This window comes from Pectinophora gossypiella, chromosome 11, assembly GCF_024362695.1.
Source record: "Pectinophora gossypiella chromosome 11, ilPecGoss1.1, whole genome shotgun sequence".
Taxonomy (NCBI): domain Eukaryota; kingdom Metazoa; phylum Arthropoda; class Insecta; order Lepidoptera; family Gelechiidae; genus Pectinophora; species Pectinophora gossypiella.
The window spans coordinates 15394017-15466105 of NC_065414.1; the positions used below are offsets into that span (position 1 = coordinate 15394017).

Below are 72089 nucleotides of genomic sequence, written 5' to 3' on the forward strand. Positions count from 1 at the left end.
GAACCCGAATAAAATACAATAATGCTAATGTTACCTTGCCATTCCGCAAAGTTGTAAAAGTTTCTTGAATCGGAAGTTACAATATACTCCTTGTTACAATTTATTGTTAGGTTGGTTATCAGTCCAACTGTATGAAAATGACAGCAAATTACTTTTTAAGATATCTGTTATATACGTATATTATAGCTAGATTTATTTATGAACGGAATCATTAAAGTTGTTATAACAAAAACCATTGGCAACAGTTTTTTTGTAAACAAAGGAAATCGTTCGATTTGAAGCTTGCTCAAACAAAATTATAGGTCCATTAGTAAACCGTAAGGAGTAAATAGGTAGGATCAGGCGGGTCGCTCGTGGCGCGTGTCGCGCTGCGGCCGCGAGGTCAGCGCCGCAATCAGCGCGCTATCGATCACCGCCGCCGGCCCGGGCCGGGCGCGCATGGCGGGCGCCGAGGCGCTGGAGGGCTGCGCGCCCGCGCTCGTGGCGGCGCTGCGGGCGCACGGCGCCGGCGAGGTGACGTGCTGCGACGTGAGCGCGGACGGCGCGCGCCTGCTGAGCGGCGGCGGCGACCGCGCGCTGCGGGCGTGGCGCTGGGCGGGCGGCGCGGGCTGGCAGGCGGCGGCGGCGGCGCCGCGGGCTCACCGCTACGGCGTGACGGCGGCGCGCTGGGCGCCGGGCGGCGCGCTGGCGGCGTCGGGCGGCGTGGACGGCGCGGCGCGCGTGTGGGCGGCGCGCTCGCTGGCGCCGCGCCGGCTGCTGGCGGCGCCCGGCGCGCCGGCGCTGCGGGCGCTGTGCTGGGCGGCGCCCGCGCGGCTGCTGTGCGGCTACGACGACGGCGCCGCCGTGCTGTGGGACGTGCGCGGCGCGGCGCAGCTGGCGCGCCTGCGGCAGCACGAGGGCGCGCTGCACGCGCTGGCCGCGCCCGCGGGCGGGGCGCTGCTGCTGGCCGCCTGCACCGCCGGCGTGCTCAAGGTCTTCGACTTGCACGGTGAGCGTCCGTTCCGCGTCCGCGTCGGCGAGTGGGCGACGAAGCGACAGATTAGCGTTCGGTGTCGACAGAGGCGTGCCGGCGCACGGCGGCGGGGCTGCCGGAGCCGACGCCGCTGCTGTGGGAGGACGGCGCGCACGACCTGGGCGCGCTGTGCTGCGCGGCCGAGGGCGACGCGGCGGCCACGGGCGGGCACGACGCGCGCGTGCGGCTGTGGGCCGTGCGGCGCGAGGCGGGCGGCTGGCGCGTGGCGCCGGGCGCGGCGCTGGACGGCCACGCGGCGGCCGTGACGGCGCTGCGCTGGGCGCGCGGCGTGCTGGCGTCGGCGGCGCTGGACCGCACGGCGCGCCTGTGGAGCGCGGCCGGCGTCTGCCTGTGCGTGCTGCACGCGCACGACCGCTACCTCACCTGCGTGGCGCTCGCGCCCGACCTGCGGTACATGGTCACCGGTGAGCGCCGCTCTTGGCCCTGCTCGCCCTTTCCGACCGCGGCTGGCCGGAGACCGATAATCGAGATGTCGTTCCCGCCGCAGGTTCCAACGACAAGACCGTCCGCACGTGGGCGCTCGGCGACTTCACGATCGACGACGAGCTCGAGCCGCCGTGTAACCCGATGTCGCACTTCGGGGTGGGCGACCTCGAGGTACGAGTGGAGAGGTTGTGCGATGCCCTACGTAGATTTCGTGTCGACCGGTCTCTCCCGTGTGCAGGGCATCGGGCCGGTGGACGACGAGGACCTGCTGCTGGGAGAGGCGGAGGCGGGCGCGGGCCCGGGCGCGGAGGAGGGCGCGGGCGCGGCGCGGCTGCAGACGCGGCTGCTGCAGGCGCACGGCGGCGCCGTCAACTGCATCGCCGTGAGCGGCCCGCTGCTGGCCACCGCCTGCAGGTGGGTGCCGCGGCCGGCGCCGCCGGGCGGGCGCGGCGGAGCTGAGCCTTGCTGTGCTTGCAGTGACGGCGTGGCGCGCGTGTTCCGCCGCGAGGGCCCGTCGCTGCGCCTGCTGCGGGCGCTGGGCGCACGCGGCTACCCCGCGCTGGCCGCGGACTTCGGCGCCGGCGGCGCGCTGCTGCTCACGGCCGGGCTCGACGGGCCCGTGCGCCTCTGGGACGTCGAGGTGAGCACGATAAATAATAGTAAATAACCTAGTTCTAAATGCTAAGTGTATTAAATTTGTTCTACCAAACGTAAAGAAAGTAAATAATAACATTAAAATTAACGACGAGAAACTAGATTTTGTTGAACACACCGTTTTCTTAGGAATTACTGTAGATTCAAAACTTCAATGGGGCCCACATATTGTATCACTAGCGGGCAAGCTAAGTTCAGCAGCATATGCCGTCAGAAGAATCCGACAACTCACAGATGTACCCACTGCTAGACTTGTCTACTTCAGCTACTTCCACAGCTGTCACGTTCTATCACGCGAATCAAATAGGTTGTACTTACTAGGGTAAATAAAACGGTATATAGAAATAAAACCAAGTTTATTGACATTAAATCCCTAGCAAGTACATAGATCGGATCTCTGGGTCGCAGGTAATTTGATACTGGCTGAGCACCCTTGGTGCAGTAGGAAAACTACCACTTCCCTGTAACTCTTCCCACGACGACACGGGGTACACCGGCGCGCGCAGCAGGGCAGCAGAAACGGTGGGGTAAGTACAGGACCGAAAGTGGATCCAGCGGGTTGTAGAACCCGAAAGGTGAAGCGGTAGAGGTAAGTACAGGACCGGTAGTGGGTCCTGCGGTTGTAGAACTCGAAGGGTGAAACGGTGCAGGTAAGTACAGGACCGGTAGTGGGTCCTGCGGTTGCTGAACTCGAAGGGTGAAACGGTGCAGGTAAGTACAGGACCGGTAGTGGGTCCTGCGGTTGCTGAACTCGAAGGGTGAACCCTGGAACCCGGAATTAGTCATTTCAAGAATTGTCCGAATTCCCCGTCTGACTGCCACATGCCGATTCCTTAGCTTGATTGAAGATGGGAAGTGGATAGCAAGCAAGCTTAGCAATCTAAGATGTGGCTGTCAGCAAATTACACACAATAAAGGTGAATTTAGCAAAATAAATTTAGAAAAAGAACAAAGAACAAGATAAATTTATGGTAGGTAGTTGTTTTAAAAAACTATCTAAAAAAATAGTAAAATTGAATATTTTAAGCTGAATAATTTTAATAGCAACGATATTAAACGTATTTTGTACATTAATATTGTTCCATTTAAGAATTATTTAAACAAGGAAAGTACTTAGGTACAAAGATAACTTTAAGTTGGTTAAGTAGAATTAATTTAGAAAAATTGACAATTTAAATGTTGTTGTGAACATAAAAGATTGCTAATTATGATATAAAATAAGCACTAAAGCGTGAAAATACATTTACACGATGATTATGAAAAATGACAGTCATGCAATGAACAAAGAAAGCATGTACTAGTCTACGTTAATATTTAAACTAATAAAAATAGTAATTGCTACACTTACCCAATTAATGGGGATAACACAACACTATAAATTATTATATCGTAGACAAAATTAGTAAAAAAACGTATTTAAAAAATATACGAGTAATCGAGGTGTTCTCGCTACAAAGGCAGAAGGATTGTGTCGAACATCCGACCGGAAGAGTAACGGCTCGGCTGTGGAATGTAGGTACGGCTACCTACGCAATGTGATAATTATTAAAGTCGTACAATATTAACGGAATTATTTTGTAAATAGATATGTTTTGTTAAATTAATTAGTATATGTTTATTTATGTAATAATATTTTAGTTTTAAGCAGTAGTTTTTAAGTGTTTTCAATGATAACTTTTTGATAGTTCCTAACAGAAAAACAAGAGCAATTACACTCAGTAGTAAAACGCGGCAGGCGTTACATACCCCCCTTTTTTGGGTAGGATTTTCGCTAAGAAAATCCGCTGACTAAAATGTAACCTAGTCTGTCCTTCTTACTATTGACCATTCTAAAAATTACGTGGTACACATTCATTTCAACCCTTCCATTCACCCCCTACTTTCTTTCATCCCTTTCACACACAAACAGTTATCTTATTTAGTTTTAAGTGACTGCGTCCTTTTCAAAAAGAGTACTAGACTTTTAACCGCAGCTTAGTACTCACACGTAATCAATAGGAGATTTAAGGTAACCGTTTTTTTCTTTTTATAGTATAATTTTCTTATCTTCGGGGTAGGGCCGAAGATAAAATAATTAGAATGTCCTAGGGGTAGGGCCTGGAGATTCAATATTTTTTTTTGTAAAAAAGAAAAATTAGAAATACTATATATAAGTAAATATATTTAAGACGGTAGGTAGTTTTAGTAAGTAAGACATTGTTTTAGGCTAGTTTTGGATTTTTTAGTATGAGTTTTGGTAGTTTTAGTAAGTGTAGTTTTTGTTTTTTGTTTTTTTTTTTTTTTATAAAGTAGTATTTAAGGTATTTTTAGAGAATATTAGAAGATATTAGAAGACGCATGCCATGCTCAAGATTTAAGTTTTTGGCAGGCCTAAGGCGTTAGATGGTATTACACATCAATCTCTTGACTGACTCTTACAGTCTGCTCGAGAATTAGTAAGCAGCTGGGGGATTCTATGTTTTTCTCTCACTTCCATCCCAGCAAGGAAGTTTTGTAAATATGGAAAGTTTTATTTTAGTTAGGTATTTTTTTGTTTATTAAGTTTAGATATAATCATTTAGAATAGTTTGTAAGTTTAATATCCTTGACATGCCATGTACCCAAACTTACTCCTCGTTCGTCCTCTAAATCATAGACCAACGGAGATCTTTTAGCAACAACTTTGCATTTTATGAATTTAGGTGCTAGTTTTTTGGAAAATCTATTGTCCTTGTCGCTCTGGTAATAGGTGCGTTTCCATACGGTGTCTCCCACATTGAATTCTACGTTTTTACGACGTAAATTATAGTAGCCACTATTTCTTGAGTGTGCTTTTATTAGAGAGGCTTGCACTTTTTCAAATATTTTACGAAGCGCACCTATGTTTTCGGCATACTCGTCTCTGGGGCTGAAAATCAAATCTTCCGCAACGACTGTGTCCAAGTAATGAGACCCGCAAGTGACGAGTTCTCGCCCGTATACCAGAAATGCAGGTGTGAATCTGGTAACTTCATTCACAGAACTATTTAGGGCAAATTGTATTTTTGCAATATTTAGGTCCCAATATCGATGGTCGTTTTCAATAAAGCTTGATACGGCAACCATAATCGTTTTATTGTACCGCTCGACAGAATTAACTTGAGCAGTATACTTAGGGCAGTACTGAACGTTTGGTATCTTGTAATTAGTAAACAGTTGTTTCAAAGTATTGCTAACAAACTGTTTACCATTATCCATAAGGACGGTACTTGGAACTCCGTGAACCAGAAAGACCTGCTCCTCGAGAATCCGTGTTATAATATCAGCAGTAGCACGACGTATGGGGAAAATGAGTGTATATTTAGAGAAGCAGCACGTTACCACAAACAAGTAAGAGTTTTGACGTCTTGTTGGGGGTAGGGGTCCAACGAGATCCATGCTGATCATCTGAAAAGGTCTGGAACAATCTTTGGGTCGACCCATGACACCAAGGGTTGCGTGATTTGCATGTTTGTGAGAATTGCATGTATCGCACATGTTAACGAAGTTGGTGACGTCGCGGTGCATATTTGGCCAGAAATAGTTTAACGAGAGACGTTTGTTAGTCTTGAAGATACCGAAATGTCCAGATGTGGGTTCGCTATGATTTTTTTTAATGATGTCCTTACGCTGTTCCAGAGGAATAACCTCCTTCCACTCGAATTCTCTAGTCAAAGGGTTTAAACTCTTGACAAATCGAAACAGCTTGTTATCAGTTACTCTGTAATTTAGATAAGAAGATGGTGTATTTATGCAACCGTTGAAGATATTTAAGTACCAACTGTCCGATGTGGCAGGAACAAGATCGTTGGAGCTGGAAGGATCCGTTGTTACCGCCGAAATGGGTACAGCACGGGAAAGAAAATCTGGAACGACATTGTCCTTGCCACGTCGATGCTTTATTTCAAAATTATAGGCCGATAAACGTACGCCCCAGCGAGCTAGTCTACCGGTAGGGTTATTTAGATTTAAAAACCATTTTAGGGCGGAATGGTCTGTGAAAACAGTAAACTTCATTCCGTTTTCCAGATAGCATCGCCAATGTTCTATGGCTATCAAGACAGCGAGCGCTTCTCTTTCAGTCGCGCTATAGTTGCGCTCCTGGTTAGATAAGGATTTGCTCATATAAGCTATGACTTTCTCCTCACCATCTTGTCTCTGAGTCAAGACAGCACCAATGCCGAAGTCGCTTGCGTCAGTATGGACCTCGAATGGCTTGGAGTAGTCAGGGCAGGTAAGTATAGGGGCAGATACTAAACTACCCTTTAGTTTTGTGAAAGCTGTATTGGCCTCCGAAGACCAAACAAAGGGGGGGACATTCTTTCCCTGCGAAGTCAATTTATTAAGAGGGGCTGCGAGAGTGCTGAAATCAGGGATGAACCTCCTGTACCAAGAAGAAGCACCTATAAATCGCCGAACTTCCTTGCGATTAGTAGGTGTTGGATGGTTCACAATGGCTTCGACCTTTTCTGGGTCAGGATGAAGGCCGTTAGAGTCCACTACGTAGCCCAAGTACTTAAGTTGGCTCCTGAAAAATTGGCTTTTCTTAAAATTTATCGTCAGATTAGCTGACTTAAGTTTCTCGAGAACTCTTAGCAGAAGAGAGATATGCTTCTCAAAGGTTGGTGAGACAATAATGATGTCATCTACAAAAACGAAGACCATATTTTCAAATTCAGGGCCATAGAAGAGTACGTCCACCAAACGTTGTTGGGTAGCTGGTGCATTTGTTAGGCCGAATGGCATAGATTTAAATTGAAAGGTTCCCCTGGATGGTATGTAGAATGCCGTCTTACACCTATCTTCCTCCTTTATTAAAATTTGCCAAAAGCTCTTGGATAAATCTAAACTAGTAAGATACTTCGCATCACGCAGGTTGTCCAAAATTTCGGAGATGTAGGGAAGTCTGTAAGCGTCTTTCTTGGTGACAGCGTTTAATTTCCTACTGTCGAGACAGAAACGCAGCTCTCCATTCTTTTTAGGAGTCAGTAAAACGGGAGACGACCAAGGGCTCTCACAAGGCTCGACAACATCCTCCCTCAGCATTTCATCAAGTTGCTCTGTTAAGAGCTTTTGCTTCTCAGGTGACATACGGTAATATCTTTGACGAATGGGGGCAGCATCCCCAGTATCAATAGTATGACAAATTAAAGAAGTACGACCTAGTCCTCGTTCCTCGTAAGATATGTTCTGAAACTGAGAGATGATGTTATCTGCAGTAACCCTCTGGGCGCCTGTGAGACTATCATAGGGGCAGATGTGTGCCTGGTTAGCGGCCACATTTGCAGAAGTCAAGTCCAATTCTTTAGATAGAATGACAGAATGTAGATGTTTGGGGAAGATTCCGAACACAGTCCAGAAGTCCATTCCAAGAATAAGCGTGTTTTGAATGCTTGGAACGACGTAGATTTGCAGTGTATGAAGTTGGTTTTGAAAAGTAATAGGAAGATACATGGTGCCAATAGCATTCAGTTTATGTCCACCTGCTGAGATAAAATGTAAGGGATTATTGTGTAAAGTTAATTTGAAGCCTAATTTCTGAAAATGTAAGTGGGAGTCGTGTCCTAATATAGAAACACACGATCCACTATCCAGTAAGCCAGTTATAGTAATATCAGATATAGTTACGGTCGCATAAGGCCGTGAGTTGATATTCATATTTCGGATCGAAGTGACAGTGCAGAAGGAAAAATATTTGGAAATGTAGTCCAACCATTTATCCCAATCTTCTTTAGATTGTTTCGAAGTTGCTCCGCGGTCACTACGATCCCAAGTATTTAGTTTTTTGAATTTCCGGTATATTTGTGGCAAACAGGGCATTCGGGATATCTAACATCTTTCTTGCCGCATTTAAAACATACTGGAAAATGCGGTTCCTTACATTGACGTAGACTATGAGTTGATTTACGGCACCTGGGACAGAACACGTTGCGGGGAGACACCGCGTCAACATCGATAGAAACTGCGTTAACCGATACTGCATTGTGCTTGTTTATTTCGTGTTTATTATTATTTGTAGCATAACAGTTGCGATAGTAGTTGTTGTTTGTTGGTGGATTTTGATTATTGTACCTATTTTGATTATTATAATTATTCCTTATGTAGCTCCCAGGTGAAGTATTAGGCTGATTATAAGCAAACTCAGGTGCTAAAGTATTTGAATTTGGTTTTGGTGGTTCACGAAATTGTTTCAAACAAGATTGAACGTCTTCGTAGTTGCGACAACATTGTTTTAACGTCTCCAAATCAGTTATATTGGAAACTGCAGCAAGCGTGCTAGCGTAACAGGGACGAATGTTATGGCGAATTATTTCTAATTGGTCCTGTTGAGATAACGCTTTATCCAATCTAGCGAATAATCCATGCATTATTGATAAGTAAATTGTGATATTTTCATGTTCGCCTTGCGTACGAGCACGTATTTCAGCAAGAAGACGGTAATCGTAATCTTTTTGACCAAAGTCATTTTTCAATAGAACTCCCACCCACGTTGGGCGCCATTGTCACGTTCTATCACGCGAATCAAATAGGTTGTACTTACTAGGGTAAATAAAACGGTATATAGAAATAAAACCAAGTTTATTGACATTAAATCCCTAGCAAGTACATAGATCGGATCTCTGGGTCGCAGGTAATTTGATACTGGCTGAGCACCCTTGGTGCAGTAGGAAAACTACCACTTCCCTGTAACTCTTCCCACGACGACACGGGGTACACCGGCGCGCGCAGCAGGGCAGCAGAAACGGTGGGGTAAGTACAGGACCGAAAGTGGATCCAGCGGGTTGTAGAACCCGAAAGGTGAAGCGGTAGAGGTAAGTACAGGACCGGTAGTGGGTCCTGCGGTTGTAGAACTCGAAGGGTGAAACGGTGCAGGTAAGTACAGGACCGGTAGTGGGTCCTGCGGTTGCTGAACTCGAAGGGTGAAACGGTGCAGGTAAGTACAGGACCGGTAGTGGGTCCTGCGGTTGCTGAACTCGAAGGGTGAACCCTGGAACCCGGAATTAGTCATTTCAAGAATTGTCCGAATTCCCCGTCTGACTGCCACATGCCGATTCCTTAGCTTGATTGAAGATGGGAAGTGGATAGCAAGCAAGCTTAGCAATCTAAGATGTGGCTGTCAGCAAATTACACACAATAAAGGTGAATTTAGCAAAATAAATTTAGAAAAAGAACAAAGAACAAGATAAATTTATGGTAGGTAGTTGTTTTAAAAAACTATCTAAAAAAATAGTAAAATTGAATATTTTAAGCTGAATAATTTTAATAGCAACGATATTAAACGTATTTTGTACATTAATATTGTTCCATTTAAGAATTATTTAAACAAGGAAAGTACTTAGGTACAAAGATAACTTTAAGTTGGTTAAGTAGAATTAATTTAGAAAAATTGACAATTTAAATGTTGTTGTGAACATAAAAGATTGCTAATTATGATATAAAATAAGCACTAAAGCGTGAAAATACATTTACACGATGATTATGAAAAATGACAGTCATGCAATGAACAAAGAAAGCATGTACTAGTCTACGTTAATATTTAAACTAATAAAAATAGTAATTGCTACACTTACCCAATTAATGGGGATAACACAACACTATAAATTATTATATCGTAGACAAAATTAGTAAAAAAACGTATTTAAAAAATATACGAGTAATCGAGGTGTTCTCGCTACAAAGGCAGAAGGATTGTGTCGAACATCCGACCGGAAGAGTAACGGCTCGGCTGTGGAATGTAGGTACGGCTACCTACGCAATGTGATAATTATTAAAGTCGTACAATATTAACGGAATTATTTTGTAAATAGATATGTTTTGTTAAATTAATTAGTATATGTTTATTTATGTAATAATATTTTAGTTTTAAGCAGTAGTTTTTAAGTGTTTTCAATGATAACTTTTTGATAGTTCCTAACAGAAAAACAAGAGCAATTACACTCAGTAGTAAAACGCGGCAGGCGTTACACAGCATAATGTCTTACGGTATTTTATTGTGGGGTCGAGCCGCTGATGTAGAAACTATTTTCATTATTCAAAAAAGGGCAGTTCGCGCTATTTATAATCTGCGTTGTCGGGACTCTTTAAGGGAGCTGTTTAAAGAAATAAATATACTGACGGTCGCAAGTCAATATATTTATGAAAACATTATGTATGTGCGTAAAAATGTATCTCTCCTTCCGAGAAACTGTGAAAGGCATACTTACAATACAAGGAATAAAAATAAAATTGTTGTTCAAAATTCTAGATTAAAGTAAATTAAATTCATCTTTTTTGGGGTTATGTATACGTTTTTACAATAAAATACCAGATAATATTTTAAATTTGTCAGAGAACAAATTTAAAGCTCACGTGAAGCTTACTTTATGTAAAAAAGCCTATTATAAGATTAATGATTACCTAAATGATAAAAATGTCTGGTATTGAATGTGTTCCTCTAGTTATTAAATAACTTGTAATGTACCCTCATTGATTTAAAAGATGTGTTGCTGTTGCAGTTTCTTGTCATTTCTTCTCCTCAGCCATAACACCTTGCGAAATGATGTAAATTCAAAAATGTTACATTGACCTTCAACAAGTTTATCCATGATAATTACGTTGAATAAATGATTCTGATTCTGATTCGATTGAGAGTGGCTCATCTGTAGTTTGAAAGTTACTTGAAGTGTTTCTGTGCAATGAATGTTTTTTTTTGTTTTTCTCTTTTATCTGCAATGAGTCGCAAGACTTTAATCAGATTCGATACATTATTACTCATTTGTCGGAAGCAAAGCAACATTATTATGAACGACAACGCAACGAGAGATATCGTGCTGCCGGTGTGATTGCAGTCGGGCGTCCTGCTGCGGTCGCTGCAGGCGCCGGCGGAGGAGGGCGGCGGCTGCGGCGGGCGCGGCTGCCGCGTGTCCCCGCACCGGCCGCCGCTGCTGCTGCTGGCCGCCGACGCCGCCTGCGCCGCGCTGTGGCCGCTGGACGAGCCGGACCCCGAGCCTGCGCAGTACGCATGCGAGCCCCTCGCTCCACCGCGGGGTGGGGCGCGGGGTTTAGCCGCTCGTTTGCCCGCAGCGTGTACGGCGGGCACGTGGAGGCGGCCACGTGCTGCGCGTGGAGCGCGTGCGGACGAGCGGCCGCGGTGGGCGGCGCCGAGGGCGAGCTGCGCGTGCTGGCGCCGCCGCCGCGGGCGCGGCTGCTGCGGCACCAGGCCGGCGCGCACGACCTCGGTGGGTAGCGGGCGGCGGCCGCCGGCGCGGGGCGCACGCGTGTAACGCTCGGCCGCTCCGCTTGCAGGCGTGCAGAGCTGCGACTTCGCGGCGCGGGGCGCAGCCGGGCTGCCGGACGACGCGGCGCTGCTCGCCACCGCCGGCAGCGACGGGCTCCTCAAGCTGTGGCGGCTGGACTTCGACGAGGTGGGGGTGGGGCCGGTCGCGCGCCTACTATGACGAACAGGAGATTCGCGAGGTTTCGTTCTCTCGAAGGAAATTCGTGTGTCCGGTTGCAGGAGGGCGAGGAGGCGAGCCTGACGGCGCTGGCGGCGGCGATGGCCCACGGCGGCGGCGCGCTGTGCGTGCGGTGGGGCGTCGGCGCCGCCCTGGCGTCGGCCGGCGCCGACGGCTGGCTGCGCGTGTGGCGCGCCGCCCTGGGCGCGGCCGCCGCGGCGCGGCTGGCGCAGCTGGCCGCCGTGCCGGCGCTCGGGGCCGCCTCGGCGCCCGCCGCCGCCATCCTCGGTCAGTGCTGACTAATTATTAAACTAATAACCCAGAGCCAATTACAGATCCCTGCATATAGCGACAACATACAAGTAATAGGTGAGACAAACAGGTGCATACGTCGCCAACAAACTGCATTGCAGTTTGGCGACATATTTAGCTTTAAGTAACTTTTTGTACATTTTTTTTTACTTTGAATAAAAAAAAAAGCAGGGAAAATATAAAGATAAAGAAACACACGCATCGCTTAGACTGTTACTTGTTATATTTAACTACTGTAGATGCGAGACACGTCGCCCTGGGCTCGCTGTCGGGCGAGTTGGCGGTGTGGCGGCTGCCGGTGTCGATAGCGGAAGAGGGGTCGCCGGGGGACGACGGGGCGGAGGAGGGCGCCGGGGGGGAGGGCGCGACGGACGACGAGGAGGACGCGGGGCTGGAGCCGCGCTGGTGGGGCGCCGCCGGTGTCGCCAGGTGGATCAAGGAGTACGTCACCCGCGCACCCGGTGAGATTCTGTTACCTGAGTGCTTGTAAGAAAATTAAATTTTCGAAATAACGATCGATTTTTTTATTAGTGACTCTATTCTGTTCCGGGTACGAATATCCCGTTTCGGCAATGAGATGTGAAAGTAACGCGTGCGTGTTTGCGTCGCGCAGAGGCGGGCGCGGCATGCGCGGCGGCCGAGGCGGCGCTGCTGCGGCGGGCGGCCGGCGCCGGGCTGCGCGGGCAGCGCCTGCTGGACGCGCCGCTGCCGCAGCTGCTGGCGCTGCTGGCGCCCGGCGGTGCTGGCGCCCTCATGCTCTGCGCACAGCTAGCTTGCACCCGCCGAGCTCGGCCGACAGATTTATAAAAACCACTCGCACGCACTCCTATCTGCACCAAGTCCTATGATAAGTATGATGCACCGTGTGATGACGGCGGGTGACCCGATCGTTTCCCATCGGGGACGTCGTCCCTCTGTTTGTTTCTATGTGTTCTATTTGCTCCCGCCTCCCGACGAAAGCCACACTTACTGCAGTAGAGTAAACGTAAAAATCTTGAGTAAGTTGAGTATTATTATGCCGATGGTTCTGCAGGCGAGGAGGGCGAGCAAGGTGAAGAGGGCGCTGAGGGCGCGGAAGACGCTGAGAACGCGGCGGACTCGGAGGGCGCGGAGGCCGCGGAGGTCCCGGAGGGCGCGGAGGTCCCGGAGAGCGCGGAGGCCGCGGAGGCCCCGGAGGGCGCGGAGGCCCTGGAGGGCGAGGTGCGCGCGCGGCTGCAGGCCGAGCTGCGCTGGCTGCGCCGCGCGCCGCCGCCGCCCGACCTGGTACGGACGGCACCGCGTCACTCTTACTTTACAATATGTTTCGAAACTTTCTATGGTATACGACCTATCCTGTATTGGCATACATTTCCCTTCACGAGTTGGAAGAACAGAGCAGTAATCGTATCTGTAAAAGATCGGACAAATCAAATTTTCTCGTCTCCGAGAAAACGCTAGGGGGATGATGCATGAAAATAAAAGTTTAAAAACTAAAACCCGACTACAGGAAAATTGCTCTTTAAAAAGTATGAAACAAGAAAATGGGTAAGTACCTATTATTTCTCTGAATTTTTTCCGGCATAGTGACGTTTAGAAGATAGCCGTGGTCGTATACCTGTGTATTTTCTTGTTTCATACTTTTTAGAGCGCTATTTTTCCGTAGTCGGGTTTAGTTTTTAAAGTTTTATATTTATTTATATTATTTTGGGGTCTTATTGATTAAGATAACGTGCTTCCTATATATGTAATATGTTTTATGCAAGATTTGTAGATAATCATTTATTTGCAATAAAAATCGTATTACAGTTTGCAGTTTTGATAAAATCTATACCGAACATGTCTGAGCAGTCATGTTTATAATTCAACATATTTATCGAGTAAATACAAGGAAACCTGCAAATAAAAGCTAGTAGTATGTACATATTTGAAATGTGCCAATGAAGCCCTTTAATATGATAACCAACACTCTCACATTCGAAAAAAAAATTGTCCTCACTTTATATCCCCTAGGAGGCGCCACATTGAATTTAGCGTGACGCTTATAGCCTATAACCACCGGACAATCAAGCGGCTTGTTGTGACCTCATTTATTAAATTCTGACAGGTGGTTTAGAAGTTAGGTTGGAATAGACGTGCATAATCCTCCTTTTGCCTTTGCCGAAGCCGGGTACTAAATAAACTATGTAGTTAGCCATGCATAGACGCAGGCGGCGAGTCCGCGTGCGCTGATCCGTGTGTTGCCGCAGGCGGCGCTGGCGCCGCACGCGCTGCTGTGCCCGCTGTCGCACGCGCTGCAGCGCGAGCCGGCGCGGGCGGCCGACGGTGTGACGTACGACCGCGCGGCGCTGCACTCCTGGTTCCTGGCCGCCGGTACCGCGCTCTCTAGCCTCCCCGCCCCCGCCCCGCCCGCGGGGCCGGCGCCAGTAACGCACGTGTGTCCGCAGACGGCGCCGTGTCGGCCGTGTCGGGCCGGCGCCTGCGCAACGCTCGCGTGCTGCCCAACTACCGCGCCCGCGACATGCTGCGGGACTTCCTGCGCCAGCACGCCGCCGACGTCTAGCCGCGATCTAACGGCGCGCACGACGCTAAGGAATTGGGTACATGCAGGGACAAAAACAATCTCGTCCCGTGATTGAGGTTTATTTACGATTTTTATCAAGAATCACGTAACAAATAGTACGACGTTTGACCACGTTTATTGATGGCGTCGTGCTTTTGTACTTTCATACAAATTCCATTTCATAAAAAAGTATCTCATTTGACTATCATTCGGTTGCCACAACGACTGAGTACTGGTCGTACCGTGTTTGTCAACACTGACAAGTCTACACGTTCACAAGCTAACCAGTTACTCACAAGTATGTGTAAATTATGTTTATCTAAAAAATAAAAGAACATGTACTTTACATGTGTTACTTTTGATAAACACTTTCTTGTAATAAATACAATTTTTACTACAACATTTCTTGTAATTCAGGGCTTGTAAGTTTTGATAAACAGGTCCCTAGTTGTCATCTCCCCAATCAGGGTGCGACACATCATCACAGTGGGCTGGGTTTCATATAAGTTAGCAATATAATTATGCCTTTTATAATACGGGACCATCAACTGTGTGATATTTTCTGAAATTAACAAGCCTCAATTAATTATAGGCATATCTACTAAAGTAAAGCAGTTGGCATGAGTCTGACTCTGTTTATTATCCAAATAAATTATTTAACTGAATACAATGGAGTATTAATTTATGATTTAGCATGCCCTGAGCCTAAGAAGAACCTTTGTTTCAGAATTCCACACAGTTCAGACAATTAATTAATTAATTAATTATATATATTTTTTATTTATTTATTTATGTTTTTCTCTTATTCTATTTTACTTTTTTTGCGCGCTACACTGCAGCTGTACAAGTGTACTATATCCTCTGCCGAAGGTTGTCTGGAAGAGATCGCTCTTAGCGATAAGGCCGCCTTTGCCTACCTTAGAATAAGTTTACCCTGTAAATGTTTTGTGAATTTGTGTGCAATAAAGTGTTTTTATTATTATTAATTGTAATCATCCATTATTTACCTACTAACTGAAGATCGAACCAGCACTCGTGCATGGACAACATAAGGACCCGAAAGTGTAGTCAGTGACATTAGGGACCATACTCGTCCAAGCATCATGGGCTCGAACCCCTTCGAGTCGGAACTTATTCCCAGGAGCTAGAAAAATCATCGATAAATGCGATCGATGGAAACATATAGCATAATAGCAGACGAGAGCCCCAGGGCGTTCAGTAAATATATCGAGCAAGGGACAATAAATAAAAACTACTAGGTGTTTCAACGATCTCATTTTATTTGTATTACTTACATTTATATATGTACAAGTGAGGCAGTAACAGTGTCAACGAACCGAACCTGCGGCAAAGCAGCCGCGAGCGGCGAGCGGCCGCCACAAGCGCCGTGCACACTCTCGGAGCACGCGCTCGCCGCTCGCTCAACAGTTTGCTAAAATCTGCATTTCATTATATAACAAACAATAAGGTTGACATTCTGCACTTTGCTCCCACGAACAGCGAGGACCCGTTGTGTGGCCGAGCTGGCGGGTGTGGCCTGCCTGCCTGCGGTGGGAGCAGGGCGCAGAGCGCGGCGCGGCGCGCGTCGACGCTCGCAGAGAACTAAACTATGATAAGACAGCTATGTACACCCCCACCTCCTCTCAACTCAAACATATAAGCGAACGGGATCACAGATTGACCCGGAGCGTCGACTCGCCCGCTACAATCGTCGTAATATTTTTTAAAACAATAGCGAATAAATTAACTCATAACACTCTGTACACAATTCCTTTCAACTTTTGTACTGTATAACAAATTTCGAGAATACTAATCGGCCCCAGATAAAGGGCGGTTTAAATGATTTCGATGTGAATGATGTCGCAGCGCCGCTGTGTGCCTCGTGCGATGCCGCGCGTCACGTGTCTCGGCGCGGCACTCGCGGCACACGCGACACACGCGGCACTCGCGGCACTCGCGGCACACGCGGCACTCGCGGCACACGCGGCCGCAGGGACAGCAACAGTAGTAGTGAGTACTATGTACAATTTACAGGGTGTGAGGAGGCGCGCCTGTCCCGCGCCGGCTCCTCGCGTATTTACATAGTTCGTTTCCCATAATATAAAATTTAGTACCGATACAATTAATTTCGTATGTAATATTTTTATCGACTTCACTCCGGTCGTATCACATCGCGCGGCCGGGCCCGTCCGCGTCGGCCGCGATCGTCGATCACGCTCACTATCTAATCGATATAATATTCGAAATTTTTACAATAAATAGTTTTAAACTTATTTCACTAGGCATCGAATGCGTAGCGTTGGACGTCACACAAGTCACGAAAAGTCCATCACCGACCGCGACAGTCGCGGCGGCGGCACGCGCCTGCGCTCTACGCGTCTCGCTATTTGGGCTCGTCCTCGTCGTGGCACATCACCCTGCGGAGAGAGGCGGCAATGTAGCGATCACATCACGATGCGACAAGGAAGGCACAGGCACCCGACGCGAGGCGGGGATACTCACGAGAAGAGCAGCGCGAGTGCGAGCAGGGCGGCGAGGCGCGCGGCTCGCGGCGCGGCGTGAGCGGCGTGGGCGGCGTGGGCGGCCAACGCAGCGGGCGCGGCGTGGGCGGCGTGGGCGGCGTGGGCGGCCAGCGCGGCGTGGGCGGCGTGCGCAGCCAGCGCAGCGGCCAGCGCCGGGCGCGGCGGCGCGCGCGCGCTGCCGCTGTTGCCGTGCTGCATGGCCGCCGGCTGCTCGCCTGCCACACACGAGGATTCACATTACTACCCTTGTTTGCTTCGTATTGGCCGAACTCTAGGACACGTCAAATCGCAGACATCGTTTCCTGTTCGAAATCACTGGATTGTCCTGATTTGCTATCTAAGTTGCTACTGAGGCTACCAAGTAGAAATTTGTGTCGTTGTTCCATCTACTATCCCTACCATCGGCAAGCAGCAACTAATTATCGGCAGAGTTAATTTATTTGGCGAGAGAGCAATTTTTCATCTATTAACAACATTTTCAACACTGGTTGTGGGTCGGTAAGATGCGAACACACTCGTTCTTTTTTTAATGATATGTCGTAAGCAACTTACTTATATTACTTTTATTCAATTTATTTGGCAGCATAAGCGAAATTATATTTATAGTGTTTACTATTAGTTAGTAGCGTTGTTTTTAATCAATTGTTTAAGTCAACGTTTGTCTATGAACTGTCTTAGGCTTTTGTGCATGTCCTAATACCTTTGTCACTGCGCTTCAGTTATAAGTTTTATTATTTTTATTCAGTTTTATATGAGTATGATTTTTTGGTATAGTTTTTAAGAGCTGTTGGTCTCCCAAATATAAACTTTAGATTGGTCTACGAGCTGACGCGACGGAAGGCAGCAACATTAGCGGCACTCACCGCTGAGCACGTGCAGCACGACGGAGGCGGAGTCGAGGTTGGAGGGCGCACACGAGTAGTTGCCGGAGTCCTCACGCCGTGGGTTGTATATTATCAAGTTTCCGACCTGCAACAGACCGACCGGACTGATAATACTTTGTGTAGAACGGAAGCGCCCTCTCCACCCTGTAACTGTACGAACTGGATTATCCTTTCTTATTTGCGGTCCGTAACACGTAAGGAGTTAAGAGAGCGCGGCCTGACGGTCTCGGCCGCGCGCATGGGGTGAGGCGGCCCTCCCTGCACCCGTGTGTGGTTGGGGCGTGGAGTGTGGGGTACGTACCGTGGTGTCGGGCGAGATGCGCTCCATGCGGATCTCGACGAGGCTGCGGTCGTAGTTGAGCACGCGCTCGTCGTTGTGGTACCAGAAGATGTACGCGGGCTCCTCCAGCGCCTGCGTGATCACGCACTTGAGGCTCACCGTGCTGCCAGCCTTCACGTACAGGTCCGACTCGCCCACGATCTCGATCTTTGGCACTGCAATATACACGTCATAACGGTTGACCATCATTGAGAGGTCGCTGGTCTAAACCAATGATTTTCGAGTCACCCAATACATTGGTCAAACAGAAAGGTCTGTGGAGCGTGGGTACTCAATTCATGTTGCAAATATGTGGTTAACTCAATTGGGATTATAGTTGTGAGCTTATGTTACGTTTTTGTATTCATGTTTGCATCTTAAATGATAATTGTGTGCTCAGCGGTGTTTTCCGGCCCCGCGAGAAATGTGTTTTCGGAGGTACGTGCCTTAACCTGTTGGATAGGCTTTCTCTTGGCAGTCGCTGACCTGTTAAGTCATCAAGTTACATAAACGGTTCCCATAATAACGGTATAACGCTAGAGAGATGACGCTACTCGCCACACGGCGCAGGGGGTGGGCAGGCGTGACTCACCGACGACGTTGAGCTGCACGAAGTGGCTCATCTTGGGCTCGGTGCCGACCTGGCATTCGTACACGCCGGCGTCCCGCGCCTGCACATATTTCACCTGCAACACACGTACATCTCCTGTTTATTTATGTATTTGATGTATTTCATTGTATAGCTTATTTACGCCCAAGAAAATTATTGAAATGATTATAGTTGTAAATCTAGTTTCTTCACCCAATTAGCTGTGTCGTTTTGCAGGGGAAAGTGTGTTATACCAATTGAATGATCTACTATTATTATTGTCTCATAATAAGTATTTCACTGTTTTATTAAAATATATAATTTTCATCCAAATCGACTCAGTGGATTACACATTAAGAAGGTAAAAGACACCACGAGAAAGTAACTTTTCCATTTATAATATTGGTATGGAAGTATCGATATTAATATTTAGCGTAATAATGTAGTGATTAGTGAGGGTAATGGTACCTGTAGCGTCCAGGTGTCGGTGGCCTCGACGAGGAAGGCCTGGAAGCGCTCGTCGGCGATGAACGTGAACCGGTCCACGGTGAGGATGTGCGCGTCGCGCCGCCGGATCCACGACACTGACTTGTTGCTCAGCTGCCGCACCTGCCGCCAACAACAGCCATCTTATTAGGCCCACACTACCCAGCGTTGTTCATTACACCACTATTTCTTTTAAAGAACTAATTTTGCACACACTATTTCGTTGTCTGCTCAGACAATTCCTTCTCGTACAATTTAAAATCAGAATTTCCAATAGCTTCGTTGTTATTGTGGCGTCTCTTATTAGATTATCTGCTTTAGACCAATTGGCCAGATAAACTTTGTGTGCTTTGGGAGATAGGTAAGCTCGTTCGGAATTATACATAAATTAGCTAACAGGTGAAGCCAGTAGGGGCCGGTCGCTGTACAGCCTCACTTAGTGCGTATATACCTTGCAGGGTAGGTAGGCGTGCGTGCCGAGCTGTGTGGTGATATTGTTGGGCGCGGCGGGGTCAAAGTAGGGCCCGGTGTAGAGCCCCACGTAGCGCTTGCGCACGCGCGCACCGCCCGCCTCGCCGCACGACAGCACTGGAACATATACATACACAGATGTCAATATATTGCGGAACTGACGGACAGAAGATGAAGCCATCATGAAGGAAACATTATCAGTGAATGTAGCGTTACATTTGTAAGGCACGTGCATGTATATATGATAACATCGTCAGCGAACATGATAATAAAGCACATTCGAAGCTGAATGTGGGTACAACAGTGGTTGTGTGTGCCAGTAGTGCGGACGGAGCCACGCGGCGGCGTATGCTAATCGGCTTCGGCCGCCGCCGAGCCTGTAGTATTGGATCAATTATGTAAATTAATTACTTTGATGATCGGTAATTGGACGAATTCGATTCGATTTATCTCGGCTACCAATATTTGGACTTACATTTACATAGCGTTGTGATTCAATATTAAATAATAATCTACTGGCGACGAATTTTGCGGGGAGTTGTTTAAATATTCAGTTGTCGTGGTAATAAGTGTTCTATTTATGGTTGGCTTCTATTAACATAAATGGTCTATTTACGTCCCAATGTTGGGCACAGGCCTCCTCTCACTCAAACGGAGGTGGTGTGCAAGTGCAATCCTATAGAGAATACATTTTGGATTTTATTTGTCTGCTTATGAGTAATTATTATTAACCATACTTTACATACCATTGGCAAATAAACTGCAAGACTAATAAGGCAATTGGATGTTTGTTCTTTATTTGTATTTCTGGGTAGTAATACCCATAGCCAACTATACAAATATTTGCTTGCAGTTGACGGTCGCTTTTTTAAGAACGATTCTGGCATTAGTTTTTATTTCAATTTCAGGCAGCATTTATAGTGTTACGTGGTCTAAAAACTTTTCGTTTTAGGTCTCCTACACCTAACAATATTTGTATTCAAAAAATATTACTGAAGATTCATTCTAAAAATATCGATGACCAAGAACATCAGAAACAGTTCGGTGGCGCATGGCAGTCTGCAGCGCAGGAGGCGGCGCCGGCGCGCGGAGGCAACACTGCACTCGACCTAGTTCCCGCGCGCGTCATATCGTTGAGTAGCTCAAAGAAAATAGATTTATGATTCCATAAGGTTAAAATTCAACTCTATATTATAACCACGTACATTATCAAGCGGTACATTCAAAGTAAAATCACACATTTAACCACGATATTTTATTTTTTATACATTACCTATCTAAAGCGTGTGATACTATCGATTCCCACGCATTACTTACAAAAAGGCGTGTTTTGGATTAAAAGATGAAATTCTAGTGTTATATATTGTTTGTCTCTTCATGATTTGTACATAGAAAGTGTAATTAAATAATTAATCTTTTTTGAAAGAAAGAAAATATTTATTTCCATATTGGACGCCACATTTACAAACTTACATTACAGAAATAAAAAAAAAATACAAAGACAAAAAGACAAATAATACAGACATTAAATACACAATGGAGGCGCCCAAAATAAAAAAAGGATCTCCCTCAGCATAATGCCGTGACACGTGCTTAGCACGGGCCTTTTGCGGTTCTTGCGAGACAGCATGTGTCCCTAAAGACACCATATTGGGTACTGTTCTATTTTAAATGTACGCAGTACGTTGTAAACTGTTAATTTAGTCGACATTATCCGAATTACATTAATGTTTTGTATCTCTTCTTCCTATTCAACAATTTCAGCATTTGTTATTTGTTTAGTCTAGGTATACTTAGCACACTATATTTTATGCTATCCGCAGTTCCGCTGCATAGTAGAGCCGTAGCAAGCTGGTGAGACAGTGATGACGTGCAACACCTATACAAATGTTTATTTAATTCGGCAGCACCACGGAATATTGTCCCGAGCGTCCGTGCAGCGGGGGCCGGGCGCGGGGCGGGGCGGGGGGTGTGTGTTGTGAAGCCGGTCACGTCGCGCGCGGATTCATTTCACGAGCGGCCTTTTTATAATTTAATCTTACGCCTTGTTACAATCACGATGATAAAAGGGCGCCCGGTGCCAGCGAATATTCATGAGCGCGCGAGTGCGCGCGGTGCGGCACTCCCGGCAAATTGCTCTGTAAATAACAAACTGGACATGTGTAGCTTCTGTCACTTCGATAGGCCAGTTCGACTACACGAATGCACTGTGTTGTTTCCCTGTTATTTCGATTTTATTTCTTTTCGGATCACATACTCAGATCTCATTCTGGCTCAGGTCATTCAATTTGATAGAGATAGATAATATGCAAGTAGGGCGTGGTCTACGTGCAGTAGTGAGGTGCGCGACTGAAGACGCGATTGAAAGTATTTAAATACTTAAGTAGGTATATCGATCGATTCTAAGTCATAAGTGTGTTCGATAGTACAATACAATGTAGAATAGGATAATACTTTATTTAGTTGGCCGCTACACATAACAGATCCTACATCAAGTTACAATTTTTTTTAAGCATTGATAATAATTTGCAACATTCAAATTTTTGATTGCATAGAGAACAAGCATATTGAAGTACGTAATCACGGCTTCATTTGTCGTACGGCGAGTTGTCTGGAGCAAGAACACGGTGACTCAATTATAGAGTGACCAAAAGGCGATAATTACATTACGGCGCCGGTGAAACTCTTTTTAAGGTTCAATTATGCCGAAACGTTCGGTCAGAGAGAGTGGCTCTAACGAGGGGCTTTTAACGAGATGACAGATTTTATCATGTAATTGGCGATAGCGGGAGCAGCGGGGGGTTCGGTGGCTACCGGGGTTCACGAAAAGTATGCACAACGACCTTGCCAGCCTGTGTACGTGTCGTGACACGTATTGTGAGGGCGGCGCGGGCGGTTCCGGCTGCCAGCGTCCTGTACACCCGCCTCGACCCGGCCGTGCTCAGCGGACGACACATGGCGCAGGATTTCCTTCCTGTCTCTTTGTTTATTCTCTTGAAACATAGCTACAAGTTAAACAAAACGACGATATTGCAACACGCCAGTCAATTGACCACAGGCACGGTCACACTGCGTGAAGTTAGCGCATCTTATTGAACAAAAATATAGTACTGCGGTTACACTCACTGTTTGTATCTAAGCCACGTCACGGTGGAATTCCTTAATACCTCATAAAGTTTTTTTGAGTAATGTCTATAGAATGACAGGAGAGACAGATAGATGTGCTGGCTATATGATAGAGCAGTAACTGTGACGCCGGTAAACAACACTTGATCACGGAATGAAACGCAACAATTCTTGTTGGTGCTAAACAGCTTGCCCAAGGTCGTTGAATAAAAGAAAATATCGTCTCTTTAATTTTGTCAGTATTGTCTACGTCATTGGGTATAATTATCAATGGCTGTTCTAGTCAATAAAATTATTACAGAAGTATAATTTTCCCCGTATCAGTAGTTACAAATGCATTACAATCTGCATACATAATGTGGTGCAAGCTATGAGACAGACGCACGCGCCGCGCCGGGGCCACGGGTGAGATACATTTAGATATTTAGGTGCCTCTTACTGTTAATATTCTGTGTGTATTTACGGTACCGATCAAAAGTTAATCACACGCATTTGGAAACAGAGATGTGCTCGGGATATACGCAGTTAGGTATGTATCTTTTTACGACGTCGAAATTCAGTGCGATTTGAGCCCAATTTATTACACGGATTTTTAATTTGATTTTTTGCACGGAACGTCCAAAGCCTTGTTTTAGTGAGGTCCACAGTGTACCTATAGAGGAAGAATCTGGTGCTGCCCGCGCGAGCAGGGCTCGTGCAGGTATAACAGGTGCGCCCCCTAGCGCTCGGCGGCGGCCGGCCGACCTGCCCGTCTGTTCGCCCTTGTTAGTTCCGATCGCATTGTAATTACTGCTCTCATATATTATTCAGAGACAGATCTCGTGAGACAGGTCATCTGACATGTTACGTCCGTCCAATTTGCATTCATAACCTATTCACTGTGTATCGGTACAACCTGACAACCTGCGATGAAGAGTGTCCGCAGCGTGAGCGGTCCCGTCCGCGGCTCTGGTCACGCCGGTCACGGGCGCAGCCGCGGTACAAATATTAATGTCACGCTCACAGACCGACTAACGAAATATTTGTATGACGCTTGGTGTTGGCATATTCGAGAGACATTTCGGAAGCTCGTGCGGCGCGGAATTAATGTGCGAGATGATTATCAGCGCGCGGCAGGGGGGGGGGGGAGTGGTAGGGAGTTCGTGCCGGCTGAAATTAAACCTTGGCTCGCCACAACAAAGGTGCGTCGTGAGGCAGGAATCGTTGTTTTATTTGGGGCGGAAATATCAGAGGGAAGCGAACGGGGCTAAATTACCCCGATACAAACAACAGCGCCGCGGGGTGGGGCGCGCGGGGCGCGGGGCGCTACCGACTCACTCAAGACAGTAGGCTACAGGTATTGAGGTCGCGAGATAATATTACAACTACTTAAAAGTTTAGTGGAGAAACTACTCGACATTAATTATTAATATTAATAAAACACTATTGCACATAAATTTACAAGACATTTAAGTACATTAGACACAAGACATTCTAAGTAACAAACTTATTCTAAGGTGTTCAAGTAGTTATTGAACTATCAACTATACAAACAAAGAGAAAAGTATCACTTCCTATAAAAGTTTTTAAAACATTGTTTTAATTGAACACTCTCGCAGCCAACATGTGAGGCAAACTTGTTAACCGAACGTCGATATAATTTACAAAATAACGGCCGGTGGCCTGCGCCCGGCCGGAGTATACGCCAGTTATTGGCGACATGTATCGCGGATGCCGCGATTAATTACCGGTAATCGCCCGTACAGCCGCTTGTCACTGTTACATTGTGTTTTGGGGTCCACGCGACCCCACGCGTTGCGACGTGGCGTCACGTCGCCTGCAGCCTTCGTTTCGAATCCTCTCGAAAATAAAATAAATTTAAGCAATCTGCATATGCATCCAATTTTCATTTCAATCAAAACGTGACTTGTTAGTTATCTTTACAAAAACTATTTATTTCGAGCGAGAGTAGAGTTTTCGTTGCAGATTTAAATCTGTCGAACAATGTCCTAGTGTAATGTTTGACGTTACTGAAGAGTTAACGTATCAGGTGCGCCTGTATATCACAAAACTTGTACGGAGTGAAACAGGCGGAGTGAGCAAGTATCAGTGGTTTATTGGAGCGCGCCGGCCGCAGTGGGCGCGGTGCGACGGGCGCTTTACAGCCGCTGTAAAGCGGGTTTACGACGCGTTAACTGCCGCCGCACTCCCACGCAACCCGGTGACGTACTACACCTACATGGTGTACCTACTTCACTACGTAACGACAACGCCCAATATTTTGAGATCAAACTCAAACTATCATTCGAACGTACAACTCAAATAATTATCGGGTAGCAACGCCGTAGTGGTTGCTACCCGAGACGTCCCTGGAGTCTGCCGCGGCGAATGTATACTGGATGCGAAGCGCTGCAGCGTGCGTGACGCCCCACTGACGTTGTTCACATAATATAACATTCATTAATTAAAGCTCGCAATTCATTCATTTTTAATGATTTTACAGTATTAGAGTACTAGTATTATAGCACCGGGTTTGTTACGAAACGAATGTAGGTCGTAAATCATATGGAAATGTGCCTCGCGGGAAAGTTGTGAGTTAACGTGGAGTTTCAGGGCACCTGTACGGAATAAATGGAGGATAGTTGTGTGCGCACATTGTACGCGCCGCGGCTTATAACCGTCGTAGTTACCGACACGTTGCCGTCCACACGATGTACGCACTAAAGTACAACCGACACGACAAGGTCACTATTCAGTTTTTAATGTAGATATCAAATATAAAATGATAACCTTCAGTTCTATCAGCTGCATGTAGGGGTGGCCTGGAGGGAGCTCGTAGATCAACAGCAAATGGACTATTATTCCAAACAGTGTTTCTCGTTACCTTAAGTATTTTTATCGATAACAACACTTATTCTGCGTTTATTTTCTTATATCAAAGTAAAAAGTTGATTGGAAACCTCGGTGGATGACAAAAATGAAAGATATTTAACTGCAAGTATAATTTCGCCGCCATTTTGGAGTACTGAAAATTTGCTCCGTGTCCTTACAATTATTTTGGGAAGAATTTCTGGTTAGAGTGACGTGACTATTTACAATGTCTAGTTCTTGTAACTTACGAAGTCTGTCTGGCGGACTGCACCCACACACACATTAACACATATAGGTGCCTATACTGCAACATAACCAAAGATCGCGACGTTTGCAGCGAGCTTTTACACTGCCACTGTAAGCTATAAGTAGGGTGTTTGTTTACCTTTGAAGAGGTGCGCGGCGAGCAGCAGCGCGGCGGCCAGCGCGTGCAGGCGCGGGGCGCGCGCGCTCATGCTGCGGCGCTGCGGCCGCGCGCCACCTGCGGCACGGCACGGTCAGGGCAGGCACGGGTAGTCTACGGAAATGTCTTTAGGATTTAGTGAACACCCTAAAACAATTGGGATTTGTGAAAATCAAATAAGCTTGTGAGAACTGAAGGCCCACCTGTACCGAATAAACTATGGGTATTTCTCAAAAACTCTACGCCTAAATCTAATCACCGCAAAACGCTATCCCACTTGTTATATCTTCGTTCAAAATGGGTCCTCAATCCTCACACGCGTCAAAGTTTATTAGGAAAAATAAAATAAAAAAACACCTTAACTTACGACTACTGTTTGACATCCTATATGGTACTTAATATTTTGTGAAAAGCCAGAACAGGTGACTAAAAGTTATGACCTTGTTAAAACTCGAGTCCGCAATCCTCCATTTTTTTGTTTTCGTTTTAAGTATGACTAGTATGAGAGATACGACAAACACAAACTGGTCTATTTTTGTAAAAAAAAAGTGTAATAATGTTATTTGTACTTAATTAGAATAACGATGATATTGCAAATCTTAATAGAACCATCAGTACAATCTCATACATAATGCAGTTGGGCCATAACACAGTTTAGAGTGCCCACAAGCTCACTCTACAAAAAATTGCTTGCGAGTATACGTCTGGCTGCCTCAAGGCCAGTGTTAAACAAATCGAGTTGAAGACTGTAGTCTGCGAGCCACACGCTGAGCGCTTGTCAGTCGACAGAGCATTGTACGTAATAAATTGCCTAGTACTTTATTATTAATTTCGTTTATAAAACGGTGTGTCTAACAAAATGAATTCGTATACGCGAGGGGCCGGTTTAAAGTCCGTTCTAATACAGTTGTAATTGGTGTGCCGATATTTAAAATGTTATGTAAATTGTTTTCTGGATAATTGAAATTGTGTTTATGCTTACAATACAATACAAATACACATTATTGCACCAAAATAAAAATAAATAATTACAAAAAGTCTCTTAACTAAGTACATGGCAAATGGCGGCCTTATCGCTTAAAGCTATTTCTTCCAGACAACCATAAGGTGAGGAAAAAGGTAAAAAAATAAAAAAATAAATGCTTTTGAAGTTCGAAGCAATTTGAACGTGACAACGTAACTCGCACCCGTAGTTTCTACGGCTACACTTGGTATTCAAGTCAATTTGTTATTGAGTGTATGTATGTTATTTATTAGGAATCAAACGGAGCATGTTATCCGTCCGTTGGGGTTGTTCATGCTCGGCCGCGGGATGCACTCCGATGACCAGCACCACACGAGCTACACACCTATACCTGTAGGTGCTATAGTACTGCGATGCGCTCGTAAAGGTTTTGCGGTTGTCGGCGAACCGTGGCCGACTTTATGACCGCAGTTACAACGTCTGTTAATTTCACTGTTAACATTTAATAATTGACATCGACTCACTCAATTATAACAATCATTGCTATTAGTAGCGCAGCGGATCGATAAGCGATCCCGCGATCGTGTGATTGCAGGGTGTATGTCAAATATGTATCGTTAGAGCTATACAAATGTCGGTCGTCCGTCAGCTGAAATGTGCGAGTATCGAGGACGGCGAGGTCGTGGGGCGGTGGCGGGGGCGCGGGGCGCGGGGGTCGCGGGGGGTCGCGGGTCATCCATCAGCTGTATCGCGCCACATCGCCCGCAATCGTTGACAACAAACTACTTATTACATTATTTACATTCGCGCGAACGTTTATTTACTCCCTCTCAGATAATATCATAAGTTATTTTACACTTAGATTAATTGCCAATTTACCTAATGTAACATAAACAGCCTATAAACAACCCACTGGTGGGCACTGGGTGCCCCTCAATCAACCGGAGGGGGTATGGAGCATACTCCACCACGCTGCTCCACTGCGGGTTGGTGGAGGTGTTTTTACGGCTAATAGCCTGAACCAACGGTTTATCGTGCCCTCCAACGCACGGAATCATCTTACTTTTTCGCACAGTTTGGTGATTCAAGTCTGCAAAGTCCTTACCAAATAAAGGAGAGTCTCACAAAGTTATTTCGACAATGTCCCCATCGGGAATCGAACCCAGACCTCCAAATCGAGAGCCCTAATCACTAGACCAGTCTTTTGTTTCAGTCTAAATTGTAACCAACATCGTTTTATTGTAACCAATATTGCGTCATAAATATACAATTAATCTTACATGTTATCCGTATTATTATACAAGAAAACCACTAGTTAGTTGGTAATGAACCAGCTGTTACATTATAAGGAAATCATTGGTACTTTACTCTATAAGGTTATACCTAAGTTCCAGTTGAGTAACAACCGATACCTTAAACAAACACTTATTGTACCGCGCGGGCGGCGGGTGCGGGCGATCCGTCAAGTTTATCTGCGGCGCATTAGGATGCGCGCCGCCATTACGCCGCGACTGTCCGCCTCCGTCCGTGCTGATACCATCGCCGCATCGACTGCACAAACTCTAGACTCCTAATAACAGGTAAATGGGTTCTGTCAACATATCTGACTAATAGATCAGATATGAAATGCCACCCGACACCGGTCGACCAACCGCGTCACTTCTGTGACCTTTCGACGTGTCAAGATAGCCAATTAAAACGCAGCCTCCAAATTCCCACACCCCTCTTACCTCAGATAGTCGATAGAATATATTCTTGGTGCTAAATTAAACATTAGGCGTTTACTTGGTTGTATAGTCGATGTATCGCCGCGTACGCCGCCCGATACTTGCCTTCCGATTGTGTTTTTGTCGGCGGCGGTGCGCGCAGCACGACGTGCGGTCTATAACTTGCACTAACTTTCACAGCCTGCGCGGACGTTACACGAGAGCCACTAGTGCAACAAGTCTCCACTTGCAAGATAATGTCTATACGATAGCTACCCTTGTCACCATAACTATGGCAGCATAACTATCTTAGGAAACAGTAGCTGCAAGTACTTGATTACTTGTGGCTCTGCCAACCCCATCAGGGAATACGGGCGTGATTTATATATGTACATATAGTTGCAAAACATGTGTTTTAATTTCAAATAATTATATCCTACCTACCCCTTTGGTGACACAGGCGTCATGATATGTCCTCCACCAACCCGCTGCTATAGTGCAGCGCAGTGTGGTGGCGTGTTAGGTTTTCAGACATTCATCGTTCATTTAGATTATATTTAATGGGTTTGTAATAACAGCTTCGAATTGAGGTTGGGAATTGAAACAAACAACAATAGGTATATTGTACTAATACAGAAACTTAGGACATTACAACTTTAATTTGGTACGGAAATTACTTCGTATGGGGAAAATGGGAATTCTATTATAGATTCATGAAAAAACAACTACTTTCATCTTTTCCTCAATCAAGTCGACGGAAAAAATCTTCAGCCTCTCTTACTGTTGGCATCCTGTGATAGTGCGCATAAACTACTGTTAACAATAATTATGGAGGCTCTGTAGGGAAATTCTATTGCGAAAGTGAATTCTCAATATTGTTCAAGAGAAACAGTGTAGCTTATCAGTCCAATGACTACGCCGCGTAGCAACCCGTTACGACGCTACATTGTTTCGCGTAGCAGCTCCGAACCGCAATCGCAGGCGAAGTCTATAAAGTGAATCGAACTCCCAGAATGTGTTAAACAGCTGTTAAAACAATTACACAACAATGCAATCAGCTACATTGTCAACTCAACTCGAGGCGCGTCATTCATTATGAAGAGATTTCCCGGTGATTGCGTCAATTGTCGCCATGTGCCGAGCGAGTGCCGGTATGTGCCGAGTATGGAGGTATACGCGACTCGCGCCACGATTCCGTGGAATTCATTTAAGGCTGGTGGGTGTCGGAAACGGGGTGGTTCTTGCGGCTTAGAAATAACTGTTGGCAATTTGCCTGTTACCGGTCCGAGCGGTAATTACCGCACGTGCCACGAGCGGCACGCGTCGATGGGACGCGGCTCGTTCTACGAGGAACATGGTTTTCCTTAGAGGAGCATTACGGCTTATTGAATAGTTTTGGATGCCGTCAAGAGGAAGAATCACACGTCGTATGAAAACAAACGTGACGGTAACTATTTTTCGGTTGATTTTTCATAAAGGTGGATATAATGATCGAGAAACATGTGGCCCTCACGCAATACATCTCATGCCTTACTATGTGTTATATGTGCTTAGCATTTGCTGCACCATGAATATGTATGTACTTACACACATGTAGTACGGGGCATATGCCTCGCTACGCTTGTACCCAGCTTAAGGTGAATATTATGATGAAAGTAGCACTCGTGTTCTGGTGTCACTGATATAATATTGTTGTTACCGAGATTTGTTTATACAAAAATATAGATAATATGTCTCATCTTTTACTTGTGCGCGTGAATACAACGTATACACCAGGTGCGATCACGCGCACTACACAGGGAGGTATGATAAGAAGAACGTAACAGTTTAAGCGTTTCTCGTTTAAACAAATCACATGTAAAAGTGGAAGTCTTGATTGGACGCGTGACATCTTAATTCGCTTATCTCTATATTATAGACCATGTGTAACGGTTGCGGTATAATCGACGCTTCCGCTGTGTGATTTACGGGAATATAAATTTAGCGTTTGCATATTTGCCGACGTAGAAGTAACCATCGACGTGCGGTTTATTACGTTAATTATGCAATAGTATATTTACCTTTGCAAATTACGATCCGTTATCAGATTGTAAATGCGAGTGAGCCGCGTAACGGCCGGTAATACGATGTTAGTTGTACGACGCCATGTTTTCCTAATTCCGCTAACGACCGTGAATGGAGCGTAATAAAATTCAGTGTTTCCTACCGTAGTGTGCGCTAGTGGCCGTTATATCCTCAATTATGGTTATTCTTATTGTTCCTTGAAGACCTACGTAACATTTAATACAATACTACTCTTTATTGCACATAAAACAGAAAAATACAAATGGACAAAAAGAAGCACAACTGGTGATCTTATTACCCAATAGCAATTTCATACAGTAACCGCTAGTTTAAACAGCTTAATGTGCAAACATAATTTCTGTCGTTCTAATTCCAAATAGATTACTGTTTGTAAGTCGAGGCCCGAGCAGTGTTGCGGCCTGATATAAAGTCTACGCCTACTGCCTGTTGAGGAGTACCTGCTTTTGGAGAAATGTTTATAAACATACATTTATTATCGGTAGATGGCATGTGAAGCTTAGTATGTCGTGTGTTGGTATCCAGGTGAGCAGCAGGGGGCTACCCCCCGCCCCGCCCCGCCCCGCCCCGCGACTGCATACGGCGTCACAAGATCCACAACTAAGTTGTCCCTCGATAATTGGCTGCAGCTGGATTCACTTTGCCAACTATAAACTAACTTCTCTAAGACCAAGTTATTGAAACATTGATACAACGCGGCTCTTTTCACGTCTTAATATCATTCATATGATTGTATTCGAGAGATGAATGGGAAAATATTCATACATGAGGTTCGAATACTTTATAAATACGTAGTTGAGTTTAAGTGGAATTACATGCTTTATTAATTCTACAACACCCAGATACGTCCATATATTGTTATGTACCTCACATAGTGTTCAGAACATACCCAGAAAGTACGTCGTAATAGATTAAGTGCTGCTTTATAAATAGATAGATAGATATAATCTACGAAATACGTGTGATCTAACGTTCAAAACGTTCGTTCTGATTTATTATTAAGCAAATTACATCTAAATTATAGTGGAAATTTCACCTGCTAGTAAGAATATTAAATAAAATCAATACTTAGATAAATACAGGTAGTGCCTCCCTATTGTCTCCCTCATAAGGATCGCGGATTGGAGCCCGCACGGCTGTCTTCCTCTCACGACGAAGATTAAGAAAAGATTTTCCGAAACTCAACCCCTGCGTGATTGAAAAGGGTTCAAGGAAAAAAGTAGACTATAATATTATGTGTACAACTGAAGTGAATGTGATGAAGGTACCTATAATATCTACACGGGTAGGTTCGTGACGGAGGCAACTGTGTTTGTATCGCGTCAGAGCTACTCGTCAAGTATTTATAGTGGAGTGTGTTGTAGACAAATGATCGATTATGGACGGATTACTGCTGCTGAGGAATATTTGAAAGAAAGCAGAGCGGAGGAGGGTGACGACCCACGTGGTTGCGCCGGCGGCGGGTGACGGTGACGACGTAACTGCCGCCGCCTCCGGTGCCGCCACCGCACGAGAAGCCGGTGACATATTTTCTAAATAAATACTCTTTTGTTGGATTTTTTACAGCATGAGAAAATGCTTTATAGATCATAACTGATTAATAATTACTTAAAAATATTCTAGGTATTCTAGGTTGGTGGTAGGGCTAGCAAAGGAAGACCTAAACGTACAATGACCAAATTGTAGATGTCTTTAGTAGTAAATGGAATTTCATAGTCTCTGCTTACCCCGGCGGGAAATAGGCGTCAGTTTATGTTAGAGAGTATGTTAAAATATTCTAAAATTTTAGGTTTCTTTCTACTGAAACAAGAAAACGAGTTGTTTTTTTAATAATTTGGTTCTCATAATACATGGCTGAGGGAGTGAGTAGAGATCCCGCTGTCGTATACTATAAATTGTCGCGGGGCGAGCGCGCGGGCGATGTACGCGGCGGGAGTACTAATCGCTGGGAAGAAATATTCCTTGGTAAATATTTGGCACATTATCGCGGGACGTTACTGTGAGTTGTGCAGCGGCGGCAGTGGCGTGCGAGCAAAGGGCAACCCCGGGGTATAGCGCGGTACGGCCGCGCGGGCGCATGGCGGTGCCTCGTGCTATCGATGACTCTCTTCAGACAGCATTTCCGCCCAACTACTGTGCACAATTCTATTACAATATTATCGGAAGTGGTACGAACTACACTTATGAGTTGCTTTGGTGGGAGGCTCCGTTTGACTTGATTGCAATAAAACGCAAAACACAAGTCGATAAATCAAAGATTAAAACGTGACGTACTTACTGAGCCCACTACATTACGCTAAGCAGGCCGTCGGGCGGTACACAGGGCGCGCGGCGCGAGTGCTCGTATATCTGTTCGTCGGCGCCCATCGCCTGTTTTTGTTTTTCCGCTCAACTTTATAACTTTATTTAGCAGTCGGCCCATAAAGGGAATATAAATGAGATAGATGTTTGTTAAGGTTCCGGCGGTAATAACAGGGGCTCTATTAATCTCGGCGTCGTGCGTGCGTCCGCTCGCTATGGAAATAAAAATGGAAAGGAAAAATGTTGGTCAAAAATGTGGAGTTATGAGCGGGAGGCGGTGGAATGTGGCGTATACATAAAGCTGCCGGTGCTGCGCGGACGTCGTCGGCGCCGACCTGCTCCCAGGAGATGAGCTGGTTGTTTTAATACTCCTAAAGGCGGTACAGCTGGTGGGTTGTGTGCTACTTTGCAGATGCATTGATGACGCTACATTATTGATATTTCATCAATACAAATGTATTAATAAGAGTTTTCGTTTGCAAAGAATACGATACGTGTCAAACTTCCTTTTCAATTTGTTACGGCTTCGTTTATAATTTATTATTGACATGTAAATAAACATACATAAACTCACGCATTTTTTCCACCGAGGTAAGCAGAGACCATGGAATTCTTTTGCTTCGATCCTGACACACTTCTCTTGCTTCCTCCACATTCATCAATCGTTTCATACACGCTCGCCGGTTCAGAGTAGATCGTACTGAACTTTTTCTAAGGACATCTCCAATTTAGTAAATGTGCGTCCTTCTAGGTCTTTCTCTGCCAGCCCTACCACCAACCTTTATATACTGCTTTCGTAATAATTATCCATCATCCGCTGTACGAGGCCAAACCAACTTAATATTCCCTTCTCAATCGTAGTCACTATATCGTCAAATATAGAGAAGATACATGGGCAAAAGATAATAAAAAAGGTTGTTAGAAAGGGTTGGTTGAGAGGAAGAAGAAACAAGCGTCGATAACTGGACTTATCGAATGGGTATCATGACACCTACCTTACGGGATACACGTAGTTAAGCGTGAGTGTGTGTACACGCTTAGAAATCATACCTACCTGAGCAATTGAATGCATTTTTTTCTCCAGTTTCCTGTTAGTACTAAAGGAAAAAAGAAATAGATTGAATTGGTAATAATATTTTGTACAACCAGGTGTAAGTTTATGACAATACAGTTGTCAGAGAGAGACAAAATACTCGTAATACAGTTGTGTTGTCGTACTGTTTAACTTCCGCATCGGCTTTCAATGTAGTATTTACATCCTGGCGTTCCCGGCGCATGTGTTATGTATGGCTGTGTAGTGTGCATTGTAGGCAAATGCAGTGAAAGTGGACCTCCTCTTCCCTCTCCGCCCCGCGCACCTCGCCTGCCTAAATAAATAACACGCTCACGAACTTCCCAGGAACTTGTATTCCAACAATCGTCCATTATGGACGAACAATTCACACTTTTCCTTTAACAAGTGCTTTATAATTCTTAAGAAGCTGTTAACGGTAATTAATAAGGAGGTTATATTTAGAAAATGTTAATATGTATTTAGAACTTGTGAGTGGAGTAGGTTTCGTTTGAACTCGCGCAGTGTGTGTCGAGGGAGTAATATTTACACAAAATGTTCAGGTTACTTTTGAAGAAGTGGGATCAGTAAAATATGATCCTTGGTGGATTGTACTGCGCATCGCGTGACTTTAGGAACGGCCAGAGGGAGGAGGTATTTTTATGACGACAGCGCGTCATATACAGGATTTTAGTGATATCGTAACGAAAATTTTGGGGGATGATTCAGACCATGATTCTGAGTTGATATCAAGTGGAATTTTCCGTCGCAAAAGTATGGAATGGAAAATAATTTCAAAAAACACTAAAAGTTTCATGTATAGTCCGACAGGAAATTCCACTTGATATCAACTCAGTATCATGGTCTGAATCACCCTCCTCAGTATTCGTTACGATGTCACTAACACCCTGTATATTTCAGGAATGTAAAGCCTGCAGTTAATCTGTATTTTTTCATTATAATATGGTGGTGTGCCCGCGAGGTGGTGTGTCACCGCCATAACATCGCAGCATTGCCAGTGAAACCCCGGCCCAGGCGTTCTCAGGTTCACAGTGAGTGCGTGTTTCGACAAAATTCTCAAAAATATTCCAGTACAGATGAAAAGTACGTGCGGAGTTAATGGACCAAAATGTTTTCGTACTCTAATGTTGAAAGAAAGTATTTCGAACTATAATGTACAAAAACATTCAATAACATGTTTTTACATTGTTCTGGCTTATTAAGAATTTATTGTTAAGTGTATAGAAAATAAGGGGAACAAAAAGCGTATTTCAAACAGTAGACCAGGTATCACTTTGCAATTTCTTGTGTCGCTTCATATTGTGAACCCATTTTTATAAATAAGTGTCTTTGTAGTTATAAAATGTTGTCGGAAATATTATTTGTAGCAGTTCGTGAGTGTGGACGCGCGGCGGCCGGTAGAGCGCCGTAAATACATCCTTTGATCCATCGCTCGAGTGCGGACACTCGCCGCGGCCGCGTCCAGTGCGCCCATTATTGCCCACCTCTACAAAATATGAGTGGCAAACACCCACAATAGTACCGAAACATTATCCCGGTACTATTACGAGTGTCAGGTTCTTCAACTGTAAAATTATAGGCGCAAAAGCACACATTCCGACGATAAATTAAGTAGAATATCCGACTTTTAAGCTGTTTTCGCAATGAAGAGAAAACAGAACATTGTAATGAGGCTCGACATGCCGCGCACGTAAGCGGCGCATATTAAGAGCGGCGCGTGTGAGCCGCGGCTGCATAAATTACGATCGCAACACAGGGGCTGCGGCGCGGCGCCCGGGGCCCAGCGGGCTCCGGGCGCCGGCGCCGGGGTGGCAGCGCGGGCCTGCAGCCTCGTCACAAGTAGCTTAGCCTAGCTAGACTCACGTTCCTTTTAAGGGTAAGTATTTGTCAACTAATATTATCCACTATTATTATTATTATTTGTTAACTAATATTACGCAAGAAATCAGCGTCATTGATGCGCAGACTGCGCGGCAGCAGCAACAGCGTCCTGGGGGCGGTAGCCGACAGTGGGGATTGTCCACTGATCGGCTGTATGATTAATAAAACTTTATCGGTATTTAAGATAATTTACTAACATAGTTCTTAAGTTTGTTACTAACCAAATAGATCTAGTTGTTTGATAATAAAATATATATTTTTTTATTATCTATTTGGGCGATGGGGTGATTACGGTTCATAATAATAATATCTATCTTATGATGTGACATGAGTAAGCGGACCCCGTGAGAATCAAGATAATAACACTCGGCTATTATGATGATATTGGAAATGGTGGTGTGACTCTGCCCGCCCCCACAAGTGAATAAAATCGGTAAAGTCGTTTTCACAGGCGTGACCACGGAAAATTAATTTGTTGTTAAGCGATTCACCTATTGTTGACTGAAGAGCGGTTGAACTGACACCGGGACTTGCGCAGTCGATGCTGACTGTCAAGCATCCTGTCTCCGCGACGTTGGAAATCCTTATACATCGGTAAAGATAAAATAGAAGGTAACACAATACTTAACATTCTACCGGCAGTACAAGGAAGTTTTAACATTTCCAGGAAAGAATTTCGTCAAGGTTGGTATAAATAGTTGAGTTGAATATTGTCCTGCGCCACATAACAGGCCGCGGTGTCGTGCGCGGGTGTGTTTGACGCTCACGCCCACGTCGCGCGCACGAACGCGATTAGCGCCGCGACACGCGACATAATGCGCACGACACACACAATATCTTTTATTAGAATATAATTTAATGTGTGAGTGTAATAATTTCTAAGGCGTCCTCTAGGGCTATCATGAACTAAAAAGTATGAATAATAATGTAAATATCTATCTCGGCACGTTTCACGACTCTTCTCTCAATCCACCGGAAGTTTATTTCCTCACTAAACCACGTATGTGTTCTTACTGAATTCCTACGAAATAAATTAGAAACTTCTTGTAAGTCAATTAGCTTACTTCTTCGTCGTACATTTGTAATTACAACTAGAGCAATTCAGTATTCAGTGTTGTTACATGTACCCTCTGCATGCGCTAATTGGCGTAAGAACTTTATTTCCGCGGGGTTTACATTCCGTGTCCGAGTGAAGTTGTTAGCGGCTGTGTACAGTAGCTGGCGCGAGCCACTCGCACTCGCCACTCGCCGGCACTCGCGCGGACGTCTTAATAAGACGCGAGTTGGTTTGCTCGACAATTTGCAACAAACACTCGCGCGTTATTAGCGTGAGCCGCTGAGCCGCTGAGCCAGTGAGCCAGGGAGGCTCTAGTTCATGCTAAAGAGATTTTTTGCTGACGTAAATGTTTTTAGGAAGTTTTATGAAAACAAATCATGCAATATTTCAAGTTTGTGTTCGTGATGATAAGTTATTATTTAAATTACTTACGTTAGTAGGTACACACACACTGATACAGTACACTCCAGAAAACGCCTCGATAATGAAATAAAAACGTCCTATGTGACTGGCGTATCGGTTCACCTTAATTTATTATGGTGAGCTTATAATATTAGAAAGGATACATGTAATATTGTCATCGGCACGACGAAGAAGAAGTAGTGCCAACGCAGTCTTAGAACTTTGCAGGCATCTAATCCGCGGCTTTATCTATTCATGCTAAAGAGATTTTTTGCTGACGTAAATGTTTTTAGGAAGTTTTATGAAAACAAATCATGCAATATTTCAAGTTTGTGTTCGTGATGATAAGTTATTATTTAAATTACTTACGTTAGTAGGTACACACACACTGATACAGTACACTCCAGAAAACGCCTCGATAATGAAATAAAAACGTCCTATGTGACTGGCGTATCGGTTCACCTTAATTTATTATGGTGAGCTTATAATATTAGAAAGGATACATGTAATATTGTCATCGGCACGACGAAGAAGAAGTAGTGCCAACGCAGTCTTAGAACTTTGCAGGCATCTAATTCTTCGGGAAATAATGATTCTCGAAGTATTTGCTGGGTAGGTATGTCGCTAGCGAGCTGTGACGTCACGGCAGGAGCCGGCCTACATCTGCGGCCTACATTCACAACAAAGGATAATCCTCGCAGACACAACCCCGTTTCTACTGCGCAAACATTTTAAAGTTATCTACGGAGCTGCATTTAAGAACGGTTCTCAATTATTTCAGTAAATAGACAACAAAGTGGAGAGCGTCATTAAAAAGAGTAAAAACCCAAAGTGTACGTGGCGCGTGTGCCGTGTGTGTGTGGTGTCGTTAGCGCCGGAACTGTGTGTAGCGGGGCAGCTGGCGCCAGCCCCGCGTAGAAAACAACAGATAAATGAAAGGAAGCACCGCGGGTGTGGGGCGCGCGGGGGGGCATTTGCAGGTGAGGGACGGATCGCTGGAGAACGATTATTTTCATCAGCCGGCACATTTATATTCCGTCCGTGATTTAGGCCGGTTTTATAGCAGTACATTTAAACAGAAAACCTACTGTTCATTTGGAATTACTTTGAATAGATAAGTAATTTAACATTTCACTTCGGCTCCCAATTAGTGTGCGCCCTACTTATCATTACAATAGCGCGATCGGGTCGGCTCGAGCCCGCAATCAGATTCAATAATTCACTCCGGCCATTAATACCTAATAAGGATTAGGAAATTATCACTGAGTGTTTTCACAAGAAACGCTGATACTAATAGCGAAGATTCTTTCTTATTCTAAGGTGATATTTTCTATTTTGGTGACGCACTGCACATTTTCTACCACGAGTCGACTACGAATTGTAGTTACCCATAATCGACTTCGACAGACCTAGTAAGTGGCTGTTTTATGGAATAAAAACTCGGGTGTAAGTGGTCTCCAATTATTGGCGCGGCCACTTCACCTGCCCTCCACGTCAGAGCTGTCAGCCCCTCGCGAGGGGAGCTCCCCCCACCGGGCCCCTCGTCGATGAGTGGTGAAACGTGACTCCTCGTCTGATAGAATCATACCGACACGTGTGATGCCGTCAGCGCGCGTGTCGCCGGGGTATTACCAGGCGACAGGAAAGTGACACCCGTGTTTGCGGTTAAACTGGTACTTTATTAAAGCCGTTAAGATATTGGATCGCAGACACACATTAAGAAATTGACTGTCGTCTATGGCTTTCATAATCAAGGGAGAGATGGGATCAGTTAGGTTACCAATAATAATAGAGATACTTAACGAGATTTTATTTTTGACAATAATTGAATATAAGTACTTATTATTATGATATGCTGTTCGTTACGCTGTTTTGTATTTTATCATCCTTTAGTTAGCTTTTCTCTTACTGAGATCGCTATAGAATTGTGTCAGCGATTTGCTTATCTCTTCCACAATTCTGGATCCCAAATCAATATCACAACTTACCTAGTGTTCAACCCGAACATGTATCCGAATTCCAAATATGATATAATCTGTGGTAGGGATAAAAAAAAAGAAATAAAACGACTTCCTGTTTAACCATGTAACTATAATGGTGGTTTTATTTTACTTCCACAAAATTAATTAATTAAAATCAGTGAAGTTCATTTCAAAACTTATCTTTGTGCTAAACAAAAGAATTGGTCCTTCGAGCAAAAGAACTAGTCCTTCGAGTGGAATATAAGTCCTTTTTATCCACTAAATTACCGGCGGAATATACGTGAGTCTGCACAAATAGTAAGCTGCGTCTATATACGATCCCCTCGTTCTTTGCGACCGTATTTGCGTCATTACGAAGAATCTGCGAGTGGGAGGCTGCATTTGGGCACAAAAGTACCGACCGGTGTGGAGAAGACCTTCCCTGTGGCGAGTTCCTGAAGGGGATTAAAATTTATTGTGAAAATTGCTGTTGTTGAAACCGTCGCAAATTACCGGCGTGTTAGCGCGACGGCATATTACTCACCAAGTTATCCTCATATCTACAGTTTGAAGAATTTTCAACGTGTATTTTATCATTTTATGCATCATACGGTGTCTATATTTTCGACCCGTGATCAATATTGCAGAATTGCAAGAATTTCGCAACCATTTTTTGCGGCCATATTTGGGTGTATTTTGCCTTTTTATTTTATGTCGTATAACGTGTACCAACCAAGCAGCGGCGAAGAACGTGTCAAGTTGTCATCACTGCGTTGAAACGGAAGAGCCATCTCAAATTTCCTTCGAAACAGCAAGAACTTCAAGTCGTATCGTCACTCCATTTCGGTCATTCCAAGTAAAAACGAAAGAGACGGTAAATAAAATAAGGCGGAGCTATTCACGTTTTTCATAATCGATCATCATCGAACGCAGCTAAATCGAGCGTACTGCGTGTATCCGAACGGCGCAGCTGTCAGGTTGGCAACATTGAAAAAAGAAAAACGTACTTGACTAACTTCATTTCGAAGCGTGTGCGGCTTATGTTTACGATTTTATTTCGTGTTCGATTTTGTATAATTTATAATTTGGCAAAGAAAAGCATAATTGGTTGTAAAAAATATATAATAAGATACCTTTTACATATAGTACATGTAAGTATAGTTAAGGTTCTTATCGTTTTGTTACAAAAGGTTTTTTACCAAAGCAGTACCTATTCAGGCACGTAATTTTATTTAGTTTCTCTTGGTGTATCTTTCTAGATTTTCATAATGAGTGAAGATAAGGCAAAGTTAAAGGCTCTCGTCGCCGAGCGGGGATATATCAAGGGGACTTTGTCACGGCTAAACAACTTTTGCCACGATGCTGATGCAATGGCGGCTACCTCGCGTGAGGCCTTACGTGAAAAACGTCTTCGCATGTCGGAGGCTTTTCAAGAATATATGCAGTTAAACAAGGCGATTTTAGTGCTGGCCGACGAGGACGCTGAAAATTACGGCGAATATGAGGACAAATATTACGAGTCTGTTGGGCTGCTGGATAAGGCCTGCTCGGGTCCGCAAACCGAGGCCAAACCGAATGGCGGTGAGAATTCTAACCCAGGTACGTTTAAAAACCTTCCAAAGATTAATTTACCCAATTTTAATGGGGAGAAAGTGGTAGAATATTATCCTTTCATTAACATGTTTCGTTCTGTGATTCACACAGACAAAAAATTAAGTTCATGCGAAAAACTTTATTACTTACGCTCTTATTTGAGTGGGGAAGCCTTAGAGCTTATAAGAAATTTACCTTTAACCGACGATAATTACGTCACGGCTGTCAAACTCTTAGAAAAGAGGTATGACAATACCCCTAAAATTATTAATTATCATGTGGACAGCTTACTGGATTTGCCTGCTTTTACTAAATGCACTGCACACAACCTGCGTTCCCTCATTAGCACTGTTAATGTTAACATGGAAGCCTTAAAAAACTTAAAACAGCCAGTGGAGCATTGGGATATACTTCTCATTAACATATTAGCTAAAAAGATTGACACCTATACTTACCGGGGTTTCCACCTTGAGAGAAATGCTAGAGAAGTTCCCACACTATCTGAATTTCTTGATTATTTAGAGAAGCGTGCATTGGCACTGGAAAACACCTCTGAGGAGAAGCAGCCATCATTTACTGCTAAGTCTACGCGAGCTCCTAAAGTCAGCGGGGTAGCGGCAGCAGAGAAGCCTCAGCCAGCATGTAAGTACTGCAAGCTTTCTCATAAATTATACGAGTGTCACAAATTTAAGATGGCTACAGTAAAGGAAAGGTGTGCTTTTGTCAGAAATCATAATTTATGTACACTGTGTCTGAATGAGCATCGAGGGAAATGCATGCTACGCATCATGTGTGCTGTATGCAAACAGAGGCACAATACGCTTCTACATGTGCAGTTGCCAAGCAGTGAAGATTCATCTCATACAGCTGTTGCTATGGATGATGGGGTGAATAGGGAATGTAATGCGGTATCTATGTCTAACACTAGCTTGTCAAGGGATGTACTGCTTCCAACGGCTATGGTAGGCTTATATAACAAAAATGGGACTTTGACATATGCAAGAGCCCTATTGGACAGTGGTTCTCAAGTATCATTTGTGACAGAAAATTTAGCTAACAAGATAAACTGCAAAACATTCCCAGTTAATCAATCTATCTCTGGTGTAGTTGAGGGCACAAATAAAATTACTAAAAAGGCTGAATTTTCCGTGTGTTCATCCATAAATACATATAAAGTTGATGTGTCCTGCTGTGTGGTAAAAAATATCACTTGTGATTTGCCCCAGCAATCATTTAAAATTGATAATTTTGATATACCAGCGCATATAACGCTTGCTGATCAAAATTTCAACAAAACTGGAGAAATACAATTATTATTAGGTTGTGACATATTTTTCCAGGTCTTGCAGCGTGAATCGCTGCCCCTCACGCCGTCTGGGCCGTTTTTAATTAACACCTGCTTTGGATACGTTGTCGCCGGGACTCTACCAGTTTCATCTGGCAAGATTTATTCTTCTAATCACTGTATTAATATTAAAGTAAGTGAACCCGTGCATACATACCTATCAGGGCAGGCAGCAAAAACAAATTTAATATCTGACTTGTCTGAACCTCAAAATGATAATTCATTATTAACACAATGTGATCAAGATGCTTTATTATTTGATTTAAATAATAATATTAATAATTTCTGGCAATGTGAAAAGGTACCTAATGTTTTCAAGGAGGGGTCAACAGAGTTTCAGTTAGCAGAGGAATGCTTTAGGTCTTCTGTAAAGTTAATTAACAAACGCTTTTCTGTGGCTTTGCCTCTTAAATTAGATTTGGAAAATATACAATTAGGGGATAGTTTCTCTTATGCTCTGCATAGATTGTATAATTTAGAGAAACGTTTCGTGAAAGATTGTAACGCCTGCCGCGTTTTACTACTGAGTGTAATTGCTCTTGTTTTTCTGTTAGGAACTATCAAAAAGTTATCATTGAAAACACTTAAAAACTACTGCTTAAAACTAAAATATTATTACATAAATAAACATATACTAATTAATTTAACAAAACATATCTATTTACAAAATAATTCCGTTAATATTGTACGACTTTAATAATTATCACATTGCGTAGGTAGCCGTACCTACATTCCACAGCCGAGCCGTTACTCTTCCGGTCGGATGTTCGAGACAATCCTTCTGCCTTTGTAGCGAGAACACCTCGATTACTCGTATATTTTTTAAATAGGTACTTTTTTTTACTAATTTTGTCTACGATATAATAATTTATAGTATTGTGTTATCCCCATTAATTGGGGTTCACCCTTCGAGTTCTACAACCGCAGGACCCACTACCGGTCCTGTACTTACCTCTACCGCTTCACCTTTCGGGTTCTACAACCCGCTGGATCCACTTTCGGTCCTGTACTTACCCCACCGTTTCTGCTGCCCTGCTGCGCGCGCCGGTGTACCCCGTGTCGTCGTGGGAAGAGTTACAGGGAAGTGGTAGTTTTCCTACTGCACCAAGGGTGCTCAGCCAGTATCAAATTACCTGCGACCCAGAGATCCGATCTATGTACTTGCTAGGGATTTAATGTCAATAAACTTGGTTTTATTTCTATATACCGTTTTATTTACCCTAGTAAGTACAACCTATTTGATTCGCGTGATAAGAACGTGACAATGGCGCCCAACTAAGGAAATACTGAGCTGAGTATCCTTTTTGCTGGTTTTAGCATTTTTGGTCATCTTTGGTGTTGGTCTGATTATTTTGTCTAGCTTTAAGTGAATTGTAACTGCAACTTTTGTGTGCTGTGGTTGCTTTGTGGGAATACCTAACTAATTCTCTTTCAAGGTGATTGCATACAATTAAAAACTCAAAATCGAACCTACCACATCGCACAGAAGGAAATATTTGATTTTGCACTGCCAACCTCTGTCTATCCCTGTGTTTTAATTGTTGTGTACTTTTGATAGTAGCATTTGTTTTCTTGTTATTTTCCTTCTGCCGTTTCCTGTGTTTTAGTTATTAAGACTTCAGGTACTTGCAACACTTACTCAAAAAATAACTATTCAATTAAACTAATTACAATTAAAACATAAAGTAATAGAGATGTCTCGTCCAATCAAATATTTATCACTTCAGAAAGATGAACTCCTTTATGAAGAGGTACATGGCATGTCAAGGATATTAAACTTACAAACTATTCTAAATAATTATATCTAAACTTTTACCTAACTAAAATAAAACTTTCTATATTTACAAAACTTCCTTGCTGGGATGGAAGTGAGAGAAAAACATAGAATCCCCCAGCTGCTTACTAATTCTCGAGCAGACTGTAAGAGTCAGTCAAGAGATTGATGTGTAATACCATCTAACGCCTTAGGCCTGCCAAAAACTTAAATCTTGAGCATGGCATGCGTCTTCTAATATCTTCTAATATTCTCTAAAAATACCTTAAATACTACTTTATAAAAAAAAAAACAAAAACTACACTTACTATAACTACCAAAACTTATACTAAAAAATCCAAAACTAGCCTAAAACAATGTCTTACTTACTAAAACTACCTACCGTCTTAAATATATTTACTTATATATAGTATTTCTAATTTTTTTTTTTTACAAAAAAAAAATATTGAATCTCCAGGCCCTACCCCTAGGACATTCTATTTATTTTATCTTCGGCCCTACCCCGAAGATAAGAAAATTATACTATAAAAAGAAAAAAAAAAAACGGTTACCTTAAATCTCCTATTGATTACGTGTGAGTACTAAGCTGCGGTTAAAAGTCTAGTACTCTTTTTGGAAAGGACGCAGTCACTTAAAACGAAATAAGATAACTGTTTGTGTGTGAAAGGGATGAAAGAAAGTAGGGGGGTGAATGGAAGGGTTGAAATGAATGTGTACCACGTAATTTTTAGAATGGTCAATAGTAAGAAGGACAGACTAGCTTACATTTTAGTCAGCGGATTTTCTTAGCGAAAATCCTACCCAAAAAAGGGGGGTATGTAACGCCTGCCGCGTTTTACTACTGAGTGTAATTGCTCTTGTTTTTCTGTTAGGAACTATCAAAAAGTTATCATTGAAAACACTTAAAAACTACTGCTTAAAACTAAAATATTATTACATAAATAAACATATACTAATTAATTTAACAAAACATATCTATTTACAAAATAATTCCGTTAATATTGTACGACTTTAATAATTATCACATTGCGTAGGTAGCCGTACCTACATTCCACAGCCGAGCCGTTACTCTTCCGGTCGGATGTTCGAGACAATCCTTCTGCCTTTGTAGCGAGAACACCTCGATTACTCGTATATTTTTTAAATAGGTACTTTTTTTTACTAATTTTGTCTACGATATAATAATTTATAGTATTGTGTTATCCCCATTAATTGGGGTTCACCCTTCGAGTTCTACAACCGCAGGACCCACTACCGGTCCTGTACTTACCTCTACCGCTTCACCTTTCGGGTTCTACAACCCGCTGGATCCACTTTCGGTCCTGTACTTACCCCACCGTTTCTGCTGCCCTGCTGCGCGCGCCGGTGTACCCCGTGTCGTCGTGGGAAGAGTTACAGGGAAGTGGTAGTTTTCCTACTGCACCAAGGGTGCTCAGCCAGTATCAAATTACCTGCGACCCAGAGATCCGATCTATGTACTTGCTAGGGATTTAATGTCAATAAACTTGGTTTTATTTCTATATACCGTTTTATTTACCCTAGTAAGTACAACCTATTTGATTCGCGTGATAAGAACGTGACAAGATGACACATTATGTCAGCAATACAAAAAATTCATACAAGAGTATTTGGATGAAAATCATGCCACTTATTATGACATTAACAACTATAATTTAGATGCAGGTAACATATATTTCCTTCCACATCACCCAGTATTGAACCCGAATAGTAAAACGACTCCCGTGCGAGCCGTATTTGACGCGAGCATGAAAACGAAGCGCGGTTTATGTTTAAATGATATAATGCTCAACGGAGATGTTGTCCAAAGTGAATTGTTTGATATATTGGTGTTATTAAGAACTTATAGGTATATTTTACTATGTGATGTGAAAGCTATGTACAGGCAAATACTTGTTGATGAACCATTCTGTTGTTTGCAGAATATATTATGGCGGAATTCTTGTAATGATCCAGTACAATGTATACAGTTAAAAACTGTTACATATGGTTTAAAAAGTTCGGCATTTCTAGCTACTCGTTGTTTGATGGAACTAGCTAATAATTTCGAAAATGAATATCCATTAGCATCCTTTGTTTTAAAACATTCTAGTTACATGGATGATATTCAATGTGGTAGCCAGGATATTTCTGAGTTATGTCGTATCAAGGACGAATTAGTTAAACTTATGAGCGAGGCGAGTTTCTCCCTGCATAAGTGGTTTTCAAACTGTCCAGAAATATTGAAAGATATTCCATTAGAATTGCAATATTTAGGTAATCGTGATTTAAAGGAAAATGGTAATGTATGTATGAAAACTCTAGGTTTATCCTATGATGTGTCTACTGATGCCTTATCTATGCGTTGTCCTCAAGCTGAAATACTTGAGAGATACACCAAGAGACAAGTTCTCAGCTTTATAAGCCAATTTTTTGATCCGTTAGGTCTGATAGGTCCAGTGATAGTGCAAGCTAAGCACTTCATGCAAAAGGTATGGTTTCTAGATCTAAAATGGGATGATTATTTACCTGATACGCTAAATACGGAATGGGTCGACTTTGCTACTCCTTTGGTAAAAATGTCTTCTATTGATGTACCTAGAAATATTAATGTGTTTTCCTCGCAATCGTTGGAGTTAGTAGGTTATACTGACGCTTCTGATATTGCATACGGGTGCTGCTTGTATATAAGAGTTGTTGATGACAACAAAAATGTTAACGTTAACCTATTGTGTTCTAAATCTCGTATAAACCCGAAAAATAAGAAACTTACTACACCTAGGCTAGAATTAAACGGTGCTTTATTATTGTCTATGTTGGCTAAGAAAGTATATGACGTTTTAAGTCTAAAATATAATGTAAAAACCTTTCTTTATTCTGATTCCCAGATTGTACTTGCGTGGGTGGGTACTGAGCCTGAAAAATTGGGTGTTTATGTTCACAATAGAGTGAAACAAATACAAAAATTTACTTCAAATTTTCAGTGGCATTATGTATGTACCAGTGAGAATCCTGCGGATTGTTTATCTAGGGGCTTATCACCTCAGTCACTCAAGTCCAAGTTGGGAGAATTATGGTTTAATGGACCAGAATATTTACATAGTTATGATTATGTACATTCAGATGGTAAAGGTAAAAGTCAAGTAATTACTATTACAGAACTAAAAGTAGAGAAAGAAACATGTAATTTGTGTAATATCAAAAATTCAATGTATGATGTGTTAGATAAATATTCTGACCTTGAAAAGCTAACCAGGATTATGTGTTATGTAAACCGATTTATTTATAATTGCAATGCAAAAAATGTAAACAAGAAAAAGGGTAATTTATGTCCTGAAGAACTGAATTCTGCCTTGCTTTCTATTATCAAACTTGACCAAGAGAAGCATTTTATGCAAGAGATAAAGTCTTTAAAGTCAAATAATGTTTTAAAGTCCAATTTAAATAACTTAAATCCTTTCTTAGATTCTGAAGGCTTACTAAGAGTGGGAGGGCGTTTACAAAACGCAGACCTGACTTTCAGTCAGCGTCATCCTATTATCTTGCCAAAACAGTCTAATATTACTAGACTGCTCATTCTAAAAGAACATTTACGATTGAAACATGCTGGGCAGAAATTAATTCTCAATAGTTTGAATGAACGTTACTGGCTCCTTAATGCTAATAGGGAGATAAAGTCTGTATTACATAAATGTTTAATTTGCTTTAAACTTAAAGCTAAGGCTGCTTCACAGCTCATGGGCTCTTTGCCATTGGATAGGGTGCGTATGTCTCGTCCATTTCAAATTGTGGGCACAGACTATGCTGGACCCTTCTATGTAAAACAGACTAGGGTTAGAAATCCAGTCATAACCAAGGCTTATGTTGTCATTTTTGTGTGTTTTACTACTAAAGCTATCCATATAGAACTAGCTTCCGATATGACGACTGAGACATTTTTAGCTTGTTTGAGAAGATTTATTTTTAGAAGAAATAAGCCCTCTAAGATTTACTGTGACAATGGATCATATTTTAGGGGAGCTAATAATGTTTTAAAAGACTTATATAATATGCAGTCTTCCACAAAACACCAAAATGATGTTATAAATTATTGTAACAGTGAAAGGATTCAGTTCCATTTTATTCCCTCTTATTCTCCGATATTTGGTGGTTTGTGGGAAGCTGGCGTGAAGAGTATTAAATATCACTTGAAAAGAGTAATTTCAGATACTGTTTTGACATTTGAAGAATTGTACACAGTCTTAGTACAAATAGAAGGAATATTAAACTCTCGTCCTCTTACTGCTATGTCTAGAGATCAAAGTGATATGTCTTACTTAACGCCTGCGCATTTTTTAACTGGATCACCTATTACTTCATATCCAGAATTAAACCTGGTTGATACTAAAGTAGGTAAACTTAGTTTCTGGAAACAGTGTATGCAAATGCAGCAGAATTTTTGGAAGCAATGGCATAAGCAGTATTTAGTAACTTTGCAAAATAGACCTAAATGGCAAAATGTTCAGCCGAACTTGAAAGAAGGGATGTTAGTCCTTTTAAGGAATGAAAACGCTTCACCTTTGAAGTGGCCAGTTGGTAGAATCATTAATGTCTTTCCAGGCAAAGATGGAAGAGTTCGAGCTCTTGATATAAAAACATCTAAAGGGTCTATTGTTAAAACTAGTATCATGAATGTTTGCCTCTTGCCTCTAAATGATTCCTAAGTATATAATGTTTACTTATTATTAATAGTTTTTAAGTAGTATTATTCATTGATAGAGATAGATAACTCTATTATTCATGTATCTTTCTTAGGTATCAGTAATACTTTCTAACTTAGATTATTTTTCTTGCTAGAGGGCAGTTTACCACTTATTTTTGGTAAAAGTATAAGTTTATGCTTAGATTAAGATCTCTAGAAGTTCCTAATTTATTTTGTTTGTAAAAAATTACGTAAAAATATATTTGAAGTAGGTAATTTATGTTTTGTTTTAAGTTTGTATAACATTGTGTAAACTTTACACTGTAAGCTTATTTTGAGTAGTAGTATATTGGTTATACACTTATTTAAAAATCTCTAGAAGTTTCTTAATTATTTTGATTTAAACATAACAAACATACCTTTAAGTAGATTTTTTATTAAATTCATGTTATTTTCATTTGTAAAAATACTTATACCTCATAGTAGGATTTTTAGGTTTTATGATTGTTATTTAATTGTGTAAGAGTAAAGTAGTTAAACTCATTTTTTATTTTCTCAATTTATACTTACCTTATACTATACTTACTATTTGTTAGTGGAAACGTTCATAAGTAACTTTTTGATTATTAATGTAACTTTGTTTATTGATACTTTTTCAAACTTAGTGGTTGGTACTTACTTGATTTAAGATAATTTTAAGTGCCCCCCCAATCTGTTCAACCCGAACATGTATCCGAATTCCAAATATGATATAATCTGTGGTAGGGATAAAAAAAAAGAAATAAAACGACTTCCTGTTTAACCATGTAACTATAATGGTGGTTTTATTTTACTTCCACAAAATTAATTAATTAAAATCAGTGAAGTTCATTTCAAAACTTATCTTTGTGCTAAACACCTAGTTACACGTGAATGAATTCGAACTTTGGAAGTTGTTCGGAAACCGAACTTATTTATTGCTGAATTATACTTTAAGTATCGTTTGATGTATCCCTGTAATCATTTTGATATTAGTGTTATTAAACGCTCTCTATGAAGCGGTCGTTTTTATATAATTTCCTTAACACACCCTTTTTAATATTATTTTAACACAGTAGTAGTCAGTAGGGGTAGTCAGAGATGCATCCGTCGCAAGATGAAATATGTACCCACACCTCATCGAGCTTTCTCTGAGAGTTTTCTATTAGACCAGCTTGATAGGTAATGCGCCATATCGCCGTATATAATTATCGAGCCAACCGCGATAGTGAAAACTGCATCTAAGGTAAACTATTATCATTTTTATCAATTATGATCTTAAATTTCAGTTAGGTACCGCAGAAGAGAGTAATTTACTGCTACAATTACTCTGATAGTTTTGATATTAATACGCTCAAATATTTTAGTAAATTATTTTCCTTTTATTACACCGATATATTTATTAATACTGATTAACCAGCCAACTTCAAGTACGGTCCAGTCGTGGTACAAGTGCTCTTACTTACCTTTGCTTTGCGACCTTGTCTTCTTGGCTGGCAAGTAATTATGGTAAATCCTTCTAACGTCTACGGACATTAACCGAACTAGACAACAAAGGACTGTAACGATGAACTACGAATAATACGTGTTTTAAATCAATTATCACTATATCTTAATCTGTTTAGTTAATTTCTTCTGTGTTCCAAAGATGGCCAGAACGGAAATGCAATCAAAAATATCTGCAAGATAAGTGCTGGATGGGCATTAAGCAATTATTAGCTAGTGATGACTACACCACTTAGGGATTCCTTTACGTTCCCCCTGGTTTTCAGTTATACAATTTTGATTTTACTTAGATACAGTACATGTCCAAATTACACTGTTATATTGGTTAGTAGAATCTGACATGCATTATACTAGATAATCTAAATGAAGTCGTCTGAGATGTGGTTCTTATTTTCGTGTAGGTTGTGAAGCGGATGACCATCTCATGTAATGCTGTAAATTTAAAATTAACAAGGTCATATAATAATTAGGAAAGTAAGTACCACTACACGGTTGAAATTAGGAGAGTCTGGAGACCCGAATTAAAATAAAAGGAAGAGGGTCCCCATGGCGCAAGAAATACGTCGCGATGTGCCCAGTGCGCGTAACACGCGACCACACGCAACCACACGTGGCCACACGCGCTGGGACGCTCAGACGCTTACGTGTGTAATCCGCGCTTACAACCCGCCGCGACGTGAGCTCGCACAACTCATCATACACTTGAACAAGTGTCTCCTTCGAGTCCATTTATGTAACCAGATACACTTAATAACATACATTTTCAAAGATTTATTTTGGTCGTCACTTATCTTGTGGGTCTTTGAAGTTCAGTAGAATGCAGTTAGCTGCTTCAGCTAGGTGCATGTGTGATCATGGTCAAGAACGTAGCTCGTGCATATTTCGTTGGCACGTCGTATACTTTCACTACGACAGCTTCTTGTTGCTGTAGAACTCATCACAACACAAAAGAAACTTGAAGGTATGATGTAGTGGATTATCCGAATTAGCTCAGTTGTCTATACCGGTTTTCCCGATGGGAGTGACGGGCGTTTATGTAACTCTTGGAGTCGATCTCACTTAAATGAGGTCACTATTCATGCTCTATGCGTCGATACCTATCCTAGGTTCTCGTTTCTTACAACTCACGTACTAAAGAATCTGGAAAATCTCTTAATCACTTCAAGTATAAATTATTTTAAAGTTAGGTATATCTTGCATAATTTGGGTTTTCATAATCATGTTTGTCTTTTGGGAAGATTTTTTGTAGCAATTGATTGATGAATGTGGAGGAAGCAAGAGAAGTGTGTCAGGATCGAAGCAAATGGAATTCTATAGTCTCTGCTTACCCCGCCGGGAAATAGGCGTGAATTTATGTATGTATGTTTTTGTATCAATAACTATTATTATTTTATTTATTTATCATTGTTACATTTTAAATAGTTAATATCGGAAAACCCTAAAAGGGTTTGTCCCGACATTAATTATACTAGTACATCTTATACTAAAGACAAGTATAATCAACCGCGACACCCAACGAAGTTGCTCGCGCAGCACAGTTACAAAACGTACATCATAATATATATAGTCCGGTAGTACTTAGAATGTGGATTTCAAAAACCGTTAGGCAGGAACTTTAATGGCCCAGGTATTTTATCACATTGCTCCATACTCTTTTCAGTTGATTAAGGGGAGGCCTGTGCTCACAGTGGTTGTGTTTTTTTGTACAAAATACAGAAGCTCCTTGACATGAAAGTAGTCGATGTCACGGTATCTTTATCTATCCGAGGTAGTGGGATGACGCCGTTCTGACGTCAGTAAATGTCCCCCCCCCAACCCCCCAATCCCTGAGCGGAGTTAGTTCATCGCCGTTGTTATTGCCGCCTCCTTATTACACAACTAAGCGAGCAGCCGGCAGATGACCCAACTTTCGCCATTCATCACGTCACAACTTTCGGGTGTGTTATCTAACTTCGTGTATTTTTATTGAGCCAGGATATGAGTTAAATTGGGCATATTTGTAAATTCATAAATCAAATGGCGTGCATCGGCGTAATCAAGTTTAATTATGAGCGCGAGCTGCCGGGGAAGGTCAGTGCGACTATTAACCACTTCACCTCCCTGTATTCATTACGAGCAAACAAAACAGTAACAGTTTTTGGAGAATAATTGAAATATAATTGTGTCGTGGTGTGTCGGAGGTGTGGTATGGTGTGGTGCGGCGTGTGTCGGCCGAGTAAACAATAAGTCCGGTGGCGGCCTAACGACCGGTCATTACAACGATTGAAAGATAAAATGTAATCGATCATAGACGAAAACAAAGCCGGTTTAATTGTTCGCTTGACATTTATTAATAGTCGCGATGGTATCGCCGGAACCGGGCCCCCGCCGCGCGGTGGTTACTGACTCAAACTATTGACCATTATTGAATATCATTAATTTTTACGTCTTTAAACGTAGCTGGAAATCTGGAAGCTTTGAGTACCGTTATCAGAATCTGGATGTTTCTTAACTTATTTTAAACCGTCAAGCATGTTAGAATGAAGATTATGATGACAGTGGATGAAGCGAAAGTGTTGAGTCAGGATCGTAGCACCTGAAATCTCGCCATCTTCCATCCATCATGCGAAATAGGCATTTACATAAGTACGTTTATGATTTCAGGATCATTATGACTTTAGCATTGTTTTACTGGATTTGTACGTATGTTAAATAGAGGCAACCTTTTGTCTCATCATCAGTAGTTTGACTCTATTTTGATACGAATGTACCGGTCAGATTTTACTAAGTTGATTGCCATTAAAACAACTGTGTCTGCTTGTTCCTGTATTTTATTAACGATTAGGTATAAAAACAGTCAGTCATCTGATACCTGCGACTGCTTTCATTATCAGATCAGTAAGAACAAAAGGCTATACAAATCTAGCATAAAGTTTACCTAATCTATTGTGGATTGTGGCGCGGGGAGTCAGGCCCGTTGCTCTACACGGTGACTGCTTTCATAAACTGTGTGTGATTGTATCGGCAACTCCTTCATCCAGGTCTTTGTTCCGTGATTTACGCTAATAAACATTGGAATACATTCTACATAATGTTCAAGGTTTGTTGTTACAATTAAAGGTATCAACGTACTTCAATTATTTATTAATGATTACTCAATTATTACCTAGCGTCAATTCTCAGTGGTCGGTTGAACAAGCGACGCGATACGACGAATATTTCGAATCCTGGTCCAAAATTTTATTCCGGTGACCCAATTAGTGAACTTGGTTATTTAAGTAGTTAAATTTTAGTTGATGGTGATGTAATTTGTAATCGTGAATAATTCATCGCATCGGCCGCGGTGGCCAGGCCGCCGGGCGCTGCCAGTTTTTGTTTTAATTCCTCACAGCGTGGTTTCACTGCCTCTAATGTCGCTTCAAGTAGCAGTTTATCGACAGTTTTGTCAGCCTGCCAATTTGTTGGTTACGTAACGACGAGTAATCAAAATAAGGACACGCGAATATTGAAAATCCTTGTTGAGCTCGATTATAATAATTATGGAAATGAGTCATTCAATGGCAGTTACTAGATACATTATCGACCTATTTAATCGGTAGCATTGTTTCCCCGATACGTTTCGGCCTATAAGGGATCTGAAGTGCTACAACCGTAAGCCCCCATGCGATAGCTGTTCACGTCGTTTTCCACTTATCAGCCGTTCGGGACCGTTTATTTTGGCAGCTCGCTTCGTATCTAGTACCCCTAAACTACGGTTTGTGATAGCACAGTTCAGAACAACAAACATAACTCTGTCCCAAGCTTTCGGCGGGTGTTAAATCGCGTCATAAAATAGTGAAGGTCCGTGCGCGGCGGGGCCGGCTTATCAGGTCCCCGGGGGCCGGCGGCGGTGCTGCAGCAACGCGCGCGTGGCCCGCGGCCTCCGCCGGCAGGACCTTCTTGTTCAATATATAAGTTTCTCAACATTGGAAGTATTACGTTTCTATTAGTAGGATTATGTGTCTATGTGTTAATTCCATATTTATACAGATATGTACACCCTCCGATTGATTGCAGGGAGACCTGTGCCTGGCGATAGGACGTATTATTTATTATAGGCTGTTTATGTTTATGTATGTATTATATACTATTACTGTATTACTTCGCCCCGTATTTCAGTGTATATCATTTCCAATGCTATTTAGCTACAAAGTCGCCGATTGTACTTCTGTTGTTCATTTGTAATCAGAAATTAGAATCATTTATTCAACGTAATTATCATGGCCTCCGTGGGCCAGTGGTTTGAGCATTGGGCTCACGATCCGGAGGTCCCGGGTTCGGATCCCGGTGGGGACACAACACGAAAATCACTTTGTGATCCCTAATTTGGTTATAGGACATTAAAGGATGATCACCTGATGGTCCGAAAGAAAGATGATCTTGCTTCAGAAGGCACGTTATGCCGTTGGTCCCGGTTACTACTTACTGATGTAATTTAGTGGTCGTTACATGAGCCATGAGTCACTGGGACGGGCTAACCTATAAAATGCTACTTAGGTTCTATGACGATCTTGTGACGTAGCGAGTAGGCGCCGCTACTTCAAAAGCGCACCCCTGATGCCGGGCAGCAGCGGTATCAGTACTGGTTGGAGGCCGAGGAAATGGATTCTGGTAGGGCTCTAGCTAGAATATCACCGATTGAGAAATTGGTCGGAACGGAAGGCGATTGGGGCAACCACCGTTCTACACGCCCTATCTATGGAGTCATCATCATCATCATCAATTTAAGAGCCACGCTCTTGTCGGTGTAGCATCTATGGAGTAATGAAGGCGATTACTCCACCGACAAGAGCGCAACTCTTAAATAAAGAGAGAGAGACATGAGTCATGTCAGGGGCCTTTGGCGGCTCAATAGTAACCCTGACACCAGGGGTGATGGGGTTGGTAATCCACCTCACAACCCAAGCGATAGAAGAAGAAGATCATGGATAAATTTGTTGAAGGTCAATGTAACATTTTTGAATTTACGTCATTTCGCAAGGTGTTATGGCTGAGGAGAAGAAATGACAAGAAACTGCAACAGCAACACATCTTTTAAATCAATAAGGGTACATTACAAGTTATTTAACAACTAGAGGAACACATTAAAAAAATTGTCGTATATGTTGTGTTTATATAAAGCGTTTTGTATGTATTGTTTTGCACATTGTATTTATATTTCAAGTCTAGTAGATGCTACTGACTATACCATAATACTTACTACTCTAAACGGACTACCATATGTTGTCGGATATAAAATTGGGTTTATAATGCAAATGGTTAAACTCAATAGTATATTTGTACATATTGATATACACGAATTAGTAAGTATTTCAATTACAATGTTTCTTTTATAATGGGTGTTATTCACTATCATCCGTCGAAAGTTTCTTAAAAACAAATCAAAGGGATAGGTATAATGTTTTTGTTTTGATTGGAATATGTTCAACTCATGCAAGAATAATAGGTAAAAGTTGTAATGAACATTTGGGGCATCAGGGCGTGCGGGGGGAGGGGGGACCGTTCACGATTGGAAGGACAAGGGCGCGTCCCTGCGTGTCCGGCCGCCGCTGCTAAATAGGGTCATTCGAAGCCAATTCGAGTCCGCATATTAGTCCATCGGTATTCCTCGCAACGGCTAATCCAATTCAACCCTCGGTAAAGCTATTCCACAGCCGTTGTCTCAAATGCTCCCAGCGAGTCTAGCTCGTGTACAATAAGGTTACAGCTATGTCTGGGCAGGTACCCCGCTCACTGTGTTCTTAGTTCCCGGATTAAAGTCCCGCTCGCGTCCCGCACTGTCCGCCGCCGCGGGGTGATATACTTTCAGGTGTTCCAGGGGATTTACACGCTTACAAACTTGGACTAAGATGTTAACAAAATCAATTTTCCGGAATATTATCTGTAACTTTCCTATGGCTATCTCGCGGAGAGCTGAAGTGCTGCAATCCCGCAATTACTAAAGTGCGAGTATATATCGTTTATGAGCACTTTACAAAGTTGAAAGTGTTCCGATCTCTTCTAATTCCTCCGGACATCTTAGAAGTTATACGAGTAATTACGTAGTTAATCAAATAGAGTGGGTTCTCCGGAGATTGAATGTTTTATTCAGCTGGCGGCGGCGAAGTGAGTGCTCACGACGATGTTGGTTTAAACCGGCCGTAAAGTTTTATGTCGCGGTGGCGGTGGTGCGGCGGCAACCGGACACGCATACACCACCGCGGCGAGGGACACGCCTCGAGGACGGGAGCAGAGGAGTACGGATGCAAAACCCGGCATTTGATGTCGGGGAGATAGCGACTGCATCGCAGGGTGGGAACAACTTCTTCCTCTCTACTAATTTTCTTTCTTTGAAATAGTCTGCGTCCCAGAGTAGCTGTAAAGCCATTTCTCTGGGACTTGTCAGCCTTTACTGATTGGCTTAGTGTGTTCCAGTTACCACTGCAGGTTCTACTTTAAGCGGAGGCATCGCATTCAAAATAATGTACTTTGAATATAGGACCATTTTATTTATTTTCTTTCAAAAGTTTTCATTTATCATCCAGTCCCATCGTCTAACACTGCATCGGAATGTGTTATGGATAAAACAACGGCGCAAGAACCTCCTCAACAAAAGGTAGCCGAAACAGGATATCACGGAAATTTTGTAGAATATCTTTTTGAGATTTCATGATGTAATGAAAATAGAATAACTGAATTTCTTTATTTTTGTGTTTCAATAGACTAAGTACAATGTAGGATTTATAATACAATTAATTATTAAAGTAGGTTGCTTTTATTGTACCTACTTACCTACATATCATTTTCATTACAAATATTTAAAAAAAACTGAAAAATATTAATTAGGTGCAAGTGATGTGTCTTTTGAGGTTTCTTCAGTTCAATAAATCATGAAGAAAACAGAACTAAAATAAATATAAATAATATTTTGTCATAAATTAAAACAACGGCACAATAAAAAAAATGATGCAGGCAGTAAGACATATTTAGATTTCAACAGTTATTGAGATTTCAAGATAGGCAATCGCTTCTGTAAAAAATCGGACTTGTTAAATCATCAGGTTAGGTTAGCGGACCCTGTGAAAAATTTGAAAATGCTAGGGTGATGATGATGAACAGTTACTAAGATTTGCGAAGACCTGATAGCTCGTAATGAACTCTCCGATCCCGTAATATAAGATAGCAGGTTTAATTCCTCAGGAGGAATGATGAGAAAGTTTAAATCAGCAACCTGAGATAAGCAGAGATCCCTTCAGCGATAGCAGCGAACCGTTCCTCATCGGCGGGATTACGCGGGACCAGAGTCCATCAGTCGCAGGGTCTCAGGCACGAGACGGCCCATCCGGCCGGGCCCCGCGGCCTGCAGGCGACGGGCCGCGCGGCCGCTGGCACGCGCGACCAGCGCTGCTGGTGTTCCACCGCGCGCAGAGCGACACTTACGGTATATATGAACGTCCTCAGCGGTGCAGAGACGCATCCATCCAGTAGGCGAGGAGAGGTGACCGCGCGGCACACACTCACTGGACACGCACAGAGCACAGCACTCGCGACGCTCTCGACACTCGCAGCGGGCCGCGACACTCGCGCCGCATGGCAACACGCACTCCGCGCCGCGCGCGTCGCGGGACTGCCGCCGCGCGCACGGCCCCCCCTGGCCCCCCGCCCGGCCCCCCTCCGACCCCCCGCCGGCCCCCCGCCCCGCCCCGCGCCGGCGACGCGCGCAGCCCCAACGATCGCCCCGAGCCTCGATAATTTTTACATCTGCACTGTTGTGCTTGTGACATTGAAATCCAATTTTCGATTGAGCGACGTCGACCGAGTGCGTGTTCCGCCGGCCGTCACCCGCAGCGGGCGCCGCCGTGAGCACCAAGTGCGGAGCGGTGGCGGCCGCAGGGCCTCTGTCGCTTCGCTGCGGCTGAATCAATTTTTATGCTCCGCGGTTGCGGCTCGGGGAACTACGGGGCGCGTGGTGAGGCTCGCCTGGACCGGAGCCGGTGCGCCGCCGCCTCCGGCTCGTGAGCGATCATAATTATGAGATTAAACGAACTTACCTGTAAGTGAAGTTCTATCTCAATTATACGAAGCTCCTTGTTCGAGAGGTTTTAAACAGTGTAGTCTACGTCTTATGCTCCAGCATCGTCACAATTTTCAAAGCTCATATCCAAAGCTAAAAAAAAGTTAGTTTCCCGCTTCCTGAACGCAGCTGTCAACTAATGTCATTATGTTTAAAGCATGTTTCATGGACAACTCCATCACCTGTGGAAGCTTTAGGGCGGGATATTAAAATTGAAGGGAGGGAGTCCTCTCGAACAAGGAGCTTCGTATAATTGAGATAGAACTTCACTTACAGGTAAGTTCGTTTAATCTCATAATTATACTCGCTCCTTGTTCGAGAGGTTTTAAACAGTGTAGATGTTCAAAGTTTAGTTGGGAATGAAACATTTAAATTGAAACGAGTACCAATAATATGATTATTCATTAGTGAATAAAGTACATTGTTATCACGAAAGCTAATTAAGCTGCCCATGACTTTAATCCCAATAAAGGCAGTGAGAGGCACAGCCGTCGCCTGATAAACTCAGCGCGGCGTTCCACCAAACGTTTTGATATTATCATGTAAAAAACAATAAGAATAATAACTGTTAGCTAAACAAGTTTCACCAGTTCTCAAGAATGGAATCGATATTATGTATGTTATATAATATATGGTTATACTATACTGTACTAGAATAGATACATAGTTCTAAATAATTAAGTTGAAGTTGAGCGAGTACATTAAATACCTATTTCACATTACTATCAATTTCACAACAAAAGAACTACACAAGAACAAATTTCTGAATGAGCTCAACATCAAGATTGGCTATAAGAGCCTCACAGGGACCTCACCATAGAGCACATTTCCGAAGCTCTTGAACAACAACTAATCATACTCAACTAATGATTAGATAAGCTTGCCTGTACTATCTGTTTTCTTTGTATGTTTCTCGTGTCTGTTTCATTGTGTACAAATAAATAAATAAATAAACAACGATAGTTATAGTCGAAAGGACTGTGAGACTTCATCATATAGTATAACACTCATTTTTCATTGGCATACCAAGGGCTACAATAATTATCAAAGTTACACATTATTTGTTTACATACATAAAAGAAGAAGAAATACATAAAGAAGAACGGGTAATGACGAGGGCACCCAGACACAAGATTGATTGTAACATCCTGTGCTAAGTTGGCAATTGTTGTCGACATTGAGTAGTTAAATGAATCCTAAGACAACATGTCAAATTGATTAGAGAAAATACAAATATAAGTGCAAGTAAGAATTTCGATACATTTATTCAAATGACCTTTTTCATTAAAATATTCAGAACCACTGAACTAAACTTTCCTCTTTATTATAAGATATTGTTAAATGAGGCTGAAAGTATAAAGAGGGGAAGTGCATTTACATTATGTACTTGTGTGATAATTATCTTCGTAATAATTAAGATTTTGTTTTTATTAAAATAGATTACCTGAGCCCAAGTTATTGTGTATTACCTAATATCGACCATATGGGCTTGGTAATAATATTTAGTATATTTTTTTTTTTATGTGGTAATAATAAATATAACTTGTTGTGGATTTTTTTCCTATTCCTCTATGCAACCTTTCACCCACCAATCAGATGATAGAACAACGTACACACAACACATTAACACACGTAACATTGTTTACGCAGCTATCTCTTTAGTGTAATAATTATTGAATTTGTTTTTAGGACAGTAATAGTGACGTCCTATTATTTACTGGAAAAAATAAATAAATGAATAAAACATATTTTACCCTTAGGTGTGCAGTTACATATAAGGATAACATTAATTTATTAATTATCGGTCGTGTAGGTATATTATCATCGTTCGTAAAAATCATCCTTTCCTTTAACCTAACTTAACATGATCCTGTTGTTTGCACAGGGATTCACTTCTCGTACCCATCCTGAAGATTTAATATGTCAGGTTATTTAGTGAAGGGACCTGCCTGATTTACGTTACAACACTAACCGAAAAATAAGATAAACATATATTTATCATGAAAATATTATTGTTACTTCTCCACTGCAGTTTGGTTCCGATTGATTAAGTGGAGGGACATTATTGTTGTAATTTTTATATTAATTGTAAACTGTGTTTTGGGCTGATCAGCAACAACATAATAAATCTACAACAACATAATTTAGAGAAAACGCTAATGGTGATGTAAGTTATATGTTACTAATGAACTATTTTTCCTTCCTTTTCACCTATGAGTTAATAATAAAAAGGGCAACTATTCTATCTAACCGAACTAGGTATCAATATTTTACAATTTCGAATGTAATACTTGAAGGAAATTTTCATTGAAGTTATAATATTATCAGGTAGGTACCCCAATTTATACTGAGATTAGTATTGTTATTCCTGATTAACAAAGACAGGATTTGAATCCCATGTCTTAATGATAATGCTAAAACTTTTAGTGATAGACATTCGGAATTAATTTTACCAGAATTTTGAAAAATATATTTGCTTGTGCAAATTTTCCCATTATAACTTTATAGGGAATTCTTCCTCCTCATGAGGTACTATTCTTAAACGGCCTTGCTGCCTGGGCCACTGTTGATACTAATGGCTGTGAGACTGCTAATACATCTGGTTGTAGCTCTGCTACTACTGCTGGCTGTAGGGCTGCTGGTACTGCTGGTTATAGCACTGCTGATCATGACTGGTTGCATCACTGCTTTTATTGCTGGCTGTGGGGCGGCCTGCTGATACTGTTCCTTGTGGGCTTTCTGTTCATGCTGTTGGCTGTGGGGCTGCCTGCTGATACTGTTGTCTCTGTTCCACAGATCCTGTTGCTATCTCGTTTACTCACTCTTCGGGCAATGTTATTCATTATTATTTATGTGCTATTTGAATTTTATGATGTTGGTTGAAAGAATTTAATAGCAGTATTCTCTAACCATGTCTTGTGTACAGTTATCTCTTTTGAAAGTAATCTCTGACATTACATACTTTGATTTCTAGCACAGTTGAGGTTGATTAATAGAACAGAGGCTTTTAGGTTTTGAATTGTCGGTTATTTCTTCAGAATTTGTACTCTCATTATTTTATAATAATCAATTTGACATAATAGTCTATTGTTTCTCAGCATTAGTCTAATCTTGAGTTTCAACATGGGTAGGTAAGCCCCGACAATTCAATGGTTTATCTTCGATTCCTCAAGTGACAAACCAAACATGGAAATAAAAGTATAAAAAATAGTTGGTCTATGTTCTAGCTATCTACTAGCGTTTAGCAAAAGGCGATACTTGTAGTGGTAGCTTTATGTTATTTGAGTTGATACCATCAAGTCCATTGTCTATCCTCTAAGTGATAGCTCTAGGTATGGAAATGAGAAATAGGTATATAGCGCTTGCCAATGCCGACCATAATCGTGGTAGCTCTTATGTTAATATGGTTCATACCATCAAGTCCATTGTCTATCCTCTAAGTGATAGCTCTAAGTATGGAAATGAGAAATAGGTATGTTAGCGCTTGTCAATGGCGACTTTCTTAGTGGTAGCTCTTACATTCATTGTGTTGATACCTTCAAGTCCATTGTCTATCCTCTAAGTGATAGCTCTAGGCATGGAAATGATAAATAGGTATATTAGCGCTTGGCAATGGCGACCTTCCTGGTGGTAGATCTTTTGTTAATTAGGTTGATACCATCAAGTCCATTGTCTATCCTCTAAGTGATAGCTCTAAGTATGGAAATGAGAAATAGGTATGTTAGCGCTTGTCAGTGGCGACCTTCCTAGTGGTAGCTCTTATGTTCATTGCATTGATACCTTCAAGTCTATTGTCTATCCTCTAAGTGATAGCTCTAGGTATGGAAATGAGAAATAGATATGTTAGCGCTTGTCAATGGCGACTTTCTTAGTGGTAGCTCTTACATTAATTGCATTGATACCTTCAAGTCTATTGTCTATCCTCTAAGTGATAGCTCTAGGTATGGAAATGACAAATAGGTATATTATCGCTTATCAATGGCGACCTTCCTAATGGTAGCTCTTATGTGCATTGTGCCTTTAAGTCCATTGTCTATCCTCTAAGTGATAGCTCTAGGTATGGAAATGTAAAATAGGTATATTAGCGCTTAGCAATGGTCTTAGTGGTTGATTTTTATGTTAATAGGGTTGATACATCAAGTCCATTGTCTATCCTCTATTGTGATAGCTCTAAAGGGAAACAAATAGTCTGTCTATTCTCTAGTCAGACAGTTCACTACTAGTGCTTAACTAGGTGACTCTCCAAGTGGTGTTCTCTTGTTGGTTAGGTTGGTACCAATAATCATCACCCATACGTTGGAAGCTTGAATTATAATAAGATTAGAGTAATTTGGAAGAAATTGCTTACTATAATAAGGCTATCTTTTGCCTGTACTCTCTTAACACTCTTTCGGTTTTTATTGTTAGGGTATATTTTCATCATCTTATATTGTAAGTATCATTCGGAGAAGATAACATTATTAACACCACTTAACAGAGACTGTGAGAAGGGATTATGTACTGTTATAATATATATAATATCATTTTTAAGTATGGTTATCTTGTAGTAAACCAATTATAATCCTCTAAATGTTTTAAGTGTTATCTTGAATAAGTTATGTATCTTGTCTACCAATGGTGTAGATGACCTCTGTGATATTGAGTACTACTGTGTCATAGGTACTTCTTGATGAACAGGGTAAACATGAAGTGCTTCTGTCATCTAATTATCTGAACTTGTCAAATTATTTCCGAGTTAATTATTTACTTTTCTATGCCATTCTGCGGTTATATTTCACTGGTTCTCTTTGTTTTATAAAAAAAAACTGCTCATTTCATTCGCTGATAGTAAGTTATCAACCGCAACATAAGCCAAGAACACAATTACAAAAAGAAACAAAAATTTTTTTATTTTATTTTTTGACAGATGAAAATAAAAACGCGGCAATCAGGGACTGAAGACAAGGCTTAGGCCTATTTTGATCGTGATTTTCGAATATTAAATTACTAAAGTCAAGACTGTATAGTCCTGAGATCTTTTCCTGCCTTATATAAGGCGAATTTAAACAACATCAACATCGGAACAAAGTATAACTTTTAAATCACTGTTATAACACGAACACGATACAATTTTAATATTATTATTATTTCTGTTAATAAAACTAGTTACTTTTATTAGTAATAAGTACCAACTTAAGTTACTTCTTCGAATGTTAGGATTATAAAATTATAACCTCAAAAAAAAGTAATTTGTTTTCGACAATAAAAGGAATTAAATTGAATTGATCATAATTATATCTTCTCTTGTTTTAGTAGATGGATAATGTTAAGACTTACCAGTATAATCCACGTTTTGTTTTATCAAAAAGAACTTACGCTCGTCGTCATCCACATTTTTTCTTTGGTACTGTTTCTAGCTTTTTTAGAGAAAAAAGCACTTGATTATGTAAGTAACACATTTTTCGCACTATATCAATCATGTTTTTGTATTAAATATTAGTTTTCAATTAGTTTATTTACGGAGGCGAAGTGACGCGCCGGTGCACAAAAACCGTAATGACATTAGTTGACAGCTGCGTTCAGGAAGCGGGAAACTAACTTTTTTTTAGCTTTGGATATGAGCTTTGAAAATTGTGACGATGCTGGAGCATAAGACGTAGACTACACTGTTTAAAACCTCTCGAACAAGGAGCGAGTATAATATAAATATTCGGAGATTTCAATAAGGCGCCGCGCCGCTGCCGGCGGTAAGCCGCGGCGTGCGACGCGCCGCTCTAATCCCCGCGCTGCGGTTCCTCGCCGGTTCTCTTTACAAATGGCTACGCTTCGGAATTTAATTTCGCGCATTTCTTTTACCCTATTGGATATTGTAAGGATTTGCGGATTCCATTTATCTGTGGAGGTACCGAGCTGAGAGGCTATAATTTCCGCCGTTGCCACCCTCCGCGGCACGCGTCCCCAAGCTTGTCCCTAACTTACTCTCGTTACGTATCTACATCTTGAAATATCTTGGATTTTTGTTTAACTATCTCAGTCTACACAGGTTTTCTTACCGTCTGCGTTAATCTACTAGCTGAGCTGGCCGCACTAGTGGTGCCCGGCGGCATCGGCCGGCTGTCTCACCGCACGCTGACGTCACCAACTTTACTCTCACGAACAATTTAGTGTCTTTAGTGCAAGTTGCGATGGTAGTAGTTAGCTTTGTTTCGACGATGGGGGCACGCAGTAGAGACCGATGCACATATCTATGAATTTCGCCTGTGTAGCTCTCTGTCAAAAGTTAAATGAAACTTATCTCAGTAATCTTTTTAATTTGTACTCGATACAACCTTTTAATTACCTGACACGTTACGTTTATACAATATTTATTAACACGTAATGTTCATTCTCGCGTATAGAGGCTCCAAGTCATTGTGGGTTCAACGACGTAGCAATAAAAAAGTTTTTATATTGACTTCCAAGTTATGGTATATTTAATGGTTTCTAAAATACATGATATATTAAGAAATAAGAACAGTTAAACTTGGCGGGAGCAATCCAAAGACTCGCGATCCTGAAAGTTTTATTTTATCGCCTCACTCAACGAGCTATATATCGAGCTCGGTATTCTCATTAGTTATTGAACGTACTGCGACGTCTTAAATTATATTATTTTACGGATGTTAAGTCATTTTAGATCGAGTTATAAGGATCAAGTATGTTTTCAACATTTTCAAGTAAGTGCATTCACGGTTCATCTATTGAGCCTCTGTCTATGAAATGTCCTACGGTTGTGTTGCTGCAATACTTGGTATAGCGTCAGGAGTATTGTTGAGATTTGTTTTTACTTCTTTCCATCTACACATTGTCATAGAATAAAGAATATGACGTACACACCCTCCGCCCTCGTATAGGTGTCGAGCTATATTTACCTCACCCCCCTCTGCATCTCATTTTATACCGAATGCACGTAACCCATTAAGGAATAAGAGAGTGCGCGTGGACTGTCTGTCTTGCTTGCGCGTACGCGGTAAGGCGGTACAGTAAGATTTAAGATGAAGTGCCCGAATAAAACCATGATATATTTTACATTATTTCTTAAGAAGGTTGCGGTTATCTATGGTATCTATCTACATATCTATGTATATGCTGCATCGTGCAGGTACTGAATCAAAACAGAATACTAAACCCGCAGCCACACGTGATATTATAAAACTTTTCAGCCAACAACAAAGAGAATGAAAATGAAAGTCTATAATTTCTAACTTATTAGGTTTAATTCCGAGGCCACCTTATTTCGCCGTATTAGATAGGTGGATAGATAATATTTTCATTTACTTTGTAAATATTCTGCAACACAACCAAAAGACACTCGTAGATAAATACTTTGTTTGTTACTAACCTATATTCGGAATATGTTTTTTTGTATTTAATATAAGTACGTTTTACTATACGTATAGGTATAGTTTATACAGCTAAGTGAGTGTACTGTCCCCACCCTGCGCACCCCGCGGGCCCGCAGCCCTCTCTATATTTATTCGGTTATTTCCGTGCAAAATATTAATCCAATATATCTCTTATTGACAGAGTAACGGCGACCGCCACGGCAGTTAGCCCGGCTATAACTCACTAACTTATTTAAACTTCCCGAATTCTATTTAAAACTTATCGCAGCGGCGCGGGCGACGATAAATTGCTGAGAATGAAATAAACATGGCGCGTCCGTCACGGGCGTCTCGGCGCGGATTGTCGCCGGATTAACAAATGAAATGCGCCGTAACCGAGCGGCGATTCTTTATCGGAGCCCTCCGCCCCCGCTCCACCGCCGCCGCCACCCCCCTCCCCGCCCCGCTGTCCCGCGTCCCGGGGGACGCAGTCGGAAAATACTTTAAAAAACAATCCGACTACAATTGAAACTTGGTACAAGTTCGAGCTCCGAGGAAATCAAGACTTCACAACTTTTTGTTTTATTGGTCAATTTGTTTCTGAAATATTAAGCGATCTTCTATCCTTATTACGGGACTTACCTTTGTAATTGTGTAGATGCAATGTAACTTATCAGGAAGTATACATATAACGGATCCAATACCAAAGGACTTCAATCTAAAATAAAATTCTTCTTCTTCTTCTAAACCTTTTATCCCCTGTTGGGATGTTGGTCAGCCTCTGTTGCTTGCTCCCATGACATGCCGAGAGATTTTAATTCCCGGTCAACCGGGTCTCTTTAGGCCCTCTTTTGCGTTTTCCACGCGCACCAGGACGGACGACGATGGACGGGTGTTCCATAGGTCTTCTAAAGGAGGACAAGACAAATCCGCTGCCGTTTTCGTGTAAAGTACAATTACATTTTAGAAAACCCGAAAGTTATATTTATGTAATGAAATTTGCGTTTTATAGTTTTACAGTGATCGGTATTTTAAGTTTTAGGTAATATAGAGATAGAACCTACCTACCAACCGATGATTTCTGTCTGGGAATTCAGTGCGCCGAGGGTGTAAACTACACAGCTATGAGCCGTTGACTGCCCCGTGTTCTAGGCGACCCTCAACCGTCTACTGTAATGTGAGCAAATACATGAGATTCCAGAGATACTGCCTTCTCTTTACGAGGCGTGCTGCCATATAGTTGCGGCTCCAGTACACGCTGCGCTAATATTACACGATGAGATAAGTTTGTTGTTGGTAGTTGGATGTATGTATAATGTATAATGTGGTTTTATTTTATGATCGATTTTATAAAAATAATCTGACGACAACACATGTAGAAGCGTATTTCGCGTCTATATCAGCTAGTTACTAGAACGGGTTTTAAATTCAATTTATTCGATAACCCGTTACCGCTTCTACAAGCGCTACAACGTACAAGCGCGACACGTACATTACTGCGCAGACAACAATAACGTGGTTATGGCAACAATAAACTGTTTATTCCCGCCACGTGAACAAGAACGCTGTCCGTTTGTAGGACGCGGGCGGGGCGCGCGACTCTGACAGCAAAATATTTTGATAATTTCGTATTACTTGAATGTTGCCGGATCGCACGTACCTAACGGACAAATGCGCTCGTCACGTAATACCAGCGGGCGTTATTCGTCTGAATTACGCATGAACAAGGAAGCTAATCACTGGTAACTCAGGCGATCCTAATATTAACCCGCTGAACTCCCGCGAGAACAATTTCAAAAGCTGCAATTGGAATCAATAAATTATAACGAGGTTGATAGCGTTAGTATTCAGGCGGTGTCGCGGTGTCGCGCGGCGAGGCGCGGGACCATGGGGTATCAATGTCGAGGGTTAATCAGTCCGCGACCTCTCGTCGCATAGGTGAGGGCGACACCCCACTTTGTGTGTCAATTTGGCATAACATTGATAAAAGAACAAGCAGGATTATGACATTACGAACATTTGACGGAAAAATTTAATTATAGTACTCTTTGAAATTGAAAAGGGGAAAATTATTTTATTTTGATTACTTTTAACTGCCTGTTTCAACAACGGTGCTTATACTTTTTTATAGAAATAATGTCAGTTTGTTATCTTATTAAATAGTAGTATATATCACGTAACGATGGCAGCCAGCTACCTCTGTGTGTTTTGGGGCACGCGATGTGACGTCACCGAGCGACAGCAGCGGTGTCGCGCCGTGTCGCGACGTCGCGCGACAAATTGAGTTGTCACCGTGTAATTGCCGCTCTCCACACGCCGAGTGCTGCTACAGCACACACTCGCTGCTCTGCATACAACGCGGACACCGCTTCAACTGTTGTAAACTTGTTTTATACTCCACAGTGGCTAGACTAGTTTTATTCATTGTCAAGGACAAAAACAAATACTTGGATTGTTTATAATTTTGTAGCAACTCAAAGGACAGCATCTGATGTGGTCAAAATGTTGTATTTAGATAATACTTTGTTAATCTGGCTCATCCTTCACTTAGTTTTAGACCTTTACTTATCTTACACGAGAACCAAAACTGAATTTTGAAGACTCCTAAATTTATATTTGCGGGAAGCGAAATAACACAGAGTACGTACTTCCCCTTACATATTGACGGATATACGCGGATGGGTGATATTCCGGTCGGTATAACGTACGTCTTTGAAATGTTTGTGTATTTCCCGTGCACATCAGGTGTAGTAGGAGAGTATAGGTATTATTGTCAACGGGTCATATCACTCGTATTATTATTTTAATTGGCTTATTAAGTTAATAATCCCGTCTGTGAAATCTCACTCCATAATTATCCAACATAAGATATACAATTTCATTCGGTTTACTTTTACCTCGAGCTTGTTTATTACAAGTCCCCATACACTGTGTACCGCGGGGAGTCGTAACAAGTTGCTAGGAATCATGACGCAAAGTAAAGGCGATGCGAGTGTTGATGAGTACATAAATCGTCGCGGGGCCCCTCGAGCGCCCCCGGGGCGACAAATATATCGCCCGGGGGATTAGCCGCGTGATCCGCGCGACACACGGCCCGGCGGCCCCTCCGCCGCTGGGCCCCTCCGCCGCGCGGCTAATTTATACTGCACTACGGAGTGTCATGCGTCTTAATGAAGTGTTTATTTCAGATGGGATGAGCATTTCTCATTTCTGTTTTGTACGGTCCTTCGTTCATAATAGGGACCTACATCTTTTAGTATCAATCTAACGAGTTTTCTCAATAACGAATCTTGCCCAAAACCCACACGCCAGAAATAGATCTAAATTATACTTTAAAATTGGATTCGATCGTGAACTACAAATGAAGTTCACACAATCCTACATAATCGAAGCGATCAGCGGAATAGATTCGCTCGTGGTTCTAAATCCATGTTAATCATAATCGTTTGCGATATGTTCCGCACTGGGCCGGCCAATTGAACGGCGCGGGATTACCGGGATCACGTAGTCCGTATGAATGGAGATAATATTAGTGCAGTGAGAGGAGGTGCCGAGGGGGGTGAGCAGAGCAATCGAGAGGTAATCCGTGTGCCGCCTGCATTAGACACCGCACACTCGGGTACATATTCGAAGTGCAGAGGAATGCTCGTCTAACATACATTACACATGCACGTCCCGCTACTAGCTGACGTTACATTAACTGTCGACGATATTTACATACTCGTTGACTGCACTAGTATGTAAATATCGTGCAGCTGATGTTTTCAAGACAAGTGGTACACAAATATAGTGTCATAGATAAATAATTGTATCAATAATTGTATGATAATAATAATATTAATTTCTTTAAATTTATGTCACTTAGAAATAAATTTAAAGAAATTAATATTTTAACTTTGGCATCACAATATATCTTTGAAAACTTAATATATGTAAAAAAACATATAGGATTATTTGCAAAAAATAGCGATCGGCACATTGTTAATCAAATCAATCAAATCAAATCAAATATACTTTATTGCACAGAACTAAAATTTCAACAATCAGACATAACACATGAAAACAGTACAATTTGGGCGGCCTTATTGCTCTAGAGCAATTTCTTCCAGGCAACCACTAAAAGGAAACAAACATTTGCAAACAACTTGGATGCGGGATGGTGCAATAAAAAATAAATACCTAAAAGTAAACTAAAGTTAATATAATAAATACTCTATACTATACGTACATATATTAATAAATACTCAATATAATATAAACCATATATACTAAAAATATACCTAACCATAATCAGAGAAAACTATAATAATAAATAAAAGACTATACACACACATACAAAACAAGTATTGAAATAAATAAAATACATCATATATAATAGTAATATCCTAAGAATATCCGCATAAGGATTCAAAATGAACTCGCAACTGGTTTTTGAAGCTAATACCCAGAAGTTAATACCCGGAATAAAAATAAACTTGCTTTACAAGTCAGTCGATTACATAAGATTACTAAATCTTTTAAGGGGCAATGTATACGTTTTTACAATAAGATTCCCATTGACATTCTGAATTTGCCTTTCAACTGTTTTAAAACAGTAGTTAAACAAAAACTTTACAAAAAAGGTTAAAAGTTAGTGATTATTTAGAAGATATGAATGCATGGGATTAACTGTCTGAGAACTGATATTAGGCAGCTAAATTACTCAATTGTATATCAATATTTTATGTTTATTTTTATTTTTTTAAAGAACGTCTAGGGCCCTGTGCCGAGGTTTTTCTTGCAGCTTTTTTTCCCTGGCTATATACATGTTGTGAGAAGCTGCAGTAGTTTTAGGCGGATGAGACGTTCGTTATGTAAAAATTGACGATTCAAAGTGTAACTATGTTACCTACTGAATAAAGATATTTTTGAATTTGAAAAATTTGAATATCACAAGCATATTAAACATATTTACATCGTTCTAGTATGAAGATCCTCTAATTGCTCTCATCACCCATTTTAAAGCTTCTCATAAGAGTGAATAAAATTGATACTCTCATATTTTCCCATTGAGCGGAATGTTTCACGAGAGTGGACGAAGCGCCCCCACAAGTATAACGGCGCGGCGCTGCACAGCCGCCCCGGGAGCTGGAAGCTTCAACATTGTTACCCGTACTAATCCATACTACGAGTAATCATCATCATCAGCCGTACGACGCCCACTGCTGGGCATAGGCCTCCCCCAAGGATCTTCACGACGATCGGTCCTGCGCTGCCCGCGAGTAATAATTATACTTAAATGCAAAAGTAACTCTGTCCGTCTGTTATCAGATTTAGATAAAATTTGGAGTGAAGAAAATCTGAGTCCTAGGGGAGAACAAAGGATAGTTTTGATCCCAGAAATCACCTCTTAACCTCTCATATGCCGAGATACCAGACACAATAGATTTTACATTGTGTCTGGTCGAGATCCGCGTTCCGGCATTTAAGGGGTTAAGGGAATAAAAGGGGGAGGGTGAAAAAACTACTTGATTTGTAACATAACCGACGTCCGCGCGAATAGAGTTGCGGGTGGACAGCTAGTGAGAAAAAAAATACGTACAGTGGAATATAAAACCTTTTCCCTTTTTGAAGTCGGTTAATAACCCCAGGTGGCGGCGGTGCGACTACGCCGCGGGTCATGCGCACCGTTTTATTACCCCGGTTCAAAGGCGCCGCCACTGATTTGTAAGAAAGTAAATCTCACTTAACTACGGCTGAGAGCGAACTATTTTACTATCCCGTAATCGTAACTAAACTCGGCACGGAGAACATGACTCACTCTCCGGCTATTGACACACATCTGCAGTCATTATGCTAAATAGGTCTTCGGGCGGATTGGAAACATTTAAAACTGGGTTAGTTTCGTGCCGAGAGCCTGGACGAAATGCGACTGAAAGAAATCGTTATTTAGTTACTAGAAGGTAAAGTTATGTTTTACATGGCGGGTGTGTATAATTTCCGCTACTTATAAATTGTACTCCATTCTGTAACGATCAAACAAACAAGTACGATCAGTAAACAAGTGCGATCGAATAATTTACGATTGTCGGCGTGTAAAGGTTTTATCACGGAGTTGTAACTACACGTTCCCGTTTATATTTAACTGAATGCTGGAAACTTAATGGTGGTGTATCTGTATTTAAGCTTGTTCAATTTTAATGTTTTCACATAAGGTTATTATATTTTGGGAAGAGTTATTCTTGACGGTTGGTTTCTGGTACCCTGTACGCAAATATGAGTGTATGCATCGCAGCAGCCATGCGATTCCG

The 72089-nt window shown here is 42.2% G+C and overlaps 3 protein-coding genes and 1 long non-coding RNA gene across 5 annotated transcripts; 2 read left to right on the forward strand and 2 right to left on the reverse strand.

Moving 5' to 3' along the window:
• Positions 1–438: 438 nt before the first annotated feature.
• Positions 439–15064, forward strand: LOC126370936 (uncharacterized). The gene is made up of 13 exons (XM_050016069.1): positions 439–988; positions 1060–1437; positions 1521–1630; positions 1698–2099; positions 10939–11105; positions 11174–11328; positions 11396–11514; positions 11607–11832; positions 12096–12317; positions 12470–12595; positions 12890–13119; positions 14043–14205; positions 14280–15064. Exons 1-13 carry the CDS (start codon positions 439–441, stop codon positions 14393–14395), a joined length of 2964 nt encoding a protein of 987 aa, XP_049872026.1. The 3' UTR covers positions 14396–15064.
• Positions 2804–10047, reverse strand: LOC126370900 (uncharacterized). 2 transcript variants are annotated; one of them, XR_007566926.1, is made up of 2 exons: positions 9682–10047; positions 2804–2878 (listed from the first exon to the last, which is right to left on the reverse strand). It is a non-coding gene; the product is annotated as an uncharacterized LOC126370900 (long non-coding RNA). The 2 variants fall into 2 exon arrangements; XR_007566925.1 differs by lacking the exon at positions 9682–10047 and adding an exon at positions 3462–5321.
• A 623-nt stretch (positions 15065–15687) lies between the features above and the next one.
• Positions 15688–57994, reverse strand: LOC126370897 (lachesin-like). The gene is made up of 10 exons (XM_050016012.1): positions 57823–57994; positions 26028–26123; positions 19647–19783; positions 19178–19318; positions 18713–18806; positions 18103–18296; positions 17781–17886; positions 17079–17132; positions 16898–16952; positions 15688–16812 (listed from the first exon to the last, which is right to left on the reverse strand). The coding sequence occupies exons 1-10, from the start codon at positions 57857–57859 to the stop codon at positions 16779–16781; spliced, it is 948 nt and encodes a 315-aa protein (XP_049871969.1). The 5' UTR covers positions 57860–57994; the 3' UTR covers positions 15688–16778.
• LOC126370887 (uncharacterized) lies at positions 40493–42888 on the forward strand. Its single transcript, XM_050016000.1, has 4 exons — positions 40493–40622; positions 40731–41070; positions 41587–41706; positions 42405–42888. The coding sequence occupies exons 1-4, from the start codon at positions 40512–40514 to the stop codon at positions 42416–42418; spliced, it is 585 nt and encodes a 194-aa protein (XP_049871957.1). The 5' UTR covers positions 40493–40511; the 3' UTR covers positions 42419–42888.
• Positions 57995–72089: the final 14095 nt, after the last annotated feature.

Excerpts from the sequence above, each read along its gene's own strand:
- LOC126370936 (XM_050016069.1), top strand. The coding sequence starts at position 439 with ATGGCGGGCGCCGAGGCGCTGGAGGGCTGCGCGCCCGCGCTCGTGGCG. Across the intron at positions 989-1,059 it reads CAAGGTCTTCGACTTGCACG|AGGCGTGCCGGCGCACGGCG; the intron begins GTGAGCGTCCGT and ends CGGTGTCGACAG. Across the intron at positions 2,100-10,938 it reads TGCGCCTCTGGGACGTCGAG|TCGGGCGTCCTGCTGCGGTC; the intron begins GTGAGCACGATA and ends GTGTGATTGCAG.
- LOC126370887 (XM_050016000.1), top strand. The coding sequence starts at position 40,512 with ATGTTTACGATTTTATTTCGTGTTCGATTTTGTATAATTTATAATTTG. Across the intron at positions 40,623-40,730 it reads ACCTTTTACATATAGTACAT|ATTTTCATAATGAGTGAAGA; the intron begins GTAAGTATAGTT and ends GTATCTTTCTAG. Across the intron at positions 41,071-41,586 it reads CGGTGAGAATTCTAACCCAG|AGAAGCGTGCATTGGCACTG; the intron begins GTACGTTTAAAA and ends TTGATTATTTAG.
- LOC126370897 (XM_050016012.1), bottom strand. The coding sequence starts at position 57,859 with ATGCGTCTCTGCACCGCTGAGGACGTTCATATATACC. Across the intron at positions 19,784-26,027 it reads CGCCGCGCACCTCTTCAAAG|TGCTGTCGTGCGGCGAGGCG; the intron begins GTAAACAAACAC and ends TATATGTTCCAG. Across the intron at positions 17,887-18,102 it reads GCATCTCGCCCGACACCACG|GTCGGAAACTTGATAATATA; the intron begins GTACGTACCCCA and ends GGTCTGTTGCAG.